At 39.0% G+C, this 71,493-nt stretch overlaps 4 protein-coding genes across 6 annotated transcripts; 3 read left to right on the plus strand and 1 right to left on the minus strand.

Moving 5' to 3' along the window:
- Positions 1–22,125: 22,125 nt before the first annotated feature.
- Positions 22,126–31,941, minus strand: tmem216 (transmembrane protein 216). Of its 2 annotated transcripts, XR_534647.3 has the most exons (7): positions 31,722–31,941; positions 31,283–31,296; positions 31,112–31,205; positions 30,377–30,469; positions 28,817–29,018; positions 28,611–28,708; positions 22,126–26,378 (listed from the first exon to the last, which is right to left on the minus strand). XR_534647.3 is itself a non-coding variant. In XM_008420498.3 (6 exons), exons 1-6 carry the CDS (start codon positions 31,918–31,920, stop codon positions 28,693–28,695), a joined length of 618 nt encoding a protein of 205 aa, XP_008418720.2. In that variant the 5' UTR covers positions 31,921–31,941; the 3' UTR covers positions 27,106–28,692. The 2 variants fall into 2 exon arrangements, 1 of the variants encoding a protein (XP_008418720.2); XM_008420498.3 differs by lacking the exon at positions 22,126–26,378 and having other exon boundaries at positions 27,106–28,708.
- LOC103471470 (transmembrane emp24 domain-containing protein 9-like) lies at positions 25,545–29,210 on the plus strand. The gene is made up of 6 exons (XM_008420499.3): positions 25,545–25,710; positions 27,194–27,294; positions 27,398–27,517; positions 28,206–28,352; positions 28,438–28,577; positions 28,687–29,210. Exons 1-5 carry the CDS (start codon positions 25,545–25,547, stop codon positions 28,555–28,557), a joined length of 654 nt encoding a protein of 217 aa, XP_008418721.1. The 3' UTR covers positions 28,558–28,577; positions 28,687–29,210.
- Positions 31,942–32,702: 761 nt separating the features above from the next.
- LOC103471471 (transmembrane emp24 domain-containing protein 9-like) lies at positions 32,703–37,288 on the plus strand. The gene is made up of 5 exons (XM_008420501.3): positions 32,703–32,905; positions 34,422–34,522; positions 34,632–34,757; positions 35,014–35,160; positions 35,669–37,288. The coding sequence occupies exons 1-5, from the start codon at positions 32,752–32,754 to the stop codon at positions 35,816–35,818; spliced, it is 678 nt and encodes a 225-aa protein (XP_008418723.1). The 5' UTR covers positions 32,703–32,751; the 3' UTR covers positions 35,819–37,288.
- A 700-nt stretch (positions 37,289–37,988) lies between these two features.
- b4galt7 (xylosylprotein beta 1,4-galactosyltransferase, polypeptide 7 (galactosyltransferase I)) lies at positions 37,989–45,524 on the plus strand. 2 transcript variants are annotated; one of them, XM_081611668.1, is made up of 7 exons: positions 37,989–38,472; positions 39,196–39,228; positions 40,646–40,987; positions 41,490–41,715; positions 44,099–44,182; positions 44,285–44,389; positions 44,668–45,524. In XM_081611668.1, exons 1-7 carry the CDS (start codon positions 38,420–38,422, stop codon positions 44,821–44,823), a joined length of 999 nt encoding a protein of 332 aa, XP_081467794.1. In that variant the 5' UTR covers positions 37,989–38,419; the 3' UTR covers positions 44,824–45,524. The 2 variants fall into 2 exon arrangements, with proteins under 2 accessions (XP_081467794.1, XP_081467795.1); XM_081611669.1 differs by lacking the exon at positions 39,196–39,228.
- Positions 45,525–71,493: the final 25,969 nt, after the last annotated feature.

Below are 71,493 nucleotides of genomic sequence, written 5' to 3' on the forward strand. Positions count from 1 at the left end.
CGACAATCAAGAACTCATATTTTGAAACAAAAACAACAAACTGCAGCAGTCTTTGTGTGGCTACACAGCTACAGGTTACTTGTGTATGCAACAAAAGCATGTAAATAAAACATTAATAGTGTGCTTAGAGACGAACAGGCCAAACCGGCTACTGGATGTCGGGGATCAAATTTGCTCTTTACATGCATCATGGCATGTGCATTAAATACATGAATTAAAATTAATAGCATAATTAATACAGAAGTACAGTGCCCACACATTTAATGGTGTCCACTTATCAGAGACATGAAAAGGGAAACAGAATATCGTCTCCATTAAAATCCACTATGCTGAAGGACTTCAGGAAAGAAAAACTGGACCAAACACATTCATGTTGTGCAAAAGTAAGCAGATTTTTTTTTTTTTTTTTTTTTATAAAAACAACAGACAAAACTGGTGGAAGCTTCTACCAACCACCAGAGCACCATCAAGATTCACTCAGCTCCAAATGACAAAGTTCATTGCGATTGTCATTGTGAAGAAATTTCATCCCCATTCAGTGGGTAAGAGCTTTTGCATGAAGCTGACCAACAGTCCCAATTAAAAAATATCTTTTTTTCTGACACACTCTGAAAAAACAAAGTCATACATTCACCAAAGGGAGCTGGTAAGACAGCTTACACAGTTTTAGTAGTTCAATTTTTTTGTAATAGTTCAATGGGTTTTTTTTACTTCTGTATTTTACTTTCAGGATTTGTGATGAGAGCTTTAGTACAGCTCTGTACTCCACTTGTGAATAAGGGAGACTGTGCACTGCAGTGAAAAAAAATAAAAAACACATTTCGTATTTACTCTGATTATCATTGTCTGATTTTAACACACATTTAATAATTCAACCATCTATCCATCCATTCATCCATCCATCTAAATTAAAAATAAGATAAAATATGTTTTTTTATAATGGCAATGGAAAATTGTATTAATTATCCATCAGACTTCAGTGGTGGGGAAGATTTGACTTTATGGCTGACTGGCTATATTGAGATGGGTCAACAACCAGCAGAGTCTTGTGAACTTGGTGAGCTTCACAGCGGGACTGAAAGATTCACTAAGAGGCCAGCACACCCATAACTTTCTGCAGAAACATAAGAATTAATGAGCTACTTGAATTCTCCACAACCACTCCAGAAAGTGAGATGTAAGGTAATCTGATGTTCACATAAGCTGTCTGACGGTCCGTCCTGTCCAGCAGCGGTGCTGCTGAAGGTAATAATCCTGGATGCGTTGCGTGGTCGCTTTGCACACATTCAGTGAAAGCCCCATCAAACTGATAGAGATCTTAACAGAGCCTCTCTGAAGCAGGCAGCTTTGAGTACCTTTCATCTCATTGTCTTTGGGTAAAGTTTGATCATCTCTCTCTTGTTGCCTTTGTGAGGAAAAGCGGAAGAACTTGTAGCCCAATTAAAACTTTCCAGACTTTCTGACCACAAGTGAGTGAGTCCGTAAACGCTGCTCATGGAGCTGATGAACTACCCGGGTATCTGGCGGTGGCATTAAAACATGAACTGTGTTTGCTCTGTTTTAATGTGTTCAGTTTAATCTGGATGACAGCAGCCTCTCACCTTCATCTGCCTCATGTTAAGTTTCTCCTTAAAGTCTTGAGCAGGCAAGCCGATGCAGGCTCACGTCTGTGTTTTAAACTTTAAAAAGCCGGTGACTCTCAGAAATGTCAGGAAGTGAAAGGAGTCGCCGCTTTGAGGTTGATCGAGCCACATCTGAATTTTATGATTTCACATAAAAAAAGAAGGAACTGCTTGATGGAAGGTGTTGCGCATAGACAGAGATTGAAGCGAGTGAGTGCGATCTTGAAAAAAAAAAAAACACACTTTCTCGTGAAAAAAGCTCCCTGTCACATGTGAACCTTACTTAAGCTGATTTCTTCTTTAAAGGAGCACCATCACATGGATCCTCCTCTAACTGGGAATAATTAACAGTGCAGATCATTTTCTAAACCACCTCTCTTCTCCTGTCACTGGAGCCAATGGGTTCACCAGACATTCACTCACCTGTTATTTCCTTCATGGTGCCTTCAAGGACACATTTCAGTCAGATAGTGTAAAAGTACTAAAAGGCACCAAAACATCTTTGTCATTCCACCAAAAAATTGCTTTCACCTCTGTAGCAGTTTTATCTACTGAATTCAGTCACGTTGAAAAGATGATCTTGCTGAGAAACGAGGCTCTTGAAGTCTGAAGCTTGTCGAGAAATCAAACCAGGGGCTAATCAAGTAGAGATTGTGGGAGAGATGTGTGACACTCAAAAGTAGGTCTAGGCAGCAAAGCAGCAGAGAAAACTTTGTTGCCCCCTTGTCTCCTATCTGGAAACAGAATTTGATTTTATTTAATTCAGTGAAAGTAACTTTAAGTCACTTTAAGTTCATGAAAGTATTATGAAATTTAAGTTGCTTTTTCATCATATTTTCAAACAGCAGTGAAAAAGTGGTGAAAAAGGAGACAGGTGAGTGATGGTGATGGTCATTAAACATTTCTCTTAAAGGCCGGTGTTATCTATTTTCCTGGCACACAGTGCCATTTTATAGCACAATCAAATAACGATCTACCTTTTTATGAAAATGCTGTATATATCAAACATACCTTAGAAGAAATTTCATTTAAAAATTGAATACCTTGAAATCGGTCTCTCTACCTTTAAGAATCTCCTGCTCTTTCCAACATTGAAACTTCATCACAACAATGCTTCTCCATTATTTTAAGAGCCGGTACATACATACCAGCAGCTACTAACATAATCAATCCTTCTTCAGCACCACCAGGAGTAAGGAGGGAACTCCTCTCTCTTTTCATTAGAGGCTATTTATGTAGAAGTCTGAAGTGTTTTAAAATGCTGGCTCATGAACTGTAACCAATAATGTACCAGGTAAAAGACACAGTGCCTTGAAGTAGTATGAATGAATACCCCAGAAACATGTTTTTATATTTTGTCATTCGACGTCCAAAAACATGAAAATGAATGATGGTGAAATTATGTTTTGGTTTAATATTTTTATACAAATTAAAATCAGGGTAACCCCCTTTTATCTGATATTCCTAAATAAAATGCAAGAAATTGTGGTTACTTAATTAGTAAATAAAGCCCGTGTGTGTGTGTGTGTGGGGGGGGGGCGGTGCGGGGTGCGTGTGTGTGTATTTAATCTCTGTATAAATTCATATTAAAAAATGTTTGATTATGTAAAATAAGTCTCCCGGGTGACTGATAAGTCATCAGTACTAATTTCTAATGTCACACAACTGTTAGTGAGTTTTAGCAGAAACAAATCACACTTCAAGTCCAATAGAACTTTTAATTGGGCTTTCTGCTGAATTAACTGCTGCCTCTGCGGAGAAAAGATAAATATTAAAGAACCTGCAGAATAATTAACAGACTCTGTGTTTTCAGTCCATTTTCTCTGATACAGACCTTCCTGCCTGAAAGGTCAAGCCCAACACACACAGTGGTTAATATATTTCTGACACCGTCTCCTCTCCTTGCCGTTTGTCCTCGTCCCCATCCGGTGGTATGTTTTATTTTAATCATCCTCTCTAAAAAGACCATTAGCAGCTGCTCTTTGTTGGAGCAGAAACGAAACTGAATGTGTCAGACTGAGAGGAGCATGAATTAAACATCAGTGAGGGATGGGGAGTCATGAACACCGCCCGGTCTAATAAGACTGAGCATTAAGAGCACAGTATCTCTGTGCTGACGTGCAGACGTCTATCTCATTCCCTGAGGCAGGTGTGAGAATGAAAACAAGAGGGAAAAAATGATAAAGCTGTCGGACTGATCCTGAGTCTGGTTATTCTTTCTTTCCGATGGAAATTAAAGCTTCAAATGGTCAATGAGACACGCTGGTGGCTGCCCCAGGTGAAATATCCGTGTTAAATATCACTTTTCGTCCACTTTTCTCCTTTAAATTATCTTTGATATACAGCCGAGAGAAAAAGAAAGTCTACCCTCATTCAATTTTTGGGGTTTAGCATAACAGGAAAAAATGCAATTATCTGCTACTCACCAGGTTCTAAAACAATTTCTTTCTAACGTCAAGTGAACAAACACACACCAAATATCAATGAGGCCATGGGAGCTACTCACTAAGCATCCTTTAAAGTTGAAAATAAAAGCATGCTCAAAATCATCAGTTTCTAAAACAAGATCTCCAGTGCTTGAATTAATTAGTTCGGGAGCTTCAGCTGTCGCACAGTTAGACTTAGACAGAATAATTTGGAATAGAGAGCAGTTCACTGGTTGACTTTAAATTCCTCAGGTCTTGTAATTAGCCATCTAACTTCACAGTTTACAGATGCAAAGAGGTGTTAATATGCTAATATTTTCCAAACCTGGTGCCATGTTCAGCGGGTAGACGTCTACATTGACGTAGGACTTCCTACTAGAAACCTTGAGGCTTATTCAGATCATTTGAATCTACTTTATGAACTGGATACCCTGTTACGTTTTTTTTAGCCTCTTTGTTTCATTGTTGTCAGAAGGCATGGTGTCATAACAAATTGTACTTATTTTACAATGTAGCATACACAATTTCTTCACCACATAAACCAGCCTGCAAACAATTGCTCCAGCTCTCACACATCTTACATATAGTACAAGCACCACTGCTACAAATTCCTCACAGTTTCGACTGAAATGTCACAGCTTTGATCCAATAATAACATCGCTTAATCTCACATTACACTCTGCAGACACTTTACTCACTCGGGGACGTGGGATAGTTCAAACTTAAAGTGACACATGTGCAATCCCCCTGCTGTCAGACTAATTTGGCTGATAATTATCTTGACACTTAGAGGATTTATTAAGCATTGAAATTTTCTTCTTAGATCATCAGTTTCTACTTCAAAATAAAGAAAATGAAATAACCCAAACAGGAGGTAATGTCATGACAAAGTATCGAGTCGTGACTGATCTCGAGTGTACGTAGACAATCCACCTTGGTAGCATCTCAAATAGGATGTAGCTCAACTATCAGACATGACTTGATATCGCACAAAATACCTTCATTTTATCCCATGTAGTCACATGTACTGAGCATTTTTAATAAGGACACTGTGCATGGCAAGATAAAAAATAACGGTGGAACGGCAATTCAAGTAAAACTGGCATATTTGCTTTACCTAGAAGAGGCTTTTTCCTTCAAACATTGTAAATTAGATATTTTCCTGTTATTTTCTAATTGTCCTAAGATCAACCTAAATATTTAACAAGCTAACTGGGGCTTGCAGGGTCTGAGATGGGGCTCTTAGGTTTTTTTTTTTTTGTAGTTTCTCTGAGCTTAGCAGACTCTGTCCTTGGGGTGAATTTACTGTAACAGCCATTCATCAGAAGATTGGCAGCTATCTCTCATGTTTTTCACTTAGTAATCTTTCTCCTACTGTACTAGAAATGGTTTGGGAATGGCCTTTTTAACTTGGATGGGGCGCAGTTGTTGGTTTTCTAAGGTCATGGTTGTTTTCTTTCTAACTTGGTGTTGTGTTATGATGTGCAGCAAACTGCCAAAACTTATTTTATAGTGGTGCTCACATTCTGATGATGATCAGGCAGTCATTGCATTTGATTAGCAGTACCAGACTGCTATTTTCCTATTTCACTTTACCTTATTTCATTTAATAAATGACAGTGCGGATATTAGGATAGATGAAAAATATATTTAGAACCTGGTAAACCCCAGATTAACTTGTAATATGCTTTAATAAACACAAATCTGCAACTTTTTTTTAACTGATAATAAATATAACAAAGAAGAAAATGTTTTTGAATGAATACAAAATATGCAAGAAATCTTTGTCAGAGACGCTTTGTCAGAACAGCTTGGTTACTGTTAAGATTTATCCCGCATCATAAGGGTTTCCTGAAGTTGGCAACCATCTGGGAAATCCTTCAGACATTCATCATCTGCAGCTCATTGCCTAAGCTGAAAACAGACATCATCACTGAGGAGATTCTGAAATATTCCAAGCTGTGAAGCTACGAGATGAGCATGTGATCTGAGACTGGATGGTTTTATGTTGTGATGTGGCTAAAATATGAATAAACGCTCCAATTCTGGCTTGTTTACTTTTGCTCACCATCAAAAAATTGTGTAAATGATGTTTACCTGGGATTAGTATTTCATTTCAGTGCTTCGATTGCTGTTCTCCTGTTTGCTTTGAGAAAGACAAAGATCTTCTCCATAACAAACTCTGATTCCACATATTACCAACCGCCTTGTTGACAATGGACTCCAGCTCAAATGTTGACATATCTCAGGTGATGTACTTTGTTTTTCCTGCCATTTTTTTTGTTTCTCTTGTACATTTGTTGCATGTCACATCACTTCCTTCTTCTTCCTTCTTCAAACAGCTGTGACTCTTTTGGGCTGAAAAGTAGATAATGCAGTTCAAATGGGAGCCCAATGCACATTCTCAGCTGTTTAGTGTTAAATAAATTCAAAATATTCAAACAGACGTGTTTTGAAAGTTTTATATGCTCAAATATCATGGCAGACAAGGCAAATAAATAGCTTATACTCGCTGATCTGCAAGGTAATATAGTAAAACATTATGGAAAAGGGACCTTCAGTGTAGGCATATATTTTTTCAAGGTTTTTCCGTATACTGTTGAAAATCAATGAACGGAGTGAAGTCTCATTATTGCATATGTAGCAGCATAAATGGTACGCTGCCACTTTAAGAGTAATTTCAGCGGCTGCATATAAGCAAGCGTTCACCTGACATGAGGCTGCTTGCGTCGTGACGTCAAATTGAAGTTGCTCCTTTTGTTTGCGCCGTTCTGGGTAAGCGTGGCTGTTTTATCATTTGTCAGCTTTAGGAATGGCTATTAATGTCAACTGGTCTGTCTGCTTAGCCTCCTTCGCTGCACCTTTAATATCGGGGTCGATCTGTCCATTCATTTCTGCTGATAGGAAGGTAAGAGCTTAGCGTGGCTAAGTAACACCTGTTTCATGTAAACAAAACCTTCACATACCGTTTTTTATTACAGTTGCACTGCATCTAGGTGGTACTGAGGATCTGATTATTGGGCATTTATCAGGTCACAGGTAAACGGCTGCTGCAAGTTATAAATTTTGTTGTAGCAGTTGAATTAATTTGCTATATTTTTCTTTAGCCACCTGATGACTCTTCGGCATTGCACCTGGAGTGATACTCGCTGCTGTTTTGCCTAACTCCAAATTGTTTTGCCTAACTCCAAATTGTTTTGCCTAACTCCAAATTGTTTTGCCTAACTCCAAATTGTTTTAAAAAGACCAACTTGAACTTGCCCTGCTTCTGGGAGCAGTGATGGCGCTATCGAAGGAATGAACTGCAACATTGTAGCGCCATTGTATCACTGTTTTAATTGTATCGTTTCATTTTGATTGTCTTTCTTTTAAGGACTGAGGCTTCGGTGGTGGCGGTGGTGACCCCTGGTGGCGGTGTCTCGTCTTGCGTGTTTTGTTGGAGCACCTTTTCTTTCTTTGCTGTGTTTTTGTAGTGTCTAGGTGATTCCCTTTTTTCTGCACTGGATGTTGCCCCTTTCCCTCACTACTTCCCCACTGGTAAGCCTCAGTTTCCTTTGCAATTTAGACGTTTTATGATAAATCTTGTTAACTGCCTTCACTTTTTTAACCATTCAATTTCAGATCATTATTTTAAAAAGAGATTATAAAGATGAATAAACTTTGTAGAACTTCCTGAATCTTGTCTCATTTTCCAGCAGAACGTACTTGCGTCCTTTCATTACATTTTCCTGGAATTATTCCAGGTGGCGTTGTTGGTCATTATAACCTGTAAGAGTTTATATCTTGGGTTCATAATTAAAAATAAAGAAAATCCACCCCCCAGGTTGCCACAAATTGGCGTTGTCGGCAGGATTATTGCTGTGTAAAAGGAGACTTGATTCCTTAGTTTTTTTTTGTTTTTCTGTATGTGTAGTGGTCTCGTGTTTTGTTTGCTTTGGAGGAGAATTGTGTTGTGTGTACAGGCAAAACAGCAGTGAGCCCATCTAGTAAAGGATCCAGATTATGGAGGAGGAGATCCAAGAAATGTGGGACTTGATTGCCCGATTGAAAGCAGACAACGAACGACTGCGTCAGGAACAGTCACTCTCTGCCCCAGGTACTTCTACTGCCCCTTCTACTTCAAGCACATCTCAGAGTGCTTTGCCCGCCTCAGGTCCCCTTGTGTCAGAGAGGTTGGTGTTTGTACCTCGTGACAGGAAATGTCCGATGTTCAGGGGAAGATCCGGTATAGGGTTAAATGAATGGTTGGAGGAGGCTGAGGTCTGTATGAGGGCACGTCACTTATCACCAGTTGATCAGGCTTTTTATTTGTATGATCACTTGGAGGGTGAGGCGCGAGAGGAGCTCAGATACCGCTCTAGTGCTGAACGGACTGATCCAGCTTGCATTATTAGAGTGCTAAAAGAGGTATATGGTTGTACTGATTCCTATGTCTCGTTGCAAGAGGCTTTCTTTTCTAGAAAGCAGCAGGAAGATGAAACTCTTCAAGAATTTTCACTTGCACTAATGGGATTAATGGAGAAGGTTAAAGCCTCTGCACCCACTAACATGGTTAATGCTGATGTATTGTTGAGGGATCAGTTTGTGGAGCATGTTCTAGATGGTCCACTGCGGCGTGCATTGAAACAGTTTGTACGGGAGAAGCCTGCAGCTACTTTACTTGATGTCAGGGCTGAAGCTATTAGGTGGGAACGGGAGGGCTCATCTGGCGGTAGTAGGGCCCGGAGTCTTTCAGTTCCATCACTTGGATTTCAGTATGCTGTCCAGAGCACTGCTCAGATTAGTCCAAGGGATCAGGGGTCAGAATTGAGGGCACTGCATGATATGTTGGCACGACAACAAGAGCAATTAAATAAACTTACTCGGAGCGTTGCCTCTCTTGGTCAAACCCACCAACAAAGTCGTCCCCCTCGTAATGCCCCTATAGTCTGTAGACGGTGCCAACAGCCAGGTCATTATGCCAGGGAATGTGACGGTGTACGTGTCCCTTCACGTTTTCACACTCATGGTTCTCGACAGCCCTCTAGTTCCTTGCCTCATGGCTCTGCGGTCTCGGAAAACTAGTTCCCACTGAATTGTTGAGCCGCAGTTCGGGTGGGGTCACTATTGGCTCAGTCACAGCACCATGTAAGGGTAGGGAAACACCAGAGCTTGTTGCATCGTGTCCTCATTTAGATGTGTGTTTGGGAGGTGTTAGGGTGCCCTGTCTAATCGACACTGGTTCCATGGTGTCAACCCTTACAGAAAGTTTCTTTAAGGATCATTTTAAGTCTGGGGGCCCTGATGGTTTACGCCCTTGTCACTGGTTGCAGCTTAAGGCAGCAAATGGGCTAAATATCCCCTACCTTGGCTACATAGAGCTTAGTGTTGAACTTTGCGGCAAAGATATCCCAAACTGCGGTGTTTTAATTGTAAAAGATCCCCCTGGCAAAGTACCTCCTACACCAGGTGTTTTGGGCATGAATGTAATCCAAAAATGCTATCATGAGCTTTTTGTGCAGCACGGTGCAGGGTTGTTCACTCGGGACAACGTCCCACAAGCCCCACATGAAATCTGGCCTGCATTGCAAAAGTGCCATCAGGCAAGTTTGCAGGACTCATCAGACTGTGTGGGGAAGGTAAAAGTGCGGGGTCGTGCAGTATGTAGAGTTCCAGGTGGGGTTATGAAGCTAGTGGCTGCTACATGCACTGATCAGCTGTCACAGGCTGCACTATTTGAGCCTCCTGAGTCAGGTTTGCCTGGGGGTTTGCTTGCCTCTCCTGCTCTTGTCCGTGTGGTGCGAGGCACAGCCTACATACCAGTTGTTAATGTGGGCTCTACAGACATATTGCTTTACCCACGTACTGTAATTGGTACTCTGCAGCATGTTAATGTTATCAGTCTGCCTGCTGGTGTTACAGAAGAGCCCTCATATACAGCTAAGGTGTCCTCTCAGGTTGTAGTCTCTGTGCAGGACCAAATTGAGGCCATTGACCTTTCCCAACTGCCCAGTATACATCAGGGTCAGGTGAGGACCCTTCTTAGGGATTATTCATCTGTCTTTGCAGAAAATGATGGTGACTTGGGGTGTACAAATATAATTAGTCATGACATACCCCTTATTGATGAGACTCCTGTAAAGCAGCGTTACAGGCGTATACCACCATCAGACTATGAAGCGGTAAAGAATCACATCAATCAGCTACTTAGTGCTAATGTGATCAGAGAGAGCTGCAGCCCATATGCATCACCAATTGTGTTGGTCAAAAAGAAGGATGGGAGCCTGAGAATGTGTGTGGACTATCGGCAGCTTAACAGTAAAACCCGTAAAGACGCCTTTCCATTACCACGCATCGAGGAGTCTTTAGATGCACTTACCGGCGCTCGCTGGTTCTCTACATTGGACCTGGCAAGTGGTTACAACCAGGTACCTGTTACAGAGGCCGATCGTCATAAAACGGCATTCTGCACGCCATTTGGTCTATTTGAGTGGAATAGAATGCCCTTTGGCCTTTGTAATGCGCCCAGTACGTTTCAGAGACTTATGCAGCGCATTTTCTCTGACAAACAGAATCAGTCATTACTTCTGTATCTTGATGACATAGTTGTGTTTTCTTCTACTGTGGAACAGCATTTGGAGCGTTTGGGGATGGTGCTTGGACGCCTGAAGAAAGAGGGTCTCAAGGCAAAGCTGACAAAGTGCTCCTTTCTTCAGCCGGAAGTTAAATACCTGGGCCATGTCATTTCTAATAAAGGCGTTGCAACTGATCCATCTAAAATTGAGGCAGTGGTTAACTGGCAGCGCCCCACCACATCCACTGAGCTAAGGTCCTTCCTTGGGTTCGCCAGTTACTATCGACGGTTCGTTGCAGGCTTTGCTAAGTTGGCTGCGCCCCTTCACCAACTAGTGGGACAGCTAAGCGGTCCAAGAGCAAAGAAGCGGCCAAGACAGGACATCACTGAGGGCTGGACTGCAGAACACCAACAGAGCTTTGAGGAACTGAAGAGAAGGCTGACTACCTCACCTGTGTTGGCCTACGCTGACTTTTCTCTGCCTTTTATTCTAGAAGTGGATGCGAGCCATGGTGGTCTGGGGGCTGTCCTCTCCCAACAACAGGATGGGGGGGTGCGTCCTATCGCCTATGCCAGCCGAGGATTAAGGCCGACTGAACGTAATATGGATAACTACAGCTCCATGAAACTTGAATTTTTAGCCCTTAAATGGGCAATGACTGAGAAATTCAGAGAATACTTGTTGGGCCATAAATGCCTTGTATTCACTGACAACAATCCCCTCAGTTATCTCAGTACTGCCAAGCTGGGGGCCACTGAACACAGATGGGCTGCACAACTTGCCTCCTTTGACTTTAAGATCCAGTACCAGTCCGGGCGTACGAACAGGAATGCAGATGCCCTTTCCAGAAAACATCCATCTACTGGAGAACAGGTTGGTGCTCTCGTTCCAGGGAGCAGTCTGCCTGAATCTCTGCAACTGATGATGGAGAGACAGGATGCTACTCAAGCTGCCATCACCGTCCTTCCTGAACGCACCACAAAGGATATGCAAGTATTACAACATGCTGACCCAGTCTTGCAGGAACTTTGGAGCTTCTGGGCTCGCAAGAAACAACCTGACCGCACAGAGCGAAGGGACTTGCCGTTGCCTCTGTTGGCATTCCTGAGGCAGTGGGATCGTTTGGTGGAGAAGGATGGTGTCCTCCACCGCAAGACCTTTCGCCCTGATGGTGCTGAGGAGATGCTACAGTTGTTGCTGCCCACGGCCTTGAAGGAGGAGGTCCTGACTCGGGCGCACCAAGATCATGGACATCAAGGTGTGGACAGGACTCTCTCACTTCTGAGGACAAGATGTTACTGGCCAAAAATGTCCTCTGATGTTGTTGATTGGTGCAGGTCATGCGAGCGGTGCCAAGTGGCAAGATACCCTGCCTACTGCACGGACATATATGAGCCATTTGCTAGCATCACGGCCCAATGAGATCCTTGCCATAGATTTCACAGTCCTAGAGCCTTCTCAAGATGGCCGAGAGAATGTGCTCATCTTAACTGATGTTTTTAGCAAGTACACCCTAGCCATACCAACCAGAGACCAACGTGCCTCTACTGTGGCCCATGTCCTGGTGACAGAGTGGTTTTCAAAATTTGGTGTGCCAGCCCGTGTTCATTCGGATCAGGGGCGTAATTTTGAAAGTTCCCTCATCCAGCAGCTCTGTCAATTTTATGGCATCAAGAAGTCCAGGACCACACCGTACCACCCTGCTGGAAATGGACAATGTGAAAGGTTTAATCGTACGCTTCATAACCTGTTGCGTACCCTTCCTACCACCAGCAAAAGGGCATGGACTGCTTATTTGCCACAAGTTGTCTTTTGTTATAACACCACACCACATCAGAGCACTGGAGAAAGTCCCTTCTTTCTGATGTTTGGCCAACAACCTAGGCTTCCTTTAGATTTTCTGCTCGGCCATGTATCAGAACCAAGTGCTGGCAGTGTTGAAAAGTGGGTTGCAGAGCATCAGACGCGCCTGAAACTGGCTTTTGAGGAAGCCAGGGAGAAGCTGAAGACTGCTGCGGATAGGAGAAAGAGAAATAATGACCAGCATGTTCAAGACTCACCTCTGCATGAAGGCCAACTTGTTCTACTTCGAAACACCAGTCACCAGGGAAGACACAAAATTCAGGATCTGTGGCGTTCCAAAGTGTACAAGGTCCTGAAAGTGTTGGGTGACACTGGAGCAGTTTACACTGTTGCTCCTAAAGATGAATTGAACAAAATTAAAAGGGTCCATCGGTCTCTACTGAAACCAGTGGTTTGCAGTGACGTCCCAGCATCACCTCATGGGGAGCCACTAATGACTGATTCATCCTCTGAGGATGAAACTGATCCTGATTTGTTTTTGGAGGTAAATGTCCACCAGCCATCACTTTCTTTGCCCACCGACCCACAAATGGTCAGAAATGACACTGTTCCTCTGTCCTCCGGGGTATCCCATCATGAAGCTCCCTCAACATCTGCATCTCAAACTCCTAGTGTTGCCAGCTCAAGTAACGATCAGGGCCTTCCGACGGCGGCGAGGAGAACTACACGCTCAACAGCAAGTCAACATTCCAATCTCCACCATCTCCCAAGACCAATGGCATTAGCGCATGGGGCTGCAAACTCTCCTGATTCTCATTGCAATGCTGTTTCTGTAGTATTTAGACCTTGGTGCTAGTACTTTTAGAGGTCGTCGTCGGGGCGTCGACGCAAGTTGGGGGGGTAGACTGTAGCAGCATAAATGGTACGCTGCCACTTTAAGAGTAATTTCAGCGGCTGCATATAAGCAAGCGTTCACCTGACATGAGGCTGCTTGCGTCGTGACGTCAAATTGAAGTTGCTCCCTTTGTTTGCGCCGTTCTGGGTAAGCGTGGCTGTTTTATCATTTGTCAGCTTTAGGAATGGCTATTAATGTCAACTGGTCTGTCTGCTTAGCCTCCTTCGCTGCACCTTTAATATCGGGGTCGATCTGTCCATTCATTTCTGCTGATAGGAAGGTAAGAGCTTAGCGTGGCTAAGTAACACCTGTTTCATGTAAACAAAACCTTCACATACCGTTTTTTATTACAGTTGCACTGCATCTAGGTGGTACTGAGGATCTGATTATTGGGCATTTATCAGGTCACAGGTAAACGGCTGCTGCAAGTTATAAATTTTGTTGTAGCAGTTGAATTAATTTGCTATATTTTTCTTTAGCCACCTGATGACTCTTCGGCATTGCACCTGGAGTGATACTCGCTGCTGTTTTGCCTAACTCCAAATTGTTTTGCCTAACTCCAAATTGTTTTGCCTAACTCCAAATTGTTTTGCCTAACTCCAAATTGTTTTAAAAAGACCAACTTGAACTTGCCCTGCTTCTGGGAGCAGTGATGGCGCTATCGAAGGAATGAACTGCAACATTGTAGCGCCATTGTACCACTGTTTTACTTGTATTGTTTCATTTTTTTGTCTTTCTTTTAAGGACTGAGGCTTCGGTGGTGGCGGTGGTGACCCCTGGTGGCGGTGTCTCGTCTTGCGTGTTTTGTTGGAGCACCTTTTCTTTCTTTGCTGTGTTTTTGTAGTGTCTAGGTGATTCCCTTTTTTCTGCACTGGATGTTGCCCCTTTCCCTCACTACTTCCCCACTGGTAAGCCTCAGTTTCCTTTGCAATTTAGACGTTTTATGATAAATCTTGTTAACTGCCTTCACTTTTTTAACCATTCAATTTCAGATCATTATTTTAAAAAGAGATTATAAAGATGAATAAACTTTGTAGAACTTCCTGAATCTTGTCTCATTTTCCAGCAGAACGTACTTGCGTCCTTTCATTACATTTTCCTGGAATTATTCCAGGTGGCGTTGTTGGTCATTATAACCTGTAAGAGTTTATATCTTGGGTTCATAATTAAAAATAAAGAAAATCCACCCCCCAGGTTGCCACACATAATTTGCCTCCAATGGCATCCAAGCAACTAAAACTCACAAAACACATTTAATTGGGTACGTTATGCTTTTATTGTACCGTGATACTCTATAAGTTATATTCATTTCTGTTTAAACTGTGTAGGGTCTAGTTACCCTCAAAATGTGACATGGGAGCTACTCACTAAGCATCCTTTAATCCATCACTTGTCCTCTGTGTTTCCTTGTTCTGATGTCTGGAATTTCTGTTTTGTTTTACAAGCTGTTTTACCCAGAATTTAGCTGCTATGTGTTCATTTGTTTTACTTCCTGATCTCAAATCACACCGACTCTTTATTTGCTAAACCACTTCCAGCCAAATGCAAATTTTTACAACCAGGTTTCCTTTGTTTCTTGAGAGATATATATTATTTGAAGAGCTTGTTTCCCCTCATGTAAAAAACCTGTTTCCTGCTTTCTCGCTTCAAAGTTTTAGATTTAAAGGATTTCTGCTCTGCACCTTGTTTGCTCGTAGCTTTTTGAGCAAAACAAAAAACTATATTTGCCTCCTGGTTTGTTGACGACTGCCTGTGACCCTGAACACTTTTAATTACCTTTTATATTCGCCTCTAAAAATAATGCAATTAATCTCCTGAAGAAGCTGGAATAGAGATGTAATAAAAACTATCTGACACTTTATCTTGGTCTGTCAGATAAAGTAATGAAAAATGAATTGCGGTTTGTGGTTTTAAAGTGAGTAATACTATCCGCTTGTACTGTAAATGTCAGATATAAGTGATCACACATGAGGTTCATCTAAATATCCTCAGAACGTGTCTATGATTTGTTTAATCCCTTCATGCATGGATGTGCATAACAGCATTTAAACTGACACATACTTTATTTTGTCCAACAGAAGCAGCAGAAAAAAATATATCACTGTGGAGGAGGACATTCCTCTTCACCTGCTGCAAGATCTTCAGGTTCAGGTGTTTTTATATCTGTGGATTTAAACGATGGACGGAAAGCTTCTGTTACATGTGAGTTTCAGTAACTGTGTCGTCATTACGATCATAACCCCTGTAAATATGCGTCTTCAAACCAAAGTCTCGCTCAGACTGCCCAGATGAATTATGGATGCTGTCCCAGCCTCTTCGTCATCCTCCTCCTCTTTTACGGTACCTTTCTTTGAAGAGTGCGGCTGCCTTTCCTCGTACAGATGAATCACAGTGCTTCGCTGCCATCAAGTGGCTGCAGATTGTTTGTTTCTGCACCTTTAAGCAGGTAACTAAGCTTCACATCAGACCTTCAGGTCAGATTTATGTAATATTATTAAGTGGGTGACACTTATATACATAGTGAAAATACAAAATAGAAGAAAGAAGTTGGTTTTAATGTTATATCTTAAACAATGACACTTTGGGATTTTCAAAAGCATTTTCTGCCACCTCTCATTTTATTGTCAACCATAAACTGGCTGTTCTGCAGCAGCAGTGGAGATTAACAGATTCTCACTGATTCATAGACATATGTATTTATATGACATAGTAGTGCAGTAGCTTTAATACATGTTATGGATACAGACTAAATGCATCATGTTTTTCACATTTTTGTACCAGTGAAATAAGATCAACAGGTATGTTTTTCCTGCAACCTAAAGCCATACAACAGGCTTTTCTATACAACCAACTTTATTTATAGATCATCACCTGTAGAACAACATGTTGTGGTGCATTATTTTGTTGTTGTTCTATTGTTAAATGTGTTTTAATCATGATATAATCCACCCTCCTTCAAACAATATCCTGTTCACTCATGCTCTGGTGACATCAGAAAAAAAGTATAACTGATCATCGTTCCTTTTAGTTCATCAGTTTGTGATTGTTTTTCTTCTTTATACAGATTTAATCAAATGTTCAGATTTGAGAAAAAAAAATTCTCTCTCAAAGTTTGTTGACATGTATTCCGTTTATTCAAGGCAGCTTTAGTGTTTCAGTTTTGTGTCTCTCGCAATGTCATAAAGTTGAACTAGAATTTGTTTTGCTTCAGTGTACTTTTGAAAGTCTCTGTGCACATTGTATCAAAACTACCCCTGTGCATTCAGCCACTTTCTTTGTTGCAATCTAACTCTAATAAACAATGTAATGCCAGCAGACCTTCCAGCTTCTAACATCTACTTTACGGTGCTTTCCTGTGTGGGATTAAGACGATGTGATGCAAGCACAGAGTTTCTACTGTCAGTGTGTTGTTATTACTGCAAAAAAGATATGCTTGTTGTGACTTTTTTACACTTATATGTTGTTCAGTATATTTTGCATGATAAGTGACTGATTTACAATTATGTGTTAAGCATAGATTACATGATTATTATTAATTGAATTGAACATGATTGTATATAATTACAAAGATGAAGTGAAATATATTTAAGTGCAAGACAGGATTTATTTGAATAGAGGAAGTCTTTTATTTTGAAGAATGCTTAAGTATCTGGTTCTGTTTTGTCACTATCTTGCTTTATTGATATTTGGTTGGCTTGGTTACGAACAGCTGTTCCCGTTATCAGCTGTCGCCGTTTTTCTCTTCAATAAAAAACTGAACAGAAAGGTTCAGTAAAAGACATACGAGCCTCCGTCTTGTTTAAAGAAGCCTTCACTCCGTAACAATGCTAGACCACTGGATAGTGTCTTTAAAAGGAAAGCAGATCAATTAAAACTTGGAACTTACATTTGCATGTGCTACCAGCTTTGTCACCTTTGCTGTTTGTTAAAAGCAATATGGAAATTCTGCCGCTGATCACTTGGGGATGCTGTATAGTTTTGCTTAATTTAGCAACCTCTCTACATTACTGGGTTATGAAGCACAATATTAGCTTGACTTGGACAGCAATGGTTGCAGACCACATTCCTATAGGATCCCAAGACAACTTCCAAGAAATAGATATTCCCTTCAGTGATCTTTGGTTCTGCAATTATACCTACCAGTGTAATATGCATTATGTGGTGTGGAAAGTCTTGAAAGGAAGGCATCCTGCTGATGGAGCAGCAGCTCTAATTTGAACTCCCCCTGAATATCAGAGCTCTTCACTTTATGTTTTAAGGCAGAGCCCTGCAACCTTACAGCGGAAACACTTTTTAGCTGCTTGCTCTTTGACTCATGATCCATGTCTGATCGCAGTATGTGCGGGTTACAAACAGATGGAACAAAAAATGAAAAGCTCCTCCTTACGGCTAAGCTCCCCGTTGCCCATGACCGGAGCAATGTGAGTGATGGTAGGATGGATGAGGGTTCCATCTGCTGAACTGAACAGACCTAGATGACATAAAGGAGAGCAGTCCGACAAGCCACAGTGGGGCAGAATAATAAACTCACTCACATTCAGATTTGTTGCGTTTCTGTGTGAGAACACAGATTTATTTTACTTCTTGCAGAATACTCTTTATGTTTGATTTCAATTAATTCATCAAAAATAGACGAAAGATAGGAAAACATAAGTAGCAAATAGTGAGTGCTAGTTATAGCATAACATACTTTGATTATTATGAAACCTTTATAAGTTGTAAGATTTAAATTAGACTCTGTGGATGTTTTGTGATTCTCAATATTCTCAGAGGGAAGCTGAGAACTTATCCTTATATCTTCTTTGGATAACTATGTAATAACTATGTGCTTATTGCAAATTTAGGAAGCATTTAAAATTCTATTTTTCTTACTATAAATTTAAGACCTGAAGGGGGCAGTGTAGTCCAACCTTGCAGGAAAAATGTGCTCCTCAAAGACATAAGGCCCCGAAACATGAGATGTTTTCTGAGGTATTTTTATGAATTTGTGCAGTTCCTGTTTCAAAGTCTTCTCCTTAGCTTCCATTTTTCTCTTCGTCATCTGTCTCTGCGCCTCTGCGGCTGCTGACAGGACATTAGAATATGATTTCAGGCTACTTCATTTGTTTTTATATTTATTTTCCTCCTCCTGCGCAGCTGTAAACATAAATCACATCGAGCAAAGCCCAGAACTCATATAAACGTCAGAACAGACAGCGAAGCTCATAAACCTCTAATTTGATCTTTATTCATCTGGGACAAGGCGTGAATAAAAGCTCACCTAGTAAATCATAATTTTCTGCTTTCTGTCAACACTGCAGCTCGTTAGGGCTGCGCCACTCCTGATTGGCTGCTTCACCTCCCAACCTCGTTTAGCGTAAAAACTCAAACATTACAGACGCTCCTGCTGGATAATCATAATTGATGACTCTCTTGGTGCGTTTAAAAAATCATTTACGATTCGATCTATCAAACTTTTCTTTAAACGGATAAAAAAGCTACTAAATGATCACTGCAGTGCTCATTTCTTCCTGAACTGTTACAGAAGCAGCTTGTTCAGGTTAAAACAATGGGGCATGAAAAGCTGGAGAATGATAAAAGGTAGCTGAGTTCACTGATGACAACATAAATAAGTTAGTTGTTTGGAGAGTACCCTGTTTTCCTTGATATCCTATGAAGAGGGTATTCAACAAATATTAATACTGGTTCAGTCATTCACTGTTCTACTGTCCAACATTGCCACTGAGATCCATTTTTATTGAACAAATAATTCCCCAATGTTCAGAAGTGGGTAGCAACTAATTACACTTACTCAATTACATTTATTAGCCTTTTGAAACAAAGAAAAAAAAAACCTTTTACATAAGGTTTTACTACACCGTACATTACGTTCTTGCTTGCATAATAATATCATGAAAGTGCTCCTACTTGCTCTGCTTATGTTGCCTGACAAACACATCTGTCAAACCAAAGCCAAAACCATTAATCAAAAACTTTCTTTGTCTACGGGAAACTAACTAAAACTTTCTGGTCTGTTAACTTATTCTGAAATATTTTTACAGTAGTTCTTCCATTTCCATCCACTTTTTTCAAGTTGAGCATTCTAGATTTAAAAATGAAAGTACACCACCTCTATCAATGTCAGCTGTCATTGCTTGAAGTTGCCAGGAGAACTCCACCGTCTGCTAAAAAGTATCGATGAACTCCTGAGGTTCTCAATCTATAGATCATACTCTTCGTGATCGAGATCCTTTCCAGGAGTCCCACAAATAGAATCAAAGACTTAAATAAGGCCTGGAGGAGTTCAATTTTTACTGGGAACAAGCACAACTTGGTGTCAAGTGGAGCTTGACATGGAGTTGAGATCCTGAATAAAAGTGTTTGAACTGATGTTCCACTACAGAACACAGAACCTGGTTTTGCCTTGGAGACAGGGTGAGCAGTTCACCCTACCGCAAAGGTTGAACGAGTTGAGAAGCTCTGAGTAGAGTGACTGCTCCTCTGCATCGTCACTAGAGATGGTTTAATGCCTTCTGGGGGCATTTCCTTGGAAGTTTTAAGAGCACATCAGACTGAAGAGACATGAAGACAGATCCAGAACTTAATGGGGAGACTGTATCTGTATTTCTCACCCAGGAACATCTTGAGATTGTCCAAGAGGAGCAGGAACTTGTCACTTAGTAGATGGATATCCCCAAACCTGTTGCATCATTATTCACGTTTGACAGTGCATTTTTTTTATGTCATGTAATGGGAAACAACTGCAACGCATGGTTGTTTCTGGAGGAGCTGCAGCAAAGTTTTGGAGATACTTTTGAAGTAACTGTTTCATATGTTTGGTCTTCATAGACTGACAAGAAGAAAAACAAAGACATTGTTAAAAGTAATCTTTAAGAAGTTCTGCTTACTGTTTACCTCATGCCATGTAGAGAAAACAGCAAACATGTGAAAGAGAGAGCTCTGGTAAAATGAGACAGTTTTTAAAACTTTTGACTTATGTGCAAAAGATTTTAATTGAGAAGAAAGATACCACTGCATATCATCCTGAACATAACCGCCTCTTCAAAATTTCTCGTACATATTATTTATTGTGACAATTATTAATCCCATTTACACTTTCCATGCAATCAAACTGAACTGTCTTGCAAAGAAAAATGGGCAAAAATGTCAGTTTTTAAATATGCAAAGCCATACACTAGAAAACTTGCAGCCGCAATTACAGTAAAAGATTGTTGGACAAAGTGTTGGCAGGGGGATTATTAGCGCACAAATGCATGCAACTCCACATTTATTCTAGCTAGTGAGAAAACAAAAATCCTAATCATTCATCATTTTCCTTTTAGTTCAGTTATGTACAAGACTTATGTTAACAAAAAGTCCATAAAATACATTGAAATTTCAATGTGAAAAATTATAGAGGTATCAATACGTAATTACACATTTTGGCAGCTAGAAAGATGAAAACAACTAGCTGGATGTGTTTTATGCCCAGTGGTATGAATACAGAACTCAATATTATGCCTTCCCAAACTCTGTAATCAGCTATAGCTGAGTATGAAGGAATCATAACCGAAAATTTTACCGACATTTAAGAAGCCTTAACTGTTGTATTTTGTTTCCCTGCTTATACGGTGATTATTTGTGCGAGAATAGGAGCTAATTGTTTGTCTGTTAAATTGAACTCAAGCAGGAGCCTCAGCATCACCTTATGATCACCTTACAACTTCAATTAGGAAAAAATAAGCTACATCTTAGGGAAATTGAAATCATAGGTAGACTAAGCCGAAGAAAATGGTATCGATTAATCATTTTCTTTCTTCAGAATGAAACGGTACCCCTGCTTTATTAGTTCCTGGCGTTTCATAGTTTTGCTCTCCTTTGGTAAATAATGGATTGCGACAAATTATTTTCCTTTTAGAATTATTAAAGTAGTTATCAATTCAATTTGAAATTCATTAGATTTTGATTGATGGCACCAGATCGCAGTGGTGTTATTGCAAAGATCAATCAGATTTTGACTCTCAGAATATTTCAGAACGGATATGTCGCTGTTCATCTTCCTCTCCTCCGTTTCTCAGAATCCCTGGTGTGACTCCTCTGATTGCGTCCATGAAAGTGAAAACATCCAAGCGTTATCTGATCAGAAGCATCTTATAATTACATGACATGATTTCTGGTCGTGTGATCTAACCATCTCTACGGATCAGCTGCAAATATCTCATTAAAAATACAAAATAATCGCATTTATAATTTATTTTCTCTGTGTATGCGGCTATATACTTTCATACTTGAGAGTCCTGATCTGTGATTTATGGAGCTTTACTGACACCTTCTGGTTAACTGGAGGAACTACAAATTGAATGAAAAGCGGAGCGGCAGGACAGAGCCCTCGACAAAACTTACAAAAAAAACATAACCTGAATTAGAATAGACAGACTTTAAGTCCCAGGGCAGAATGTTTTACAACTGCTTTTAAGTGTGACTCTGCAAAATAGTTAAAAGAAAATGTGTATTGATTATTTGTTGTGAGTCATTTTATTGGACTTTAATTAAATATTGGAATGTTTTTTTGCTTTTACAGAGAAAATGTATTTGCAAAGAAAATAATATTGTTCTGTTTTTTAATATTTGTGGGGGAACTATTTATTCCACTTCACTCTTTATCTATACGAGCTGTCATACTGTCTGCTCATAACAATGACTGACTGTGTCCGTGTCTTGGAGCAGATAAGAAAGTGTTTCTGCTGTTGCTCAGTTTCAAATTCATGCCGACATAAATCTGTTTCACCACAGCAAATGTCAACAAATATTCCCTTACGTATCAACACAACACCACAAGATCCAAGAATCATAAGTTTAGATTTTATTTCGCAAAATTTTGAACACAAAAAACAGACTGAAGACTCAAGAAGCACATTAGATTCCAGTGGAATGTTTGTTTATTTTACATTCAGGAAATAAGATTATGGGGAGCTTGAAATTACTGTCGACATTTTTTTATTGTATTCTCTGTTATGAGAAAATATTATAATTTTTCACTATCTTCTATACACGGTCCGATTTCATATTCGTAGATTTAAAATAGTAAGCAACATTTCAGTTAAACTAAAATATGTTAGCCATCTAAAAGCTCAATAAAAAAATATTTAAATGTTTATTTACATTTTAATCAAACTGTTACATGTTTTTATAATATACTCATAAATTTGTAGCTGCCTCCTGCTCTGATTGAAGGACAATTTTTGATGCAATTAAATTAATTAAATTCATATTGTTGAAATAATTACAAAAAAATCAGTAACTGAATTATTCTTAAGTTCATACATTCACCCTGTATCAGTTGATTCGTTCATCCATAAACTATTTATTTTGTTGACACAAGCGGTCTCAATTTCAAGGCACACCTGGTTTTATTATTAGAATGAATTTTGGTGAAATAAGATCTTTATTCAGCAATTTATAAATTAAATTAAAATATTACTGATCTCTTATTAATAGACTGAATCTAAAAATTGTGCTTCGTTGAGCAAAATGTTAGAAATGTCATTGGCATGACCGCAAGAAAAATGCAATTTATAGTAGCTGGTGAATTCTGGGTTTATTATAAAATGTAAAATACACCCCGATGTGTGTATTTCCAGACAAATGTCACACAGTTTCATTAAGAAAATTATTAATTAACATAGAGAGCCACAAAACAGTACAAGGGTGTTGGATAAAAATGATAAAATATTTGTGGGATTGAATTTATTCATTAAAAAAAAAGCATGTAACAAATATATAAATTATACAAATTAACCATTTCCAAATTTAGAAAAGTAAATAAAAATCATATTTATGTTTTCATTTCTATTATACCTTATTTCTTTATTTATGCATCTTGATACACTTAAATTTCTTTCTTCTTTATCTTTAGATTTCCTTATTTGTTTATTTTCATTTCGTCTTGGAAAAATTAAGCCTTCGCTAAATAATAACAATTTTTTTCTTTTAATTCTTTAAGATACGATGTTTAATTTGATCAGTTCATCGTTTACATCTTATTCTGTTATCTGATGAAAACAACAAGATCAACTCTTCAAAAAATAATCATGTAAATCCAATAATAAAAATATACTTTTAGATGAAAATATCTAACAGAAATGTAGGAAGTTATTTCAGTGACTTTCTGTTTTCATTGAGTGCCCATATTTTAAGTAATGGATTAAACCAGCTATTTTTTTTTTCTGGTATGTTTTTATATTTAAAGTAACAGCTTTTAAAAAAAAAAAAAAAACGCCAGAATGTGACCTGAAACCGTAAAGAAAAGCTGTTCATCCTTTTGAGTTTAACGAAATTATGTAAAAATGTGCAACTGTTCTGAGTTTTGCCTGGAAGTTTCCTGACGGCTACAGAGACGATGCTGCATTTCTGAATAAAAGGTTGGTGTTCAACAAAGTGGCACAATTTAATTTGAAGTGCAAGGCTGCGATGTGCCCGTTAATGAAAGCTCTCAGCTTTAAGTTCTGTCTACTTTATATTCACAAAGAGAAACGAGCGAGGCAGCCATCGTGGCGACATGCAAATACACTGATCTGTCTAATACGAGCTGCACCCAATCAGACGGACGGAGACTTTGACAAGCAGAACAAATGCCCTGCGAGCATAAACACGTGCAGGTCAGGAGGAAGAAGAATTCAGCTTTCTTTATCCTCTTTGCAACAGACACATTCTGCATGTTCGCTTACTGTTAAATTACTCATCTGAGATTAGAGACGGCTTAAGGAAGAAAAGTTTTCCCTCAAAAGTTGATAAAGCTTTGCAATCTTATGTCGACTGAACATATGCAAAGATACATGTTAAGGAAGTTTGTTAAAGCCCTGCAAAACTTTCCGGCTCTGATAAAGTTTCTTTCTAAAAGAGAATGAATTCAAATCCATGTAAAAGTTGTGCAAAATAGGGGGAAAACATGCTGTTGTTTAGCAATGCAGCAAACTTCCAATTAACATAGCATTGCATCGACAGAAATGTTATGTTGCAGAACAGAAACATAAAGTACAAATGGAACAACGGACAAACCTAACAAATGCTTTCTGATAGAAGGCTGTTTAGTGTTTTCTTTCCATACAGAGTTAAAAAGGTCAGACTAAGAATATGGCATATCAGGTGCAACATAGCAACATCACTTAAGTTAAGAATCAGCTCTGTTGGCAAATAAGCTAAATCAAACTCCCAGGCCAAGGCGAGATGAAAAATGGTTTGAATAAACAAATATCGCTCCCCCATCCGAATCCTCCTTGCAGCAAACCCCTCCATCATTAACCATCATTAACCATGTCTGCTGTCCCTTTGGTAACTCAACTCCTCTCAGGCTCTATGGTTCTTCCTTGCTTTCCTTCAGAGGATTCCTTACCATTCACAACCCCATTCACAGAGCCACTCTTCACCACCACCACCACCACTACAGTGTCCCTGTCAGCAGTACAAGTGAAAAACAAAATCAATCTGATCAAGGAACAAAAACCTGAAGGTCCAAAGGTATCAGCTGCAGACCACTGAGGAGCTATGCAGATAGGCCATAGTAAGGTACATAGGCAACATGAGCCTATACCTTTAAGAAGGTACCATGCCATGCCATACTTTTGCATTGGTCCTGCATTGTAGCAGCACCAAGGAGCACACATATGAAGGACATCAACAACAAGAAGCCAGTACCACTGATCTTGTATCTGGACCTTAGCTCATCCAACCCAAGAAACAGTAAAACCTTGATGGGAAAAAGAAATGGAAGATATTAGAAATGTTGGTTGGATTGTGAAGGTTGGTTCTATAAAATTAGATCCAGAAAAAAAAAAATGGAGAAATGAGAAGTATAAGGCGGAAAAAGAGAGAAGAGGCAATTATTTCTCATCTCAGATTTGGACAACACCCTTTATTTTACTATAGCGGGACAAGGCAGTATTAAGTGTAAATACTGAGGAGTTGATGAGGCAATAGAACTTGTGGCGCTGTTAAAATTAAGAGGAAAAAAAGAAAACAATTGATTCAAAATTGAAATAAAATTAAAGTTAAGCTTTTGTTGATTTATTTACAAATAGCTTGAAAAGCAAAAAATGTATCAGATAATATTTTGTGAACTTAAATGATCAAAGTTATAATATAACACAGAATTTAATCCTTGAGTGACAGTCTGGTCCACACTCCAAACCAGACGGTGGCGGTAATTCACCAATTTCGTTGATGCCAACCACCAAAAAAAAAAGTCGAGGACGAAGTAGAAGATGATATGGGATTGGGTGGTAACATGGAGTCAGGCTCTCTTCCGCGGTTTATGCTGGAAGTTTTTCTGGTGAATTGTTGTCTCGGTTTGGTTTCTTCTCTGTACTTTCATATGACAGAAGGAGAGCAAAAGTGTTTCATCGAGGAAATCCCAGCAGACACGGTTGTTGTCGGTGAGTGAATCACAAAAACGTTCAGCAACGTCAATCAGTAAACTTTAAAAAAAAAAAAAAAAAAAACATCGCTAACAACTAAAACTTACACACTTCATCAAAATATCAACAGCTGCCTTTTGTCTATACACTTGTTCACGGAGTAGGAATGGTAACTACAAAAAAGCACTGATGAATGTGAAGTTTGTAAACGGCTTTTTATGATGATCGAAACTTCAATTTTCTGGGGTTTCAGCGGAACTGAGTCGTTTGCATTTCCAAAGTCATATGACAATGAGGAAGATGTTTCCGTCAAACATCCACAGCAGTTGTGCTGACTAGCAAGAGTTACGTTACAAAAACGTAGTTGATTACAGATTATATAAATGGGCCATAAAGTAATGTTCATCATCTTAATGTTTAATTAGTTATGAAATGTAAGATTAGATTTCAGTGAGTCACGATGACTGATAAAGCCAATTACTTAAATTTGCACTACCACTGACAAAAAAAAGAAAATAAACTGGACTCTTTTTCTGGCTCTGTGGTGTTTTCACGTTCTTCTTGTGTATTGCGTAGACCACCTCTTGCGCAATAATCGCAGGAGATGGGTACCGCCTCCCCACGGTGGCCCTCAGTAGATAAACACATGGCTACCGACACGAGGTGGTTGGACTTTGAATTAACATCTTAAAAAAAAACAAAAAAAAAACACGTTTTACTGTTTTGAAGAACAAAACTGTTATTTAGTCTACATGATAGAATACGTAAGCCAGGGCAACACAGAGACAGACAGGACAAACAATCACGCATGCACACACTCACACCTAAGGAGAATTTAGAGAGACCACATGTTTTATATGTTTCCCTGATTTAAGACGCCTGATTCAGATGATTGCAATTCAGCAAGAGCCTGTTAATCAGCTGTCTATTGTGCGGTCCAGAAATGTTGTTTTTAAGTAAGAGGGGTAAAAAGAACAGTATTGGTTAAAGGAAGCTATAAGAAGTCTCACTGCAGTTTGTCATAAGCTAATAAGGGGGCACAGCAAACATCATTTCTTATGATCATGTCAGATGGGACTCAAATTGAGCATGTGTGGTTTAAATATAAAATGTGTAGTGACAAACGCAACTTGCCCACAGTACGTGGGGACAGTGAGGAGACTTTTCATCGACAAGAACAGGGAAACTGGTTAGAATAACGGGCAGATGTACAGAGCTAACTCCAGGACAATCCTGAAATGAATTCTGTTAGAAGATGCCTAATACTACGACAGAGGTTCACCTTCCATCACAACAATAACCATAAACGTAGAGCCAAGATATTATGGGATGGTACAGATCAAAGCCTGTTCATGTGTAAAAAATGGCCCAGTCAAAGTGCAGACAGAAGCAGGAACTGACTGATTTTGAGCATTTACCAAAAGAAGATGTTTATTATTTGTTAGCAACGATGATTAGGTCCAGTAAAACAAGACTCAGCATATCTACTGTTTCTCTTCAGGTGATTATTGGACGCAGCTTTATGATGAACAGAAGCGCGAGTATCTGCCGGCCACTCGGAATCTCACCCTGTCTGTTGCAGCCAGAACTCCTACTGATGAGGTTTGGGTTTTATATTCTAGAGCGGGGCGTTTATTTTATTAGTTTCTAATTTCATGTTTAGTTCACAGAACTCGCCTATTTTTTTTTTTTTTTCTCGCCGCAGTTGATTCTGTCTCACAAGGAAACCAAGGGGAGGTTCAACTTCACATCATTTACCTCAGGAGAACACAAGATCTGCCTTCAGCCAAGTTTATCACAGCCGCTGTCTGCAGGCTTCATAGTGGTGAGAGGAAGAGTTTGAATTCACTTTTAATTAACCAGGAAATAGAAAATACTTGCCTGTGCAATATTATAAACACTTCAGCTGCATATTTTTTACACATAGGCACCATATGATGGGACTATATTTAAGGGGATAACAGGAGGAATTTTACTTAATTAATTTTACTTAATCAAATATGAAATTACTTCTGGTTTCAGTCATGCATTAAAACACTAATTTTATGAAACGCAAATCCTTGCATATGCAGTCTTAGGAAGGATTCAATGTGTTTATATAAGTTAGCAGAAGAAAGTGAAGGGTTTCTAAATGAGGACATACTAGTGTATGTAGTTATAACCCAGTTTTGGGGTTTATATTATAGTAACTGATGGCAAGAGTAAGATTTAAAAGCTTAAATTTAGCCATATTGGGACAGTGCAAGTTTTAGCTGTTCAGAGAGAACTTTGTTTAGGGAAAGACGCTGAAGTACAACATAATATCATCGGCATAGAAATCAATTCAGGCATTTGATACAAGGAGATGAAGCTTTTTCCCACTTGAAATGAAAAAAAAAAAGAAGTCTGAGAACCAATCTTGGAGGGAAATAATTGGCTGTAGTTCTAGCTGCACTTTGTTCGGCTGCACTTTGTTGCACTATTTATCAAGTGATTCAGTGGCAAACTATTTCAACATTGGTGTCACGTTGCAGGTGGTTTGCATGGACATCCGATCAGGTGAACGCACCAACAACTACACAGAGATCCAGAAACGAGAACTACTGACGCAGCTGCAGCTGCGAGTCAGGCGGCTGTCTGCACAGGTTCACGACATCCACAAGGAGCTGATCTACAGTAGGGTCAGTGATGCTGTTGGTTGCAGTTATTTTGTATACATGTATTTAAAAAAATAAATAAATAAAACACTTATGTTGGTATTTACAGAGCAGAGAAAAAAATTTCCTCGTCATCAACCACAACGTCAACATGTGGATCTATTGGTGGCCCATCATCCGCAGCGTGTTTGTGGTGACCTTCATCATACACATCACAAACAGCTGCTGAGATCACAGCTACTGTTCAGAGTAAAAAAAATAACAAATCCAAAACATATTTACATAAAATTTCCTCCTGGAGGAAGTTGCAGTGTGTTCTGTCTGAAGAAAGCTGCTGACACATCCTGTTGTGTTCCAGGCGACATCAGTAAACTCTGGACCTGCAGAGGAAACGCAACATTGACCAAACTGAAAATGAAAAAAAAAAGAATTACTCCCAAGCCAACTGAGACACCCTATAGTGGGGTGCTGGAGAAACCATTGTTTACCTGGAGAAAGCGGAGATGGAGATAACGCAGAGCAGGAACTCGAGGCCATAGAAGCAGAGCAGCACGGCGCTGAGAATGAACTCGAGCCGCAGCACGAACGTCTGCAGCAGCAGGTAGTAAACGGCCAGCGCTGTGCAGGGAAATAGGATGAAGAGGGACACACAGGAAGACAGAGAGCGCTCGCAGAGGTTCCCCTTCCAACCTGGAGGAAGAACACCACAGACAGTCAGAGGGAAACACTGATGTTTGCTCCTGCCTGCTGCCGCTGTGAAAAAAGCCATCTGTTTAACTAAACATGTTTAAATACTACAGATATAAAGATGTTCCAATATGTATATGACTTTATAATACGTGCAAATAACAATAATTCAATAAAATGAGCTTTTTGTAGTTACTCAGATTGTCTTTGTCTGATGTTAACATTTGTTTTATCTGCAACATTTAAATGTAACAAAAAACAAAACCAGAAGTCTGTAAGGGTGAAAATATTTTTTTCTTTTCCACCAACACAGAACTTTAAAGATGAACTGATCAGGCTTTTCCTGGTTCATACCAATTTCTAGATTTCTGTGAGAGCTGACCTTGTACCAACTTCTCTTTCATTTGAAGCACAAAAGCAAGTGATGGTTTAAAATTCAACTGAAATGTATGAATTTTAAGATTAGCTCCATTTATGCACCAAAGCTTATGTCCCTAACCTTTATCTGATTTAGTAGGAAATTCAACAAGTGCATGCTGTCGGCTGATGCATTTCTAGAAAAAAGACTGGAAATTCTTAGTCTTGATACAATAGCAATATAAAAAAGTTCAATATTTCAGTATCTGCTCATCACAAACTAGAATCAGTCAAATGAAAATTTGTCAGTTCTATTCTTTGGACTGCAGATTGTTGCATTTGGATGTAAAAGATATTTAGTAACAAATATTTAATCAAATATGGAAATTCAGTGAGTGAACATAAAATATATTTTCCATGACAACCAAAACTGATGCGACAGCAAAAGCAATGGAAAAGGAGCACAAATTTGATCAAATTCGGTCTGACAACATGTCATAGTGAAAAAAAATAAGGACAAAACTGTTACAAATTGCATGAAATGTGAAGTATTTCTAAAGTTCAGATGTTGCAGGGATCAAATGAAAAATACTGATTCATTTTCCAGTTGTTGAGTTGTAGTTTAATTTCTGTGTAATCAATATTAAAGATGGTTAACCATTGTGATGTAGATTTCACTGTATATATCAGAATATGTACAAATGTGATGCTTCAGTTCCTGAAATGCACTGTGTTAAAGTAGGGAAACTGAACAAAGATTTCTGTTTTGAAAATATATCTATACATTGAAGTGATTTCTTATCATTACCGAAATGATCCATATTTCTAAAATTAATCCAGTTTATCAGACATGTAATTTAAATTCTTATATAAAACATTTTATCTGGTATAATCACCCAAAGCATGGATGCAACATTATTTTCCAGCCAAATACACTTTATTTTGTTAAGAAATCTACAAACTCTCAAATGTAGAGTTTTATGTTTCGTGCATTTGTCTCTCACCATAGAAAATGCGAAGAGTCTCCAGAGCGAGGAAGAGCAGCAGCAGCACCACATCCAGGACCAGATTGTCTGCTGGGTACGGCAGTAAAATTCCTGAATAGAGACGAGTCATAAGATAGTAACCACAGTCATGTTCAATACTGGTTTGTATTTACAACCACAAGACAAAACTTTGGGTTTACAAGTGATTTCCTCTCATCTTATTTGACTGACACCAGTTACAGACAGTTTTGTAAATGCTGAGACTCATTCACGGTGAATTCTTTCCAATCATAAGTGAGTGCATAAATATGTCATGTCAATATCAGAGAAGAATGGACTGACTGGTGTGAGATGACAATAAGGTAAGAGTGGCTAAAGAAAAAGAGAATCCAATTCATCCAAGCTCAAATTTAGATTAAACTTTGGGGAAATCTTGCTTGGTTTTAGTTGATTGCAACTAAAAAAATCCAGATGGTAGTGTCAGAATTTGGTACTGGAGTATAGCCATAGCTTTCCAACAGGATGCCACAAAGCTCAAATCATCAATACGGACCAAAATCTCAGAGGAAGGTTTCTAACACCTTTTGAATTAATGGACTCAAAGTGTACTCAACTTAGTATGAGTAAGCAACCTTCTTTTTAAATCAAGATAAGTTCCACTTTTCTGTTTTCTCCTCTTTTTTCTCTACTGGAGTAGCTGCCAATGGATTTGTATCGATCCCTGCTGCCCTGAATGTGAAACATTCATCTCACCTTTGTAGATGAACATGAGGATCTCTGCCAAGTAGAAGGCAGAAAAGTACCAGCTGTTCAGGTAGAGAAGAACCTGCAAAGGTGTTGAAGAGAGCTGGGAAAATTACGGTAAAGGACCAAAATAGACATTTGAAAACAGTAGATCTGAATTAGTTTTATTGCAAAGGATACGACTGCTTGGCTCCCTGAAGAAAAAGGAAAGTTGCAAGATACGACGGTTAGATGCACATTCAGAACGATTATTTTGTTGTTGGCAAATGCAAAGAAATAAATGTCTACAGTAACCTCTTTTCGGTGTTGGTTGAAAAAATAGGCAAATGTATAGGCATCAAAATTATTGAACTAATTAATCAAAATCTAAACTGCAAAAAAATGGCCCGACGTTTTAATAAACTTGCATGAAAAAGTTACAAGCATTATGGCAGTTCATAAGAAATCTGCTTTTGTTGTCGCTAAAAAAAAGGAACAGCCAATCTTCCTTTGTTTTCACTTCAAGCATCGTCCGTTTATTTAAAACTGTATTCCAAATGTCGTAGATGTTGCTGAAAAACATTCGGTTAATGTAAAACGCCTAAACGACATGAAATTAACAGCAAAGCTTGAAACTTACCGGGCGCCATGATTGAATCCGCCTGGTTGTTATGGAAACGGCTTGGGAACTGTTCAATCTCTTCTTCTGTTTGGAGCACTGCATCCGGAGGTTGCACTGCTGCCATCTTCTGGAGTGAAAGAGTTACAGTAAGAGTTCTGATTGCATTTCGTCGCGAGAGGCAAGGCCACATACTACATTTTTGGATTAAATTATTCATATTCTTGCAAACAAATCGGAATTATGTAGAACCCGCAAGACTATAAAGCTCTTCTCAATTGTTATTTAATATGTTGCTGACAGTGCAATAGAACAAGTCTACAGTTTCATCATCTTTTACACATTTACATGTATTATAATAAATAAGTATTTATTTATTATAAGACCACAAGACAAAACTTTGGGTTTACAAGTGATTAAATTATGGATTTAATAATATATTATTAAATCTATCGACATCCTGTTTTGTGACAAAACAGAGAGAAAGAAAGAAAGAAAGAAAGAAAGAAAGAAAGAAAGAAAGAAAGAAAGAAAGAAAGAAAGAAAGAAAGAAAGAAAGAAAGAGAAAAGATGACTAATATTGATGTAGACTGTGTCTTTATTTCATTTTCCAGTTGCTCTTTGCAAGATAGAAAAAAACGATATAATAAAATCAAATCAAATGATTGCATTTCTTAAATAGTTTCAATGATTGGTTGCTTTTTGATTTAACTGTTAACTTATTTTATCCACTGAATTTGGCACCTTTAACAATAACAACAATAATCAAACGATCGATTTCCTAATTTTATACCATTCCAGTAGGATGGTGAATGATAAAACCCCTAAACATTATAAGCTTTAATCGTTTATTCTGTTATTCTTGTACAAAGATCATTCATACTAAGGTAAAGCAGCTTGAAAGGCGTGATGCGTAAAGAACTACTAAATCAAGCTTAAAAACTACAACAACTAGCATGCTTCTGCGGCGCGCTGATTGGCTAGGAATCTACGAGAGTTTACGTGGCACAATACTGTCGTTACTCAGGCTCAGTTCGATCTGTGGTCTGAGATGTCACATCGGGTCAGGATGCAGCTTTCGATTGTGTTTTCAGTTTTCCTCCTTAATATTTTCTACAACTCTGTCTCTTCGTTGTACTTTCACATCGGAGAAACTGAGAAGAAATGCTTCATAGAAGAAATCCCGGACGAAACCATGATTATTGGTGAGCGGTTGTTGCTAACAACGAGTTAGCTTAACGGCTAGTTAGCTTGACGGCTAATTGAGCTAAAACCTGTTTGTCATGTCAAAAAAGTTAGCAGACAGCAAACATTTGTACACAACATGTTTTTGTGCTCTATGTTTTTTATATATAGTCGTTAATTATCATAATATACTGGTGGTTGTTCGATCATTAGTTAGCAGTTCTAAAAAATCTAGTTCGTTTTTCAGGAAGTTTCATGTCAGATTGGAACAGATGGCTGTCTACGTGCTTTAATTTTACGCTGATATGATTGAGTAAAGAGCATAAACTCCAGAAAAGTAATGCTCATAAATTCAAGAAGAAGTTATGTTCTTTTGTTCCTAATAACCTTGTAATACTTCATTTCTGCCACACATTTTCTTGTTAAAATGTCACATGCATTTATATGAATCTTTTAAAAGACATTTTTAAAGTGGTGGTTATAGGCAAACTAATCATTTGGATCAAATCATTCCAGTATTAGTTGCAAGTCAATTCTGTAAGCTGTCTAATTGCAAGCTCTGCTTAAGAAAGAGTTGTCCCTACTTGAACAACATTTCTAAAGGTGTTGCACATAAAGTGGGTGTATGTGCAATGGAGGAGGGCTGAGGATATGGCACTGCTGTACATGTGTTGTAATTTAGTGACCAATGAATCAGCTTATTGTTATCTACAAGACAAACTGTCTACAACTAGAACACACTTTGGCACACATCAAAATAATATGAAATTTGACATTGATGGAGGTTTGCCTTCTCAGCAGACTGGGTTGATTCTACTGTCTTGCCTTCTGTGGCTCATTTGGGGAGCCTTAAAAGGACCCTATATCTGGTCCCTAATGTGCTGTAGAGTATAATAAAATGTAAGTGGGCATTTGCTGTGTCATTTTGATTTAGAGAAACAGTGACATGAATGGTGATGCTCCCAATTTATCCCCAAAAATGTGATTTCTAGCGTCTAATCTGGGATGTGATGCCTCTACCCCAGAGTGAAGGCACTTGGCCCTATTCTTATGAAATGATAAATCTGTCTACAAAAGTGGAGCAAAAAGTCTGCAACAAATGTCAACCCTAGTAAAGTCCAACACAGCTGGAAACAGGTTTGATTATTTCCAACAAGTCCTTGTTATTTTAGTATATCCAAGGGTTTAGTAATTTTACATGCATAAAGTTATGATGGATGCAGTTGTAAAAAAAAAAAGAAAATAAAAGCAGCTGCTCTCGTGCCTGTAACATTCCCTAGGATGTTGTAAAACATTCTAATATTAAAAATAACATTTACATGCTACCTTCACTTCTGTTTAAATCAATATATTTTTTGGTGTATTAAACAATTTAAATCCAAGGTGATTTTACTAGAGACCTAGCAGGTTTTTGCTGACATAAAATGCAGCTTATTCCAAAAGAAATGAGCATCATATCTTTCACATTAGATGTGGGATATGAATGTTTCCAGCTCAAGTTCATCATGAAGGTTTAATGTTTATGTCTCTGTTCAGGTAACTACCGTACTCAGCTGTATGATAAGCAGAAAGAAGAATATCTGCCGGCAACCCAGGGCCTGGGTATGTTTGTGGAAGTCAAAGACCCTGATGATAAGGTGAACGCAAGAAATGGGAACAAGTTTAAATGACTGGAGCAACTGCGTTGAGCTCTGACAGCGTGTTTGTAGCTTGACCAGGTCTGACCTCCTCTTCGGTTTCCTGCAGGTGATTCTGTCTCGGCAGTACGGCTCAGAGGGACGCTTCACCTTTACGTCGCACACACCCGGGGAGCATCAGATCTGCCTCCACTCCAACTCCTCCAAGTTCTCCCTGTTCGCGGGAGGCATGCTGGTGAGGAGGCAGCCCACTCTGAGCAAATATTACGTTAAACATTTTTGAGATGTGTTTTGACCTGCTTTTTCTTGTCTGACAGAAACTCTTTTTCTTGTGTTCTTGCTCTTGTTCTAACTGCAAACCTTTTAGAGAAATTACTTCAAAGACATTTCAATTCAACATGCAGGAATTCCGTAAGTGGAAACTCCTGGAGGTTTGGATGAAGATGTCCTGCTCAACTGTCTTTTTTTTTTTTTTTTTTTGTCTTTTGCAGCGTGTTCATCTGGACATCCAGGTGGGCGAACACGCCAACAACTACGCTGAGATCGCTGCCAAGGACAAACTGACGGAGCTGCAGCTGAGAGTGCGGCAGCTGGTGGAGCAGGTGGACCAGATCCAGAAGGAGCAGAACTACCAGAGGGTCAGTCAAATCCTGCAATCTGTTGTTCCTTAGAGGTTGTTCCTTAATAACTTGTGTCACAGAAGAAGTCTTTATTAGATTATGTTTTTTTATTTCTTGAGAGCAAACAAGAATGAATAAACCTTTTTTAGGAGCGTAAAGCTCATGTAATATGATCGTTCACCAGTTTTGCTGTTCACTTTGATGAGTGTGGCTTCCAGCTAATGAAGACCGAAAAATCTGGTTCTAAGAACAATGGAATGTTGCAAACTATAAGTAAAAAATATATATATTTTTAAGGCAGAAATTTTATGCCAAGGTTGTCCAGTAAACTCTCCTCACTCAGACCTCCATATTGGATCTATGGCGTATTATCAAGAGGGAAGATTCAACAAAACAACAGAGGAGCTGAGACTTTTTAAATGGAATTTCAGCCATTCAGATGTAACTAAGTGAAAGCAGAGGTCATTTATATTAATCAGTCTGAAATGTTAATATATCGCCCCCTGCTGTCTGTGTGTGTCATCAGTACCGTGAGGAGCGTTTCCGTCAGACCAGCGAGAGCACCAACCAGCGCGTCCTCTGGTGGTCCATTGTGCAGACCCTCATCCTGGTGGCCATCGGTATCTGGCAAATGAGACACCTCAAGAGCTTCTTCGAGGCGAAAAAACTGGTGTAACTCTTCCAAAGGAGCGTGTGTGTGTTTTTTGGTATCTACTGATGGATGCAGTAAAAAAAAAAAAGAAAAGCAGCTGCTGTCGGGCAAAAATCCAGCTGCACCTAGGTTAAACTTGAAAACATTTTTTTTCTTTTTTTGGGGGGGGGGGGGTTTGCTGAGTTGCTCCCATCTACAACAAACATCCAAGACACATCTCCCTCAACTTCTGGAAGTTTAATCTTTCAGTCGTGTGCAAGACTGATGCTTGCACCCTTGCAGTAATTTATTTCATCGTGTCTCCTTTTTTTTTCCCCCCCCACTTTGTGTTACTGGCCACTCAAGATGCTGATAAACTAAAGTCAGGTTTATACATCATGTTAAGTTATTTTTCTTTGTTTTGCAATTTGAATTCTCCTGAAGTCATTGTGTTCCATTTCTCCCAATTTAAGTATTTGAGATTAAATCAAATAGCTCCTCATCAGCTTTTCTCAATTAAAACTTTGGCGTGCGTCTTTGGCAGACATATCTGTGCAATTATTTGGCAGCAACTTTTCACCTCAAAACTTATTGAATGCCACACACTTGTTAGAAAACTTTTATGAATTTTATTTAAATGTTTTCTTTGTCAAAACGCCAAATTTTGGCAAATTTCTGGCACTCGTTAAGATTTTTTGAAGTTTTCACCTTTAAATAACGTGCCATCACTTTTGTTTTAAAGGCCAGCGTTGTTTGTCAATTTCAACAGGACGACTGCCATGTTAGGAGGGCTGAGTGAATAACTGCAGTGGTCTGTATCCCTCTTTATTACGGAATAGTACATGTAATATTGCAAACAACTGTGCAACCTTTTTTATGTTTTTGATGGTAAATGTCATTTTTTTGTGAATGCACTGTTTTCATGAAGCTAAATCACTTTGCAGTTGATTATACAACCCAAGCCTTCAGTAAAATTACTCCAACATGCTTCTTTATCTTGCTGAAATTTGGTGTCAAACAAAATCAGATTTTTTTTTGTGTTTAGCTACAGAAAAAGGGAAAAAAAACACAGAAAGTTGCCTTTTTCTTCTCAAAAACTTGGCATTGCATATTACTCAGCTTTGTTGATTCAAACACCCTCAAATGTTTTGGTCCTTTTGCTTAATTTTTACAGTTTTTCTTTCTTTAAAAATGATTGTATTTTGTTGTTAGGTTTCAGTTTTCTGGGGATAGAAATTCAAGCAGTTGGTGGTTTTATTTTTGCTAGATGTGGAGCTATTTTTATCAGTGCATATGAGGTTGCACTAAGAATAAGTGGTCTTTGTCTCCTTTGGTTTAAAAGATGTTCTGGCTCACTGACACTTTCTATTTTTCCTTGTAAATGTCACATCAACAGCTCAAGTCACTGTTTAGAGTTTTTATATTCTGTACCTATAATGTATTTTGAGGGAGAACATTTTTGAAGCAGATAAAGAAATGTGACTGCAAAAATGAATAAAACCAATACAACAGAGAGTTGGTTTTATCACTCCTGGAAGATTATGTGCAAGTGGAAAATGGTAAAAGCATCTCTCAATCTTCATAGGAGGGGTTTCCCAGAAAAGGATGGAAAAAGATGGCCTGCTCTTTCCAAACAGAACATTCCAGCACAAATCAGTTTTTGCAAAACCAAATTTGAATGTGCAACAAAAATATTGGAACAATTTTCTTTAAACATAAAATTCAAATATATGTATTTGGCCAGATTGTGCAGTAACATGTTTAGTGTAAACCCTTTGTAGGAACTATCAAGCATTGTGGTTAGGGGCTAATGATTTACAGGCCAATACCTAGGTACTTTGCAATAATCGGGTTGACTGTAAATCCCTTATTATGACAAAATATTTCAGTCAAATCTGAGGCCATCTGTCCCAAATGTTGAAGTGTGGTTTAAACTGTTCAATGAATGATCCCGAAATACATCAGGAAGTGTACCACAGAAAGCTGGAAAAGAGAGAAGTGTCCAAGTCCAGATTTCTACTTGATTTGTCTCTGAGGGGAACAACTACCCTAACTTAAGTCTGCGTTAATGTTATTGATTTTGTTAGTTAATAAAAAATGAAATCTTACTTTCAATGCCACTTTTAATGTTTTTATTTTTAGTTATTTTTCTTGTTTATACAAAATAAAAATAGACTTCCATAACACTTAACCTGGGAACTGAACGTTTAGTGCCGTTGTTGCGTTCGGATTTATATCCAGGACGGACCGAATATCAAATGGTGTTCTGTGATTTCAGGCGGATTTTAATTAGCCTAAGCAAGTCACCTCTTGACCAATTTTCAGTAAAATGAGACTCTTTAGATCAATAAAACTGTGTGATATTCTCGATGTGAATATTTCAGCAGATTAACGTTCACCGAGGATCCACCGGAGCTCTGGTTCGTGTGAACCACTTCATGCTACGTGTACAGCAGCTGCGGCAGCCCGTTAGCTCCTCTCGCTAACGGCTCCAGCACGAAGCGGATCTCGGCATGAACTCACCGAGCAGAGATCCCTCACAAAGGTCCAGGATGGACGAGATACACCTGGAGGAATGAAGACTTCCTCTGGAAGGAGTTTAACTGGGAAGCAGACTGTAAACAAAGGCTGAAAACAGGTTAAAACATGATGTATTCATCCAGAAGAAAGCCTGTGCTCTACTTTAAAGAGGAAAGAAGGTGAGAAAAAGAAAAGTAATAACAAGGGTGAATCTTTATGATGCAGTTATTTAGACTGTTACCAGTATTATTGGCATTTAAAACATCACCATGCTCCTATGTGAACTCCTGAATTCAAAGCAGTTCGATAGAGTTTGAACTTCTTTTTCTATCAATTCATTTACAAAGTTTTCATGAATAGGTTCAAATTTATAAAGTTAAACTTTATTTATTTTGAATAGCATTTCTGAGTAAATGCTACTCAAAAAGTTTGAGGTTTTATATTAATGGGCCCACATTGTCCAAGTCTGATTAGGTCCTACGTCTTTGGTTGACATTGGTTGAAAGGTTACTTAAAGACATTGTAATGGAGGATCAGAAGAAAAAAAAGTCAATTTCTCACAACTGATTGCCATTGCAATATTTAGTTGCACGATTTCGCAATATTTTGCGGCCCAACTGAACGGTATCTAAAAACTGGAAGCAGCCAAGCCCTAACAGACCCGAGTCCTTTCAAAACCCAATGAACTCATTTTGTCATGGAGGATTGCAGACTTTCATCATACAGCAACAATCCAAACCTGATGTAAGAATCCAGGAATGTTTTCTGTCAATATTTGTCTTTGGGGAGCAAGGAGATGCTGATTCATAGAAGTCCTAGCTGATTTGTGGCGTGTTCTTTTTAAGCTAACATTAACGCAGAAGAGCCTCACTTATTCACATTATCTTTTGGTGTTTATGAAGTGACCTTTCTAAAGTTCCCCAGCAGGATGAGAGGTGAGTAAGCATTTCCTGTGTGTTTTTAAACAATGGTTTTCAAACTGTGGTCCTCAGACTCCCAGAAGTACAAAAAGCAGCTAAAGCAAAACTACTGTCTGGAATAATGAACCAAACTTTAGGTGTTTGGTTGAAACTTCCTTTTAAAAGTCCAAAATGGCTCATCAACTGCTAAATAATAAAGTGAAGACAGAAGTTGGCTTTTGGGCAGAATGCAAAATAAAAATCACAGAATACATTTTGGGCATAACAAGTCAACATATTCTGGTCTGTTTGGACTTCTGGTCCTGAAAGAAGTGAATTTGAACATTAACCACTGACATCAACTCGCTTCATTTGTGTCCAATTTCAGAACCCGTCTCCTCCGAATCCTCCAGCTCTACTCTGTCGTTAAGCTTGAAGCTGAAGTTATTGTTTGATGGGTCTTTTTGGAGTTAAACAGAATAAATTGGCTACATTATTTTTTTTATTATTATTTTGAGGGGACTATAGAGGAATGATGTTTACTAAAAACCCTGTAGTTCATCTGAAATCTGCAAGATGCAATGGATAAAAATACATCAAGAAAAGCCATCCATACATTAAATTTACTTGCTAAATAATCATAATCTGCTATCGTACATTTCTTTTTTGCTCTCACTTTCTCTAGTTAGATCGCTGTAAGTCAGACAACAGGAAGAAATGACTTCATTTTGAAAATTCAAATTAGATCTTGTTTCACAACATTTATAGCAGCTTCTGCTTGTAAACTACCAAACCAGATGTTCATAGCTATTAAAAGTTCTTTAAAAGCTACAAACGTTTGCAGCTCTTGTAAATTTATTTAAACCCGTGAGACCCAGTTTGGGAGCCGTTGGTTGATGTTCAGTAACATGTTTGTACTTTTACCCACGCCTCGCTGCCTGGAATAATTTCATAACTGAAACCCCACAAAAAGTCTTGTTTTGTAATATGAAATATAGCTGGGAGAGCCACACTGGGACTGCATGTGTTGATTAGTAAGATTCCCTTAAAGCATCAATCAAACTGCGTTTGGTTTGGGTTTGCTGCGGATTTGTTCTTGGCCGTTCTAACCCAGTTGTTTGGTCCTTGTTTTCAGCTGCATTTGGTGGTCCCTGGGAAAACATCTGAGCGACATGTTCATTCTAACCAACACGTTTTAGTCACTGTCAAGCCACAAAACAGAACATTTCCGTCTCTGTTTTCATTATACGAAGGCTCGAGCAGTTTTTGTTGTCTATTGAATATGTTATTAGATCAAAATGTCCTCTTGAGGTTCAGCTTACCAAGGAACACTAAATGCAGATTTGACTTAGAATTTTGAGTAAATTTGACCTTTTTTTAAATGATTTTGCTTCACGTGTTAAACAAACAAACCCAGATGAAGCTTTTATGGCCTCTCTTGTGCTTTTCCCAGGTTTCTATCAGGGAAATGCACCATCTACAAACTGTTTGGCCTCTGCATGGTGCTGGTGCTCATCTCTCTGCTGTGGCTGCAGCTCAGCTGTTCGGGTGACATGTCCTCAGTAACACGTCAAAACCAGCACGACCCCCAGCCGCCGCCTCCACCCTGTCCCACTGAGAGACAGGCATCCGCAGCGGACGACCCCAGCTGGGGTCCTCACAAGCTGGCACTCGTGGTCCCCTTCAGAGAACGCTTTGAAGAGCTGCTGGTGTTCGTCCCGTTCATGCACAAATTTCTCAACAAGAAGAAGATCCGCCATAAGATCCTGATTATTAACCAGGTGGATCACTACAGGTGAGAGCTCAGCTGCCAGTCATAGGATAAATGTTAACAACCTTCAGTCTCTGAGCTTTTTAGTTTTTATTTTTAGTAAGCTTTTATTTGCTTGCTGATACAGACTAAACAGTCTTGAGCTGTATGAATCAGAAGCAGGCTGCTGTAAAATTTATTTAATCTCTGATTCAACATACAAAACAATCCACAACTTCTCTTAAACTCCTGAGGAAGTGTTTGCATGCACTTATGTACAGTTTTTGAATTCAGTGGCACCAATAAAAGCACCAATTAACAACTGATGACACCTCAAGCTATGCTAGATTATTATTTAAAATGTCCTCTAAGCAGCATAGTCAGTGTTTGAGTTGTTAGATAAAAACAAAGTGAGGATGAGTAGGAGAAAAGAAGATAGTGAATGAAAACTGAACCTTAAATAGGTGAGTCATAATGTTGTATTTGGTTTCAATTTCACCCGTCTACGTTGAATGTTTTTATTTATTTATTTTTCTCCTTGTTCTAGATTCAACCGAGCGTCTCTGATCAACGTGGGCTTTAAGGAGAGCGGGAATGACACGGACTACCTGGCCATGCATGACGTAGACCTGCTGCCCCTCAACGAGGCCCTGGACTACGGCTTCCCTAAAGAGGGACCCTTCCATGTCGCCTCGCCGGAGCTGCATCCGCTCTACCATTACAAGACCTACGTGGGAGGAATCCTGCTGCTCACAAAGAGGCACTATCACATGGTACGGAGCTGCTGCTTGTTATTAAAGGCGAGCTGAGGTTCAGAGAGGCAAGACAAGCTACATTAGGGGGGAAGGGAAGGTTTGGCAGGATTTGTTTTACTGTGAGCACGTCTCCCCCACAATGTTCTCCTCAACTTCACAAACTTAAATGCTCATCATGTTGGATATTTTAATCTGGTGGGACATAGTATGTCCACCAGATGGTGCTGTTTCACATTGAAGAAGGTTGATTAACAGACCAATCTTTGGCTTAGAGTAGCGGTTCTCAACGTGGGCGGTACCGCCCCCCAGGGGGCGTTCAGAGGACGGCAGGGGGCGCTGGCGGACATTTTTACAAAAGGGGGGCGCTGGGATGCCTTTGGGGGGCATTTGGTCGAAGGTAAACTTTACACCTTAAATGAACAACAATGCCAGTTTAGACTTTGAGCAACTTGGTAAAACTGTATTGTGTAACATTAAATCATGCTTGGCTACAACTGTATTGATGGCAGCTCTTCTATTCAGTGTTTGTTAGCTTCTGTTAGCTTCTTGGCGCAGCTCCGTTCTCCTGCTACTGGTAACTAAAATCACGATACCCTCACTGTGTATCCCTCTGAAAAATGAACCCATTTAAATAAAGAAACAAAGAAATCCCTCCATGGGTGATACCTCGATAGAGAGCGTTCATTTTATAGGTTAACACCGGTGCTGTAAGTGGTCCGGTATGAAACGGGGGTGATAGAACAACGGCACTTTTAAATTTCAATAATCAGAATGCAGAAATTGTTTCCGTTGTTTTAAAAGGTTTATGTCAGTCTGCCTTTAACCCATCGATACGCTTCACCACCGCCCTGCACCTTAGGGGCTTAAAAAAAAAAAAGACGTTCACATTGCGCTAAACTCTGAAACAGGAGAAGCGGGACATAAAACGGAGCAACGAACTAGATATGAATTATGGCATAAAAACAGAGACTCTACGCTGAACAGTGAAAAAAATCAACACATGATGTGAAACACATCATGACGATTAGGCGATGAGTGAAGATTATTCGTCTTATATTATTCGTTTTATAATGGATAAATGATAAAATAAATCTAGCAACAGGAAAGAAACTAAAGTGGACATAGCAATAAACCAAGAGAGGATAATGCTAATTAAAGGAAACTAAATGGAAATGAATAAAGAACAAAATGCAATAATAAACTAAGAAACTAAAGTAAATACAGAGGAATAAACTGGTATGGCAAGACCTTTCAAGCAATAATAAATACAGAGAACTGTATGGCAAGAATAAACAGACACTATTTCGAGATGAAAGGTAAAATAATATTGTTGAAGTGTTATGGGTTTGTTAAGACCATATCTAGTACTGAGAATAAATATATCTTACAGACCATAACAGTAAAGAACTGATCACTTATTTATGTTCTTAATTAGATTTGATATTATTTCTTCAATATTATTTTTCATGTCAGTGTTAATGTCATGAGGCTGATGACTCCATGACACTTTCAATTTGACTCATTAGGATTTGATTAAGAACCAGATTTGTTCTTTGTAATTTATGTCCAGTAAAACTATTAATCTATAAATCAATAGACAGGTCTATATAAAGATATAATCCATGTTTCTGTCTCATATGTGTATGGCATTAAAAGGACCTGGAACTTTTGTTTTTCCACTGAAAGCTCTGGTTTGCACAATAAATGCCATGTGGGTGAAGTTTTATGGATGATACTCTGATGTCCCATTCTCCTGAAGGCAGCACAGAGCTGCACCACCAGAAACTGACAAACACTGAAGAGAAGAAGAGCTATGATTAATGTAGTTACAGTTCTATCCATGGTTTAATGTTGCAGAGCTCAGTCGTTTTGCAAATAGTTCAAAGTTTAAACTGGCATGTTGTTCATCTTTTATCTGGTCATTTTGTGGAATATTTTTACAACTAGAAAATGGTACAAAGAATATTGTTTCCACTCTGATTGGCTGCTGTTAGGCCTACAGATTTTAACTTGAATGTTCATTGCATTTTTCATAGACACCTGTGAAAATAATTTCTATTCCCATCACTTTTTTGTTCTCTGGGAAATTATTTTTGCTGATAAATACAGAAACAAGCATAAAAATAAAAAAATCTACAATAGTGATAGTTATATTAATGATAAAATAATGGTCAGTGCAAAGTAGCCTGCAAATTCTTTGGTGGGGGGCGGTGAGGGACCTGGATAAAAGCTAGGGGGGCGCTGGCCCAAAAAAGGTTGAGAAACACTGGCTTAGAGCAAAAAAATTTGGCATATCATTTTAACTTTTATTAATGTTGTGGTGCTGCAGAAAGGAACAGTGATAAACTAACCCAACAAAGCTTGTTTATTTCAAGGTGCTCATCATCTTCTGTGTGTGCAGTGTAATGGGATGTCGAACCGGTTCTGGGGTTGGGGCAGAGAGGATGACGAGTTCTACAGAAGGCTCAGAAAAGCAGAGTTACAGGTACAAGGCACCAATTTTAATCAGCAGAGAAAACAAGACATTTCATTAGAATAATGTCTGAAGATCTTTTCTGGTTGGTTTCATCTTTAATTTTTTGGGCAGCTGTTCCGCCCAAGTGGCATCACAACAGGATATAAAACCTTTCTTCATATCCACGACCCGGCGTGGAGAAAGAGGGACCAGAAAAGGGTCGCCGCTCAGAAACAGGTAAGAGAGAATTACTGAAGTTGAGGGACAACAAAGCATAAAGTTAAATGTACTTTTATAAAACTCAGATAATGATTGGGGACAAATGTTTAGAACCATATAGGAAAACAATCTTGTAATTCCTTACTGTTGATGGATCTCCTTCAAAGTTTTCTTTTTTTTATCTCTTACAGAGTTCATTCAAAACCAAAAATTGTGATTGATCTTGAAAAATCTGATTTAATCTCCTTTCTAGCTAGGCAATGAGTCATAACTCCACCTCCTCCTCTTTTCTTCAGGAGCAGTTTAAGGTGGATCCCGACGGTGGACTGACGAACCTCCAGTACCAGGTGGATTCCCGGCAGGAGCTGACCATCAGCGGCGCTCCCTGCACCATCATCAATACCAAACTGGAGTGCGATCAGAGCCAGACGCCTTGGTGTCTCCTGAGTTAGCGGACTTGGTGGCTCCAGGATCACTGTAGCGAATACCTACAAACTGAAGTGGAAACAAACGAACCAGTAGTGTTACCATGTCCAGGTACATGATCCGAGTGCCAGGTGCAAATGGCTCTTCTGCGTCATATTACCTTGAGACTGTCTTTGGGCATTAGGATCAGGAGATCCTAACCCATGCTGCTGGCAGGTGTTTTTTTTTTTTTTCTCTCTCCGGTACTTTCAGACTCCAAGTCTGGTTTTAGTTTTTAGTTTGGATCCAGGGCCCTGCATGCTTGAGCATTGTACTGTAGTTCCAAATGAGTTTTTTTTTTTTTTTTTTAGCCTCTTACCTTATTTGAAATAATTATCAAATGTCCGGTGGATCAGAACAAGTTCTTCACTGAATTGCTTCATTTCTCCTGCTGATGCTGTTACAAGGAAGAGAATAAGTTTGGAAATCTGGAGTGAAACTCTTTATTTCTGATTGAAAAGATAGGATTATGTTTTTTTTTTTATGTTATTCTTTGTATGAAAAGCCAGAGTAAGTTAAAAATGTCTTTATAAATCTGACTCTTGTGTCCCATTTTTATGACTTGATTTCCAATTATTTAAAAAAAAAAAAAACAATTAAAGAGTTTGTTGAGTTTGTGTTCTTTGGTGATTGTAGCCGAATCTCAACTTAAAATTTCAACTGGAAAATAAACTTTTTATTTTGCAAATTTTCTTCCATGAGGGGAGACATGAATTGCTAGACAGAAAAATGTTGAAAACTGCAGGCATGTTGGTTTTTCTTATTTACATTTTTTACTACATATGTTGTTAATTAATTGCTGTAACAATAGTTAGCATACATAATACTAAAGGCCCTTATGCCATGCTAAAGAAGGAAGAAAATCATATATTTTTTATTAAAAACATCATTACACTTTTCATAAAAAAATATAATTGCATATTTTCCTGAAATAATGGCAGCCTTTTGGTTTTATTGTTTGTACTTGGACATAGTTGACAGATTAATGTAGCACCATCAGCCATCTGAAACTACCTAAAGATTAAATGTTTCATGGAGCTCCACAGTTCCTGATATCTCGATATTTGTGATTTCTAGATTTTTTAAATGATCTGAGTGCTTGACTTGCCTTAAATATATATATATCAGTGATGTGCGGTCAGGGGAGGCAGGTGAGGAAGAAAGGAAATAAAGTAACATTTGGGTTTTTGCACGTCACTGATATATATTTTTTAAATATTTATATATTTAAGAAATAAATATATAATTAATATATATAATTTTACTTATATATTTATGTTTTAATTCTTATGTCAGTTTTGGTCCTTTATATGGACCAAAACTGGTCCATATAGACCAGTTTTGGTCCGTCCGTCCGTCCATATATATATATATATATATCTATAGATAGATAGATATATATATATATATATCTATAGATAGATATATATATATATATATATATATATATATATAGATAGATAGATATATATATAGAGAGAGAGAGAGACATCATCTCCCGCTGCTCCTCCAGAGTCTCCCGCTGCTCCTCCGCCTCCCTGTGCTCTGTCCTGCCTCCGCTTACCTGTGCTAACCCCCGTACTCCCCCCAGCAGGAAACTGGGCCTTTTGGGTTCAGTCTCCTGCTGGGGGACTTTTCCCCCTGCATCAGTGCCGCCCGCCGGACCCGCCTCCAGGGTCCACCTCTGCCTACTGGATCATTTCAGATATTCCTGCTGCTACGCTGAGGCCGCTCCGTGTTATGGCACACGCCACCTCAGATGTTTACTCTGGGTCGTTGTCCTGCTGAGAAGCTTACGCTGGAACTGCTGGAACAGTTTGCTTTAGCACGTGTTGATGAGCTCAGCCTAACTCAGCTGCCTGAAGTTCCTTACCGGGGTCCCCAAGGACATAAACCCGCTCAGACGATGCAGCTGCGGTTTTCAGTGAAACGAGCCAAAGCTTCAGACGGAGACAAAGAGTTGGACGGGGTGGATCTACACCTTCCCCCTGCTGCGAAGCTTTTCCCCTCTGGGTGCAATTTTCACCTTTTGTTGGAAGTGAGGGAGGAGAAACACCTCCACTCTGCCACAAATAGACCCCAGCAGCACTTTGTGCTGCGGCTTCGTGCTGATTTTTTTATTTTTTTTTTAAATTCCCCGCTCAGTTATTATAAAGCTGCGTCTCCACACTCATATCATGTCATGGAAAGCGTTCAGAGACGAGCCTGAGAGTTCACACGTATTTATAGATGCCGAGGGCACACGACGAGCAGATGTGATGGCAGCACTTAATTTTCAGCCGCCGTTAATGAACGTGGGGGACTTTGCTTCGATTATGGAGCAATTAACAAAAAAATCAAAGATAAACTTGAAGGATGAGTTCCTGTAATCATGCTCGCTGCATGACTAATAAAACCCGCAGGGGCCATGCTGAGAGAAAGCACCAGGAAACGGATAATCACGGAACATTTTACTTTTTTGTTTTAGCAAAACAAAATAACCAGTGGACACCATGTTTCTCTCCATTGTGAACTCTCCTAGTCTCAGCAAGTTTTGTGTTGAGAGGATTCCTTCAGATTTGTAGTATTAAGGTGCAGGTTTGTCCCTGTTAGGAAATTGTTTTCCTCAGCTGTTCTTTGGACAAGCATGCATGTTTGAGAAAATGACAAAAGTTCAGCTTTTCTGTACATGGTGAAGTTCTGAAACATCTGGATGAGACATGATGCTCAGCTGGATTCAAACAACCTTTTCCATTAAAACTGCTGAATGAAATTTTAAGAAACAATGTGTTTTGTATATTTTTTGTGCTATATACCTTGTGATAATTGATAGAGATTTTTTGGTATTATCATTTTGTTGTTACTTTAGTTCATATTCAGATTAAAGTGTTCTCTTGTTTAAACTGTATGTGTGAACTGACCTGGAAGTCACAGCTGCCTGTTATCTTCATGTGAAACAGTTTGACCGAGATTTGAACCGGGCTCAGATCAGGGGCCAGATGTTAAATTGTTTTACGACCTTTGCTTTGTTTAGGTAAAATGTTTTACGACCTTTGCTGTTTTTCCTCTGCTGTCTATCTTGCCTATCCTCCCTCTTTGAAGTTTGAGAATAAAAGACAAGCTGTATCCAAAGATTGGCAGAACGCTCTGTGAACAGCTCTGAGAAGCAGTTGACAGAGTCTTCTCCTTTTGCTTGCAGAAGTTTAGTCATAAATTCATATACGTTGTCTGTGGTTCTTTTATGTAGGTTCTAGGAAAATACCTATCATTTTGGTGCCGAAACCCGGGATCTCTCATACCGACCGCTGTCAGGCAGAGGAAGGCGCGCTGAATCCATGCATGGCCAGAGTCAATTGGACCTGGAAAGAAAGACCCAGGAAGTAGAATTCTTCGCTGGGCCAGCGCCGTAGGTCCGACTTTGTCTGCCAACGGCGGAGTGACGAGATCCGACTGGACAACCCGAAAACTACAGAAACGTAGGTGAATTTTAAAATGGCTATTTTAGTGGTTTGAGTTCCCTTGTATGATGTCGCTCTGCTAAAACTCTGAGGTTTGAGAATCCTTGTATGATGTCGCTCTGCTAAAACTCTGAGGTTTGAGAATCCTTGTATGATGTCGCTCTGCTAAAACTCTGTGGTTTGAGAATCCTTGTATGATGTCGCTCTGCTAAAACTCTGAGGTTTGAGAATCCTTGTATGATGTCGCTCTGCTAAAACTCTGTGGTTTGAGAATCCTTGTATGATGTCGCTCTGCTAAAACTCTGTGGTTTGAGAATCCTTGTATGATGTCGCTCTGCTAAAACTCTGTGGTTTGAGAATCCTTGTATGATGTCGCTCTGCTAAAACTCTGAGGTCTGAGAATCCTTGTATGATGTCGCTCTGCTAAAACTCTGTTCGAGGAGACCCCATAAGGGCAAGTCCTCAGGCGGATAGGAAGCTTGTCATTGCTGTGTGGTTTTGATTTTTTGATGGGTAAAATATCACTGGTGCTGAGTTATCTGACAAGGCAAAAACAGATAATGTTGCGCTAAATCGTAGTCATTACTGTGCTTATATTGCTGGTTTGCTACTGCTGCTTTGTGTGTGTGAGAGTGATTGGAGGTTTAAATACCGCTCTGTATTTTACCTCATATAAAACAGTGGATTTAAGCAGCAAACCTCTTGTGGATGCAATAGGCAAGATTCTCCCACTCGAAAGAGTCGAAGCGGGGAATACCACAACAAGGTATTTTAATTGCTGGCCCACTGAAAAGAGCTCCAGTTCATAGGACTCCCTAGGAGTCAACGAACCTGGACCAAATTTAAATAAATTCAAATAAATAATATTTTTAAGCTGAAATTGCAAGTGTTTTAAATATGGGAAATAAACATTCTTGTAATTCATCACTCGGTAAGGGCGCCGATGGGGATGAAAAGTACATGCTGTCCAGGTTTCCTGGTAGCACTGTACACATGAAAAAATGGAGAAAGAAATATAAAATAGATGGAAAGCTAAAAATTGATCAATGGCAAACAATTGTGGGAATTTTGGAGAGTAGTGTAGAAAGAAAAATGGGAATAAAAAAAAAATCTAAAAAGGAGAATGAGCTGAGGTGTGCTAAATTATGGTTAAATGAATCTAAAAACTTAATTATAGAGAAGGAAGAAAATAAAGTAATTCCAAGCACACGGAATGCTGTAGCGGTGCAGGGAGAGCAAGCTCCTGCAGCCACCTCTCCCCTGGCTGCTTCAGCAGCTCCGTCTGCTCCAGTATCAGCCGCTGCTGTCCCAGCAACACGACTGTATCCTTCCCTAAAGGAAGGGACACAAAACTTATATATCTTTAGACCCTGTACCTTAGAAGAGGTCAGGAAAGCTGTGAAAGGATCAGATGTTTTTCACCTGGAGAAATTTGGAGGTTTATATACCTCTGCCTTTTCCAACGACCGGACAAAAGGCCGTGGAAGAGATAGAGGCAGAGGAGGTCACGATAGGCGAGGACCCCAAAATAACACCCCACAAAATCTACGGTATTCAAAAGGCTGCTGGATTTGTGGCAATATTGGTCACTGGGCAAGAAACTGCCCTTCAAAGAATGTTGCACGGGGCGACAAGAGGGGTGGTGGAGTGAGGAGACCACAAATAGGAGAAATCCTCAGCATAATCAGACTTTACCACACCCCAAAAACACAAACCCCCAGTCCAAATTGATGAAATGCTAGAGACACGTGCATGCAGTTTAAGACGTTAAGTAAAACCATAAAAGAAATTGAATTCCTGCAAGAAATCAGTGTATGCAAAATAATTTTTCTTTCCTGAAGGAGGAGAAGCAGGAAAAATAAAACTAAATAATAAAATTGTCCTCAGAGAACAATGTTTAATGTATTGTGTAATATTATAACACCAACTTGGTGAAATGATTCTTAGCTGTCTATCTGGAGGGGTCAGCGGTCAGAGTAAGGTACCGACCTGGACATTAACCAGCCTCGTAAACTCTCTTAGGCCTTGAGAGGAGGGCTGCCCGCTGACTTCACAGTCTGCAGCACTGAGATCAACAAATTTAGAGAAATCCATTGTTCTCTGGTGAGACATGTCTTAGATGAAGTTAACCTAAACTTACATTCTACATTTTACAAGTTACTGGTGAACATGATGAAAGAGACTACAGCTTTTAACATGTTTCATGTTTATATGTGTTTGAATAAGGAAATGGTTTATGACTTCTTAAAAAGTTGGATAATAAGTGGCTAAAAGCTATACGATGAAAAGAAAAGAAAGTTATAATTGACTCTTATTTGCTTCTTTCCTTTTCCTCTGTCTGAGCCTCGCTGCGCTGCGTCTGACCTCTGACCTCAGCTCAGATCTGTCCTGCCAATCAGATGACTCCCTCCTTTATCACCAGCCAGTTGATAAAGAAGCGAAAAAGGACAGGACGATTTCTACCAACTGGACACTGAAGGCAATAAAGTGTCCACTGGTCCTAATTCCTTGACATCTGGGAACTGCCATGCAGCAAAACTACTGTATGGAGTCCTGCTAGACGTTTGGAAAAAGAAAGCAAACTGAACTGTTTGCCGCTTGTTTCATTGGTGGACAAAGGGACGGTCTGGACAACTTATAAATAATCCAACACCAGAGCCAGTTGGACTGACAGGGAGCAGGAGAAGAGACAGAGGGGGGGACCAGCTGCAGCGACGCCAGCAGCAGGAGCCGGAAGCGAGAAGTGAGACAGGAGAAATGCGAGATAAGTTATGCACACACACTGCTGTGATACACACACTGCTACTGTAATGAGGACTTGCTTGTTTACTTACTAGCAGGAAAGAATTATCTAGCTAGAAAAGGACATATTGAAGGTTTTTAGGTACAATGTTAAACAAAATCGTCCATTTTGTACCCATTAACTCAGTCCTTAACAGAAGGACCAGTGATCCTCTTAGGGCCCACGAGCCATAGATTGGGAAACTGTGAAGGAAAAAACTGTAATGGTTAAAAGTTAAGAAAAAAAACTGAGTGTGATACGGCTAAATTACACCAACTAAAAGGATTAGATTCAAAGCTAATAATGATTTGCAAATGTTTTATTTTCTTTGAAATAAATATACAAGTTTGGAACTAAATTAAACATATCTAAGTGTTGAACTTAATTGATATTGCAGTGTTGAAATACTATGGAGTATTTCTTTGCATTTAACTGAAACGCTTAACTTAGAGTTTAATTATATAAAGAATCTATAAATTGATTGGGATTGTGTTTGTGTGTTTTATATTGGGATGAATGACAATTGTTTTGAGAAGAGAGAAATTTTACTGCTAAATTGAGTAACGGATAAAATTATTGACCATTTAATTTAAAATATATAAAAAACTTACATTGTAAACTTGTCTGAAATGCGAGGTTAAGGGAAAGTCTGGGACTTTAAGCAACCTTGTAAACGGCTACTAAAAACTGATGATTGTGATTAAAAGCAACATTTTCTAGACTTCAGTCTAGAACATTTTAATCCAGATTTGATTGATAGTCAATAAATTCAAAAAGAAATGGAAAATTAGAGGATTTGAGGTTTTGGTTTAATTTCAGGATGGTCATTTTTATTTAGGAAGAGTTATGCTTTGATGAATTTGATAACATCTACAGGGAAACCAGTCACCCATGCATCCTTGCTTAAGAATCTTTTGCAGGCCATACATTTACCAGCTGAACTAGCAGTTTGTAAGTGTGCAGTGCACACCACGGAACAGAATGAGGTTTCAAGTGGCAATAGATTAGCTGATAAAGTAGCAAAGGAAGCTGCAACTGGGAAGCATGGGGGAGACAATTTCTCAATACAGATAGAAGATCCTCAAGTAATAGACAAAGCTGTGTTAAAAGACATGCAAGATAATGCTCCAAACGCAGAAAAACAATTGTGGATAATTAAAGGGGCGACACTGAATGATGATAACATTTTTTCAGTAAATAGAAGTCGGTCCTTCCAAAATCTCTATTTAGAGCGGCAGCAATTTTGACACATGGACATTGTCATGTGTCAACAGGGGGGATGGTCTCTATGCTACAACAGCATTTTACCACATATGGATTAAATTCTTACTTAAAAATTTTTTGTACTGCATGTCCAGTTTGTGTCAGAAACAATCCTCAAGGAAACATTAGACCAAGAAGAGGAAGTTTCCCAAAACCCTCATTCATTTCAAACAATGCATATGGACTTTATTGAACTCACACAAAGTGGACCACATAAATATTGTTTGGTGATGATTGATGCTTTTTCTAAAAGAGTTGAAGTAGTTCCAGCAAAGCCTGCTTTTGAAATAATTTATGGGAGAGCTTACATATTGCCTCTGTTTGCTCCAGACTTACAGAAAGCTGATGAAGAACAAACATTGGTAGATTATATGATCAGGATCCTGAAACAGAAAGAGGTGTTAAATGCAAATTTACTGCCGTCTGACTGTTCTCCTCTACAGGAAATAAATAAAACCACCCCCATCCAGCCAGGAAACTGGGTCTACATAAAGGTCATAAAAGGACCATTCCAGGTGTTGATGACCACACCAACAGCTGTAAAAATCGCTGAAAGACCCAGCTGGATTCATCTCAGTCACTGTAAGCTGCAGAGAGTGTTGGACCCCTAATCCGGAGTAGAGAGGAAGGTGGGCTTTATTGCCTCCGGGCTGCAAAGGGGTGCTACTTTTAGTGTGGTTCGTCTCAAACCCGGTGAAGAAACGCTTAAGATTCTCACTCTTTTAGTTTGGGGGTTCTGACATCTCTGTGTGCCGAGCAACAATGGGGACTCCATATGCCAGATGGATTTTCTACGGCGCTGTGACTGCAGCATGTTTGATGTTTGGAGAAGGACGTGAGCCTGAGTTCCACAAACACGACTACAGCACCAACCTGTGGTGGAAACTAATGAATAGAACCGCGTACGAGGGACATGCTGTGAACTGCTACGTGTGTGCGCAGCTGCCGGTTTCTATTCACAACTCAGGCCTCCGACCAGGTGACATTACTGACAACAAACAGATGTGTCTCTATGTTCTAAGCACCAGACCACGGCGCGTCCCACCCCTACGGGGAGACAGAGCGCGCGAGAAGGACTATTCAGCTGACCTCCGAATGGGAGAGGCTGTGCAAGGTCTGTTTGGATTTTTAAATTGTTCACTCGCAGACGATGTACTTCCTTTTGCATCATCTCAACAAACTGTATGGAAGATACCAGAGATCATTTCATTAGCAGGAGCTAAACCAGGATCTCTGGGGAACTGTGTCTACAATAATGGACATGTTATTCTAGGGACGTTGCCTTGGAACTTGTGTAACAGAGTTTACACCTACTGCGAAACGACACCGGATTACATCAACTGCATCGCCTGCAGGGGTCAAAGGATGACTCCACACTGCAAAGTCTGGAAGGACAACCCAGACTGTGACAACATGCTTCAGGAGAGGAGTTTCAACATCACAGATCGGACATTGGACGACAGGAGACAACGCTGTGCAGTACCATAGTGCCAGCAGACTATGGTTCACGGGTGATGGCAGACTGGTACTTCCTGTACCTGATTGTATTCATCAGGAAAGGACGACACGTTCTGGCTGCTCGCTCCAAGCGTGATGCCTGAGGTCAAACGCTGGGGAGGCCTCACAACAGACACTGGAGTTCCATGGGAATTCAGGATTTGGAACGGCGGAGAAAAATTCATGCAAGGTCTGTTTCCGTGGGTTGGAGTAGGTGAGATTCGGGACCACGTAGAGATAAACAGGTACGGTTTACTGCGACTAATCAACATCACATACCAGCTGGCCAATGGCACCGCGAAGGAGCTGACTGAACTGAGAAACATGGTTATGCAAAATCGTGTTGTTCTGGATTTCCTCACTGCCCCTCAGGGAGGGGTTTGCAAAATTATTGGCCCAACGTGTTGCACTTTCGTTCCTGATGAAACAGGAACTGGAGGAACCATTTCTGATGCTCTATATGAGCTGGAGGATCTTGAAAAAAAATAAATATGTGGAGAGTGGAACACGCGGCTCATCCTTTTTTGATTTGTTTTCATGGCTCATGTCTGGTCCATGGTGGACTTTACTGTTGAAGCTCGTGACACCTATTCTGATTGTTTCGGTTCTGTTCTGTCCTTTTAAGGGTTGCATTATTCCATACCTACGAAGTATGATGTTTAAGACAAGTAACACAACTGTTGTCAGTTATCAGCTAGCAAAGGCATCCTATGAGACGAATGAAGATGACTTGTTTTGAGATTCTGACGATTTTCTGTGCAATGATGATGTTCTGTAATCACTGAACGGATTAATTCATTTGCTGAATGATTCCTACACCAAAAATGTGAAAACAAGTGGTGTTAGGGATGAGAAAACTGCGTTTGATTTTTTGCTGTTTCTTTCTTTTGTTTTTGTTTATTTCATTTATTCATTATGATCATTGTGTAATTTTTATGTTTAGACTAGGACAAAAAATGTATATATTTTGCATTTCTTGGTTCTATTTTATTTCTTTTCTTTTCTATGCTTGGCTTTTGAATAAGGTTTACACACATGGTGAAATGATAAAAAGGGGGGAATGATAGAGATTTTTTGGTATTATCATTTTGTTGTTACTTTAGTTCATATTCAGATTAAAGTGTTCTCTTGTTTAAACTGTATGTGTGAACTGACCTGGAAGTCACAGCTGCCTGTTATCTTCATGTGAAACAGTTTGACCGAGATTTGAACCGGGCTCAGATCAGGGGCCAGATGTTAAATTGTTTTACGACCTTTGCTTTGTTTAGGTAAAATGTTTTACGACCTTTGCTGTTTTTCCTCTGCTGTCTATCTTGCCTATCCTCCCTCTTTGAAGTTTGAGAATAAAAGACAAGCTGTATCCAAAGATTGGCAGAACGCTCTGTGAACAGCTCTGAGAAGCAGTTGACAGAGTCTTCTCCTTTTGCTTGCAGAAGTTTAGTCATAAATTCATATACGTTGTCTGTGGTTCTTTTATGTAGGTTCTAGGAAAATACCTATCAATAATGTTAAGAGAAATAAATTAAACGAATGGATATTAGACTCTGCCCTGCGACAGACTGGCGACCTGTCCAGGGTGACCCCGCCTTTCGCCTGGAACGTTGGCTGGAGAGGCACCAGCAACCCTCCTGAACCCACTAAGGGACAAGGGTGCAAGAAAATGGATGGATGGATGGATGGATGGATGGATGGATGGATGGATGGATGGATGGATGGATGGATGGATGGATGGATGGATGGATGGATGGTACTGACTTTCCATTTTAAGATTCTGGCTTCACCTGTGTTTGCGAGTGTGATCTTGTAAAATCTGACTTTAGAGTACAAAGAGATTGAGACCTGTTCGCAAACTCGGAGCTGACAAACAGCATCAAGGCTTATTGTTTTATTCATAAAAAAATCAACACAAAAACAGACTACCTCTTTCTCTATGCAAAAACATGATGTGTTTGTGACCCTGGCTCAGACAAAAATTGCATAAAATCCTGCATGTGCATCAAAATATGCTCTTTAAGCTATAAAACATTCATTTAATATTTATGCAACTGGTTTATAAATGTGGCTTATATGAAATTCAGTTCCCTCAGCACAGCGGGCGCCCCATAACAGATGCAGTGTTTGTTTATACCTCAGGCCAAATGAGGCAGAGTAATCACAGAAAGGTTTCGTCTTTGTGTGGCAACCTGGCTGCAGTGAACACCGCATGACAGTACTCAGAACTTCCTGCTTTGTCGTTGTGTTTTGATTAGTTTTACTCTCGGAAAAAATAAATGAAACGCAAGAAAACACAGAACTCTATGACATCTTATATTTTTAGACATTTTGGTTCTTTTATTTCCTCCAGTCTGTGAGTCATCTTTGGTGTATGCGTGTGTTTTGTGTGGGCATCAGTCCACCTACAGATGGCCGGGCTCTCGTTCGTCTGTCACACTCTGATTGGCTGCTTCGCTGCTGCTGGAAGCTCAAGCTCCAAATCTGACAGACATTTCACGTGACAACACAAACACACGCGGTCGGCGAACACCATCACAGAATCTGTGTACAGCAAAATCAGGAAACTTGGAATACTTCAAAATGCTTGAATTTCATTGCGTTTCATTGTGAATTTCAAAGCTATATATTCTACAATGTTTTGCCATAGAAATGTAGGTATTTTCAGGTACATATCACCCGCTTAAGTGCTGAAAAATCTTTTGAAAAATCCTCTTGAAAAATTATTGAATTTGACTTTGTGGAATCTGTTATTTAGTTGAACTATTTCTTAAATTAATGAGATATACGTTATGCAACTGCCGCAATTAAACCAAATCTATATAATAATATGGTGCACGAGTTTGAATGGGTTCTGGATTTTTTTTCTAAAATTCATACAGGCTCAAATATAAACCTAATTTATAGTTAAATTTATTGTTATCATTCTGGCAGAGATTACTGGTTGGTTCACTGGTTACTTAGCACCGACTAACTAAGGCATTTTCCACAAAACACTGTTGAGGTCAATGCTTTGGGAAGCTTATTATTAGCCTCCTTAACTAATTTCAAAACAAGTTTGGATTTGTGCTTGGAGCCATTGTACTTGAATACAGAATCTGGATGTAGTTCTGTATACACAGCCCACAGCATGATGTCACCACCACTATGTTTTACAGTTGGCACCTTGATACCTCCAAACAAGCTTTTAGTCCTTGTGATCAAAACATTTTATTTTTGTCTTGTCAGACTACAAAGTTTTACCTTAAGAGACGTTATTATTCATGAACCAGCAGAAGAGGGAAAGGTGAGAACAAAATTCTCTTGCCTGACAACTATATGAACTTTCCCTCCGTTTCCTCCTGGCCTGCATCATGCTGGAGATACAGGTCAGGTTAATACATTTCTAAATAATATATTAACGCTGTGTTTTTTTTGGTTGCAACATTGTGTTTGCGCAGGCAGAGCCTTATATTGTCGGTCTTTGTGTGACCACTGGAGGGCGCCATGCTGTTTCTTAAAAGCTGTCGTGTCACTGCTGGTGGAGTTAAAACAGCTTCACAGCTTCAGTCGCAATGATTCACAAACACAAAGAATATTTAGAGGTCAGACAGGTTTACGAGTTGATCCTGTTGAGAAATAGATAAGACTCCATCACATAATTAGCATATTCAAATGATATGGTTACAAAGAATAATCACTACTGATAAACACATTACTAAGTACCTAGGGAATTCTCAGAGGATTTTTTTTTTTAAACTTTCATTTGGAAGTTTTTATATATTCATGCAACTCATGAGATGGAGTTGTGCTGTATCCAGACCTAACATTCAACTTGGCAAATGAAACATTTTTAATTAGGTCTTTAGGCTCTGTGTAAGCAGCAGGCAGTAACAGACAAAATTTCTTCCAATTTCTATGGTTGAATAATGAAAAATGGGATTTCAGCAGCAGGGAAAGGAGATTTTACGTCCACATCCTTTGTTTGGTTAGTTTATGCATTTGGGATATTTAAAGTGATAAATCATTTGTGAAGTGGTGAAAACCAAAGATTAAATCCAAGCAGAGAGTTGTTTTCATGTTCATGCTCTTGATTCATGCACTTTGGAACTGAGAGGCACTAATCAGGATTTTAATCACCGTTACAGATTCCCTCTTTCTCTTGACGTCAAGAGTTCTGATTGTGATTATAGTTTTTGTGACGACAACACATCCTAATTCATTTTTTCTAACAAACATTTTATCTTTAACAGGTAAATTTGAAAAATATGAATAAGAATAAAAAGTGCTTCACATTTCTTAAGAGGGTAGTATTTTAAAATCTAAGAGAGAAGAAAGAAATTACAAGATTACTGTAATTATCTCAAAATGTTACAGAGAGCATTGCAGACCGAATAAATTGTGAGCCCTCTGTACTGATTAATAAACAGGAACCCAAAATCCAAAGTCTGCCTGAGAATCCATTCCAATCAACATGCTTTTTACTTTTCTCACCTATTCAATAAATGTTTTTTTTTTAAACACTTTTTCTGATATGAGTTAATATACTCTTACCATCCACCTTATCAAACTCACCTTGCTAGTAACATGTTGGACTCCTATTTGCCATCAGAACTGTCTTAATTCTTTCTGGTATTGATTCAAAAATTTGTTGGAAACATTTCTAAGAAATGCTAGTCTTTTGTAAGAATCAAGCACTATAGGTTTGTTGGCTACAAACCTGTAATGACAATCTATGATTCCACCACATCCAAAGGTTTCCTTCAGTGAATGCAGAGGTTGTTTCAGATGATTTCTGACATGGCTTATTAATCTGTCATGGTGTATTAGCCGTCACAGCTCTGGTAGAGAAAAGGCTTGGACATGATCAGCAGCAGTACTACTAAAACATCTGCAATTGTCCATGCTTTAATTCAAGCTGTATTTTGTAGAAATTGGTTAAGAAATAAAGGAGCTACAGCCATTTTTGTAACAGACTCGTGAGTCAATGAGAAGCGTAGACTGCCTGGCGCTTGTGGATGCTCTAAAATCTCCCTGGGTGCTCCGACCCCGAAGCAACCACAGAACTGGCCCCTGTGCCTTTAGTATCTTGTTCTTAGCTGATGGGAGTGGCACTCGATGCTTTAGGTTCAGAGTTTCTCAAATAAGTGATTATTTGAGAAACTGTTGCTATTCTGTCATTTCGTACCAGTCTATTTTCCTCTGACCTCTAACATCTACAAGGTATTTTTATCCACATGACTATCATTCACTGCATATTCCATGCACATGGCTGTTTATGCCAGTAGACTGAACCTGTCTGTAAGGCATTGCAGTGGCTCTCGACTGTCTTTGGGTCTGAAAGAGTATGTTCAACATTCTAATCTTAGTTGTGGACTGATACTGTTTTGACTGACTTTTTGATGCTTTGGCAACAACTGGATAATATGATCATGTCGCCCATCATGGCATCTCTTATGCCGGCTCCTTGCACATCACATCATTAACATCTTCATATCTGTCTGCGTCTAGACTCCATTTCATCCAAATTAAACCATTAATTTATTTTCACATCTAACAATCGGTTCTAACAATCTCTTTATTTTGTATTGGGATTTTTAAATCAGAAGACGATGTAAAAAAGTGAAATGAGTGATACACACCCTCTTAAAAATGTGAAATATTTTCTTAATGACATAAGAAAAGTGATCAGTGAATATTTATTTGTACTTTTTTTAATGAGTTGCTGTTGGCAGGGTGTACAGTAGATCCTCTATTTTGTATTTCCCCCTCACTGCTACCTGTAAAGCCCACGCCCCCGGCGGTCCGGCTCGGAGTTACGACATTTTTTGCATAGCAGTGCTGCAGGTAAAAACACGTTGCTGTGAAATTCAGCTTGGCTAATGGTGTACCTCCTGCAGCAATTTGTCCTCCACAACAGCACATAAATTACCGTTTAGGAGAAAACTGTTGGCTTGCACTACCTCAAACACTAACTGACAACTTGGGTGAGGATGGCTGTGGGTCCCAGTCTGAAGGCTGAAGACCCCCCAGGGGTCCCTTACGGGTGTGTGGGAGTCCCCTGCAAACCTTTCAGCTTTGATTTACAAGAATTTGCTCAATTACAGGCCAATGAGTCTATGTTTCACTCGGAAATCTTTCAGGTGTCTGTCTGATCACGTCTGTTAGCGGCCGATGAGCAGTCCTGGTCGGAAGTTTATGCACTTGTCATGGACATAAAAGTTATGTTGGAATTAGGCTTTCAAAGGATTTATTTGAACTGTGCCTGCATCAAAAGGTTTAGCATTAACTTAACTAAACTATCTGATGTGTAAAGAAGTGAATCAAATGCTAAACTCTGGAAGAGCAGAGAGGAAACAAATGCTGACGATACAAGAACAGAGAAAACCCTGAAGGTAAATGTGTGAGAATGTCACATTACAACAAACTGTAAAGCTTTGTAGCAATCCAGAATCAGCTCCTTCAGATTTCAGGTTGTTTATCAGATCAGTATATGTTAAAAAATAAGCTATGTTTATTACTACTATCCATCAGAACAATGTTTCAGCTGTTAGACATGGTGGTGAGAACAGTGTACTCTACATTGTTCAGTTGGAAGAGGTACGTCTAAAAGTTAAAAACAGAAATTGATTTAAAAATGTCAAACCATCAGTCAACATCTCTGTAAAAAATCCCTCAAACCAGAATCTAAGTTGATTGTGAACATATGAAGCTCAGTTTCAAGTTCCAATATGCAATATTTTTAACTTCTATAAGGCAATGTTAGAGCCAAACTTAGTTCTAGACACCCAGGGGCAACAATATTATTTGTGATCACCAGCTGATTCTGATTTTGTTGGAAAAACAGTCCTGGCCCACCAAGACATAGACTCCACTAGACTTCCACAAGTGTTAGCTATGGATGTTTTAAGTCCTGTAAGCTTTTTCAATCCTACCTAAGGGTAATTCAGAGAAATCATTTAGCAACACAGTCTTGTTTTTGGAGAGTTGGAGGAAGTTGGAGTACAAATCATTCATGCTTGGTGAGATGATGCAAGCTTGATTCAGAAGGACCTCCAACTGGGATTCCAACTCAGGGCCTTGTTGCTACACACATTGCAACCAACTGCTCTGATTCAGCTGAAAATAGTGAAGGCAAAGTTGATTTGGGAAAAATATTAGTTTAACCATGACAAAAAAAAAATCCCAAACTTTGTGTTTCCACATATCATACATAAACAGTCTGAAACTGTAAATGGTGTCCCTTTCCAATCTAACCTAATGAAGTCATACCAAGTAGAACTTTGCTGGCAGGCAAAAATATATGCAGCTGCATGTCTGAACTGCTGAAAACGGCTAAATTCTGTTTGTTTTGAGAGCCTGATGCGTTACCATGAGGTTTCTTATTGGGCAACAACTCACCAACAACACCCAGGAGACATAGAAGATGCAAGGTGTTGACAGAACAGCGAACATTTGTGTGTTGTCATAGTAAAAATATCCTTACATTATCCAGTTTAGATTAATCTGTCCTAACAAGCCTCTGATAGACGTTAATTACAACATCAGGAGGTCAGTTAGGATTCAGATTTGGTCTCTGGGGGGTTTAGGTTTCCAGCAGGTTTTCCAGGGAGCACTGATCCTCTTCCAGTTTGATAGAGGCTCTAGAGGGAAAAAGAGTTTGGTAGTGAGTTTGGACTTTGATCTTCTCTGGGATGCTACCTTTCATTTCCCATAATGTGAATGCTTTCACAATAATTTACCGGCACTCTCTTCGTCACATGTTACGTGAAGGACACGTAAAATGTGACCGTCCTGTTGCAACCGTCCTGTTGCTTTGGACAGTGGAATACGTACTTGAACTCATCCACCTTGAACTTCATCTGGCACAATTCTTTGAGATTTGATATGAGAATTGTTCTTAGTTGACTTAATATAAAAAAAAACTGAATTGAATTGTAGACACAATATTTTCAGATCAAAATAGCCTGGCATGAAGGAAACTGCAGCTGAGAGAAAACATTTTTCTGGATCATCAAGAACTTCTCTGTGGTTCATCAGCAACAAAAAAGGCTTCTACATGTTTATGTGTTTGGACAACCCTAAAATAGTCATGTTACCACCAGTGCAGAACTTGTTCAAAATGGGCATCACATTTCAAAAAAACAGGTGGATAAACAGAAGACAAAAAAATTGCGATAAACTCCAAGCACTGAAAGAATAGCATTGGTAATCATTGGCCAGGATATTGTCCAGAAGGTTCTGTTCACCATGCAGCATTAGGATGATAAAATAATAAGGTCCAACAAAAGGACCTTTTAACATCTAAAACAGTCAGTAATCAAGGTTCTCCAAGGAGTCACTGGACTCAGGCAAACCAATTTAAATCACTTTTTTATTTTTTTGTTAAAGATGTAATTTGCCTCAATTTTCAGTGTTGAATAGTTTCTATGCTGTCATCAGCTATCCTCTCATGTTTTACGGCCAAGAATCACAAAGTGTTCATTAGTGTCAGTGAAAGAAACATTCAAGACATTCATCAAATAAGTGACGGGAAGGATGCTGACACTCTCCTCAGATCAAACACACTAACAGTGACAGGAAGTGGCCAAACCCGACGTCTTCATTAGCAACTCTTCAAAGAGAATGTTGTCTTACAATGCCCATCTTCACATGAGAGGAAACTCGATCCTCCCTTCATTCCAGCATTGATTTATTTTCCTCTTGTTCACTTCTCTTTGCAGTGTGGGAATGCTTGTCTCTTTGCATGCCCAGAAAGTAAAGTTTTGTCCAGACAAACACGTTTCTTCATCTCTATCTTGATTATAAAGTAACACCTCATATATTACTGTGAAACAGGCAGCAGGAGGTCCAGGAAGAAGCTGACGAAGACTCTGATGGACAATGTGTCTCAGCATGACCTCAGCTGCCACCTGATCTTGCATGTAAATGACCTCCACATCTTCAAGCTGAATAAGAATAATGCAATATGTCGAACGGTGGACGTGTCCGCATAGACATTTGTGAGACAAATACGTGTTTGGTGGACTCAAAACTCAACAGTGAGAGGATGTTTCAGAGGATGTTTTTACTTTTTGTTCATTTTTGGAAGGTAGCACCTCTCTTTGGTTCAGTGTGAAATATTACAAATTACCTGCTGACTTTCAAAAGTTTGAATGTGATGCAATGAAGTCAAAACTTCCTTTTTCTTTTTGCCAGTTTCAGGTTTAAGAAGCTCAGTTTCAGTTACATTTGAGAGACCAAAGAGGAACTGAAATACTTATTAAATCTCTGAATTTGCAATCTGAACAGCTAAGTACTATTTCCCCCTGTTTTTCAATATGAATAATATTCACAACATATCATGTAGTGAAAAGCTCATTGTTGTTTTATTTCTTATTATTGTTCAGCAAGTTTCAATTTATTATGGATTTTCTCTAATTCACACTGTGTCAAATTTATATCTGCAAGCACAAATATACTCTTATCCCAAGATTGTTTGGTTAAATATCCCTTGGGAATGAATAATGGATACTAGACAACAAATGTCTAAATAAATTCGGCTTATAATTTGATAGGTTTAAACAACCCGCAGTTGCATCTAAAGTATCGCTCTCCAGCTGCCATTGGAGAAGAGGTGGGGTGCGTCCTAGACAGGTTGCCAGCTCTTTTGCAGTTTGGTACTTTCTGTAAAATTTATGTATTGATCTATAGATGCATGTGAAGGTTTCATGTCCCCTGTTGATGGTTTAATGTAATGTTGTGTTATCTAATATCAGGAAATTATGTTTTATGACTCGGTAAACATCATCTATCAACAGGTTGTAGGGATTTTGGTTTACTCTGTGTTTATAATTTCTTATGCCCCCATAAATCATCAGATCCAAATAGGGACCTGAACCAGAAATAATATAAATATGAACTGGGCTACAACTGTATGTAATATTACGCATCTACATTTATTTATAGGTCAGATTTGTACATTTTTATGATAATCTATTTCCGTAATTAATGAGAAGAATCAGTCTTCAGTTAAGTTAACATTTTGGTCAAAATTTGCAACAGAGGAAATTAACCTGCAGCCCAAATAAGTTGGCTTCAGTTTTACACAGACTTCTTGTAGTATTTGCCAACATCACTTTTCAACAATTTTATACACGACATTTGACTTCTCATCAGATGGTGGTTGGTTGCATGTGACTTTCAATTTCATATGTTTTGTCTTGGTTTCTTCTTTGGCAAGCAGCATGCCACCATTATTGATCATTTTACAATTTTCTTTTTTTATGCAGACTGCTGTTTCTCGTCTGACAAACAGCAGTCAGGGTGGAGACACTGACCTCAGCTATTTATGTTGGAACACTTCAAAGATTTGTTATGGCGACATGCTTCTGTGAGAAAACTGACAAAACATTACGCGTGCAGTGGAGCTTTATTGTAGTTTCAAAGGCATGTGTCAATAAACCTCGAGAGAACGTTAATAAACATGAATAACAGGTGACGTCATGTTCATGTCCTGTATGAGACATCAACCTGTAGACTGCATAGTCCTCCTCATATTTATGTTAATCTAAAATCATTTTACACTGCAAAATGAGCGACATGACCCTAATTAGTATGCTGAGTTAGAGTTTTATTGCTGCTTTTTTTTTTCACAGCAGGGTTGTGATCCTAAGAGAAAGTCTTCTTCCTGACATGACAAATAATGTGCAACACCTTGTTTGGTGTCACAATGCCTTCTTTTAATAGATTCAGTAATGTATAGATTGATCCAGTGGTGAGTGATCAGCATTATCTTAATAATTCCGTTGGAATAATTTGGTAATTGTTCACTGAGCTGTCCTGTGAATCTCTTTGATACACTGATCTTACCTGCTGGACAAGCTCACAGGATGTTTATTCTGCTTCTCAGGTGTTAACAGGTTTCATGAGGAGGGGGCTGCTCAGGTGTGTGTGGTGATAGATACTCTCTTTGTCTCCAGGTGTGTCGCTAAGGAGTCTTCAAGCATTTCTCCTTATTTCTTTGCAGCTCAGACCGTGTGTGTGCGTGTTCGGTCTCATGTGTGCGTCCAGGTGAATCCTTGTCTGTAGCCTGGGGCTCTTCCTGTTGCAGCGTATGTTTCCAACCCTCAAGTGTGGGGGTACGATAGAGATTTTAACTGGGACCATCACAGCTCCCAAGTGAAGACAATTAGCTGCTAAACGCCTCCCTGCTCTCTGCTGTTTGTGTGCTTGCCCACAGGGCTGCCATGTTGGTTGTTTGTACTCAAATGTGTTCACCTCTGTTACGCTGAGCCCCAACAGGTGCGTCTGGAGAGACAGCAAATAAAAAGAAGTTTATGTATACATTGAAACAAAGACAATATACTGAACAGACATTACTTTTTCATTTCTCTTTTCGAAATAAAAAAAATCACATTTTGATTCAAAATAAAAACATAAAGCACTAAAGCTATCCTACCTTTTGCCATAACCTTGTTTTGATAAAACCTTTGTATAGCCTGGTTGTTAAAATTCTGTGTTGTTTGGAATATATTAGAATAATATCTTGTGTGAAATGACGCACAAGATTGCTTTGAAGGCTAAAATACCTCATGAAGTGGTCTAATTTCAACATCACGTGAATAAATAATTTCCTATTTGGAATGTTTAAACTTTTAGTACATCCAGGTAATTTTGAATTTTCAACCTAAACCAGTTTGCTATCTGCTTCGCACCTTTGTTAAATTTCTCTACCCATTGAATAAAATAAGTCCCTACCTGTTATCCTAACTTCCTGCCTGCAGCTGCCTAAGTCCTGTCCACCTCTACCACTAAACCTGAAGGGGGATTTACTGCTACTTAGGTGGTAATATATTGACCTGGATGCACAGGTGTCTTTCCAAAGTGGTCTAGATCAGATAAGGACGGACCCCTACTTCCCCTTTCTCACCTCCCACACTTCAGTTTTCCTTCTGTCAACCAGCCCACTTTACTTAGACTCCAAGAAGACAAGGAGCCCCAGACAAAGATTTATAGCCAGCACTGAGAAGCAACTCAAGGAAATTACATGTTTGCTGGAATTTCTTTCAGACAGTGATTTAGTTGTAGACGACGATACAGCGGCAGTAAACGCATGACACTGAATGGTAGGATGAATGGATTTTTTTTTTTTTTTCAAAGGACCGTACCTCTCAATTAAGTTAATTTTGTCCCCTTCACTTGAAAATGAGCACTGTCACTTGACTGCTCAGGATTTTAGTCTCATTTCCTAAAAACGTGGTTGTGACTTATGTGTTTTTCAACCCCACAAACACAATTCTTGAGTTTTTTTTAGCTATGTGAAAATACTGCTTCCAAATCCCCTGAATTACCATTTGAACTTGTGAATGCTAGATTTAACTTTGTATTCATATTGAAGTCACTAAAAATATAAAGCACAACCATGAAATGGAAAAATAATGATATACCGAAGCAGGTTTAGTTGTAAATTCTTAGAAGACACACCTTAAGTTAGTAAAGCATGGTGGCATGTTTCTTTCTTCTTTTTAATAGGTGGACATGTGGAAATTATCTGACATGTGGGAGCAGAGAAAAACTAGGCAGTAGGTCTTCATACCTGTCAGGGATAATAACAGGTATTCTAGCTGCAAGATGAGTCTATGATTGTGGCAGAAGGCATTTTGTTCTTCATCAGAACAGTAGGGGAGCTTCAGGTCTATTTTTCATAAACTGGTTGTGACAAGTAGTCATGAATTACTCTTTTAGACACCTATTAAAACTCATCTGACACAAATCGTCTCTTATCCTATCAACATGCCTGAGTGACAGTGATAGCATGAATCACTGCTGTGATTAAGGTGGCTCTTTTAGAGCACAACACATCTGGGGAAACATTTGAGTCATTGATTCAGGAAGCCTAAGTGACAAAGAGATTACAAAAATCACTGAACACACCTTTACTGTAAAGCTGCCAGTGTGGATTGCGGTGTCAAACATTTCATTTAGAACTGATTAAGTCAAGATATTTAGCTCCATAAGTTAAGACTTGAAAAGAAACGTTGGCTCTTTATCTTTGTCTGAGTGATTCACAAATATAAACCATATGTATATATGGACATGAATACGGATGACATTCTGACTTGTTAGTGAAAACATTTGATTTATGTGAATTTATAGTGAAAAGGCTCCGTAGAGCCAGATACTGTTTTATTTGAATTTCTTTAGAAGAGAAGATGCATGAGCAATTGCAGTGCTGCTGCAAGTGGCTTTAATTTTTGACTTTTCAGCCACATTTCCAAAAATATTTGCTGTGTCTAACTCTGACTGTACACACAAATGTCTTTTAAAACGTGTTAGGCTGAAGTGAAATAAAACTGTTTGAAATGAAAGTCAGACTCCCAGCACCTAAGAGTGATCAAATCAAATCTTTATAGCCATTTTGCATTTTTACAAAAGAATTAAAAAGGTGCAGTCAACTCAATATGAGGCATACATCTCAAAAAATGGTGATTAGATGAGACAGAATTGCACTTATGTAAGTAATAGCATTGGTTAGATGCATAAATTGCATCTGCATGTTTCATGTTGCTTTGTTTTTTTAAAACAGTTGTAATTATGATTTGCATGTTCCAGTTTCTTGATCAGGATTCTGTAATGAGGAAAACAAGTTGAGTAGGTATATCTATGAAATCACCCCTCGGGTCAAACAGTGAAATGGTAACTGCAAACAAAACTCAAGAGGTGATTCTCAACCGACTGAACATGCATGGTTTACCCGGCACGTTTGAAGGTGTAAGTCTGCCTTCAGCCTAGGTTTGCAAAGGTCCATCTCAATGAATGACAGAACCTCCAGGTCAACGTTTTTTATGCAGATGGGAGCATAAAAAACTCTGTCTTTGGCCATAATGTACAACTCAATGTTAGGAGAAAATGAAACACACTTTCTGGTGGTGGAAGGGACAGTGGTGTAGAACTGAAATAGAAGTAGTGTGGCTGAGGTTCTGTGGTTGCGCAGGGGCAAAGTGCAATCCACATATTGAGGCCCTAGTCCTCGTGCCAGTGGTCGCAGGTTCGATTCCCGGCCTGGCGACATTTGCTGCATGTCTTCCCCCTCTCTCATTACCCTGTTTCCTGTTGAACTGCTTTCAAATAAAGGCCACCAGAGCCAAAAGAAATAGTGTGGCTAAAAGTTATCCCACAACAGTAGAATTACATGATGGAGACATTTTTTCATGTTTAAGTCAACTTTTTAGGCAAATAAGTGACGTTAAAAGGGAGATTCAGTGTTTTTGTGCACTTGAGTTTTAATCTAAATAACTTTTGAGCTAGAGGAAAAAATGGATTGTATTTTTTATTATATGTTAACACTTATGGATGATTTACTTCCTTTTTATACTGAATATAGATGCTTCTGGAAAATTGAAGGGTAGTGTGGCTTTTTAAAAACATGTTTTAAAAAAACAAGACAGCAAGATGTGTACAGAACAACAGTCATCTTCTAGTTTTATCAGTTATTTACATGGAGTTTGTCACTAAAGCAATAGCTTAACATTAAATTGACTACATCATGCCACTAAGAATACCCACACTGCAGGATTGTAAAGACATGGTAGATGTTGAATTGTGGGACCTTAAGTGAATTTATTAAGAGCCTAAAACATGTTAAAGTGTGCAGTCAGTGTGTAATGTTACAGCTGCAGCATGTGTCATCATCTCCACAGAGGAAACTGCCTGCCAACTGCCAATCATGGACCTGTGTGGTATGTAAACACTGACAGCACACACCTTGTTTGTTCTGGACTCGACCCAGCAGGATAAACGTGAAACCAGATCACAGTGAAGCAGGGTGTGACTTTCCTTCACAGACCTGTCAATCACATAACTGTGGAATTTTAATAGCTAAGTTGTATTTCTGTCCCAGTTTGGGGTAGCATGTTAGCATGTTATACTTCTAAATTTGATCTGCACTGGTCAACTGGCTTTAAATCACTCTCAATAAGTCTAATGATCGCAAATAGGCAACAAATTCAGTGGATTATATACAGAACTTTTCATTTCCAATTCCAACATTTGGTGGAAGATAATGAAAGAATATATCCTAATTAAAACGTTTAGCTTCACCATTTTTTCTGTAATATTGGTTCCAATAGTGGAGGTTTAAAAGTCAAATGGAACGTACTTGAATATCTTTTAATCAGGTCCATAGGCTCTCAAAGCGTTTCACGCTACATTCAGTCAGTTGTACCCACTATCCACTCAGCTACTGTGTAGTAGCCACAGCTACCCTGGAGCAAACTGACCATGCACCGTTGTCAGCACCAACAGGACCAGATAGTTTAACATCTCCTTCATTTTGGATTAAGACCACAATTTTTAGGGTTTTTCAGATGTTGAAAGACGTGTCTTTGGTGTCGGGGCTCCTTTGCTAATTATGATAGTATTTCAGAGTTCCCAAACTCTTGAGCATGAAAAAACTTCCACTGGGACTTGATTAGATAAATTCTATACAACTGGACAACTTGGACATACAATAATGACATCCAGGAGGCGCAAATGTGGAGGATTTCACCTCTATATTTTCACAATGGCACACAGGTGTCAAACTACAGTCCTGGAGGGACACTGCTCTGCAACCTTTAGATGTTCCTCTGCTGCACCACACCTGAATACAATAATTAGGTCATTATCAGGCCTCTACACAAGGAGGAGGTAATTGAGCCATTTCATTCCAGTGTTTTATACCTGTGGCACATCTAAAAACTGCAGACAACCCACAATCTTCACTGTGAAATATCATTTCAAAACCTTGGTGATAGAATTGAGCCCCCTGCTGGACTAGGCCAAGATAAGGAGGACAGCACACTCTTAAAAATTGACCTCAGCTTTGCTGGTTGCCGGAAGATCGAGGAAAGTTGTTTTTCAGCTTGGGGATTTACTAAAAAAAATACCAGTCAGGTTGTTAAAGGAAAACACTCACAATTATTACTAGTGTTGAAAGGAAAGAGGAGGATGAGGAAAAAGTAATGACATAGTGAAACAGATAAACTGATTTTGTGATTTCCTCTAACCTCCAAAGACCACTGCCCATTTTTTTGTGCAACATATCCTGCTTAGAGTGCTTTCCACAAAACAACATTTACATCTCGGACTGTCAGGAAGAAAAAAAAAATACTGACAATATCCCCTTCTTCTTGGACGCAGGCTCAAACTGATGGTGTCGATTTTAAGGAAAGTGTTCATATTGTCTAAAGCATTGTCTAAAGACACTTTGTAGGATTACTAAAAACTTTATCTTTACTCACTTTCACAAAACAAATGCATATCTGCAGCAATCCAACAAGATTTATTTGTTTATTTATTTATTTTGGAGAGGTAGGGTGAAATAGATATTGACAAAGTTAATGGAGTATAACAACAAATGATTTGGCACAAGCATGATGAGCAACCGTTAAATATCCGCCAGCAGTTGGAAAGTTTACTTATTGTGTTGTTCTTGGTTTAGCATACATTCAACACTTGCTGCCACAGGCTACCTGCAACCTAAAACCTTTTCAAGGTTTCAAGGTTTTAACCACATGCCTTTGGTTAAATACACAAAGGCACGTTTTAAAGCTCCAGTGTGTGATCATTGTTCTCATTCTTCCATTTGTTTGGTGTGGTGCTCTTCTGTCTTCTACTTGTTTCCTAGTTAAATGTAAGACTCTAATGATCATTTCCAATTAGATGTGAATATATTTATATGAAAATTGACTTGAAAATAATATAAACACCATTACTCTTAAGATAAACTCAGAAATGAATTTAGTGTGGGGGTAAAAGCAATGATTATAAGAAAATATATAAAGTTTTTTTCCCCAAACCTCTTGCACAAAGCAAATGTTATAAAACATTCGGGACCTGAAGGAAAACTGCCTCCATTTCTTCCTCCGTTTTTCTTCCTTTTCTTCAGTTTCTGAGACAATTGTGCACTTATGGACACTTAGCTGAATGAACAGACTCTTTGGTTAGGTTAAGTCAACATGGTTGTGACTGAAAACTGGCCAATCAAGCAGGCTATAGTGTTACAGTGCTGTCAGCTTGATGGGCGTGTTACATCACACACACTCTTGCACTCGCAGTTTCACACACCTGAGTGTTTCAGGAAACATTTAGAGGATTAAGAGCTCTGAAGTGAGGAAAGAAAGGGGAAAAAAAACGTGGTCATTCCTCACTGCTTTTCACCGACTTACTACAAATTAGTGTCATGTATACAATAGGTTGAGTTTCTTTCCAGATGTGGTGCAAACTTGAACCAAACGCATAAGGAGAAGAGAAAAACTCACACACACTAACATTATTCATAGATTTTATGATTGGATTTTTTTAATAAACAGCAGATGGCACAATAACACAGTCACATTTAAAGAGCTTCAATTAAAGAATTTTCTGAAAAAACATTTTTTTTTAGGATTCCTCCCCCCCGCTTCTCTCATTTGTCCCATTTGTCTTCCAAACCCACCCCAAAAAGCTGAGAAGTAAAAACTGTAACTTCAACCAGGCCTCTGAAATATGTGAAACATTTGTTTTATCATCTCCTTGATTAAAAATGTTTTGGCACCCATAAAAAAAATCTGGTCTTGTAGGCAACATAAAGTAAGTCTAAGTCTAACATATTACTGTTGTTTTACAAAGATATGTGCACAATGTTATTTTTCAGAAAATAATTAACCTTTCTACTTCTAAGTTCAAATTCATGCTACTTGGTCATA

The sequence above is a fragment of the Poecilia reticulata genome, chromosome 10, assembly GCF_904066995.2.
Source record: "Poecilia reticulata chromosome 10, P_reticulata-male-v2, whole genome shotgun sequence".
In the NCBI taxonomy this organism is placed as follows: Eukaryota; Metazoa; Chordata; class Actinopteri; order Cyprinodontiformes; family Poeciliidae; genus Poecilia; species Poecilia reticulata.

Bases quoted from the DNA above. Each gene is read 5' to 3' on its own strand.
- LOC103471470 (XM_008420499.3), top strand. From the start codon at position 25,545: ATGGGATTGGGTGGTAACATGGAGTCAGGCTCTCTTCCGCGGTTTATG. The intron at 27,295-27,397 runs GTTTGGGTTTTA...TTCTCGCCGCAG, and splicing joins CCAGAACTCCTACTGATGAG to TTGATTCTGTCTCACAAGGA. The intron at 28,353-28,437 runs GTCAGTGATGCT...TGGTATTTACAG, and splicing joins AGGAGCTGATCTACAGTAGG to AGCAGAGAAAAAAATTTCCT.
- tmem216 (XM_008420498.3), bottom strand. From the start codon at position 31,920: ATGAATAATTTAATCCAAAAATGTAGTATGTGGCCTTGCCTCTCGCGA. The intron at 30,470-31,111 runs GTGAGATGAATG...GTCTCTATTCAG, and splicing joins CCTCATGTTCATCTACAAAG to GAATTTTACTGCCGTACCCA. The intron at 29,019-30,376 runs GTGAGAGACAAA...TTCTTCCTCCAG, and splicing joins GACTCTTCGCATTTTCTATG to GTTGGAAGGGGAACCTCTGC.
- LOC103471471 (XM_008420501.3), top strand. From the start codon at position 32,752: ATGTCACATCGGGTCAGGATGCAGCTTTCGATTGTGTTTTCAGTTTTC. The intron at 34,523-34,631 runs GTGAACGCAAGA...GGTTTCCTGCAG, and splicing joins TCAAAGACCCTGATGATAAG to GTGATTCTGTCTCGGCAGTA. The intron at 34,758-35,013 runs GTGAGGAGGCAG...TGTCTTTTGCAG, and splicing joins TGTTCGCGGGAGGCATGCTG to CGTGTTCATCTGGACATCCA.
- b4galt7 (XM_081611668.1), top strand. From the start codon at position 38,420: ATGATGTATTCATCCAGAAGAAAGCCTGTGCTCTACTTTAAAGAGGAA. The intron at 41,716-44,098 runs GTACGGAGCTGC...CTGTGTGTGCAG, and splicing joins CAAAGAGGCACTATCACATG to TGTAATGGGATGTCGAACCG. The intron at 44,390-44,667 runs GTAAGAGAGAAT...TCTTTTCTTCAG, and splicing joins GGGTCGCCGCTCAGAAACAG to GAGCAGTTTAAGGTGGATCC.